Source organism: Bacillus rossius, chromosome 18, assembly GCF_032445375.1.
Source record: "Bacillus rossius redtenbacheri isolate Brsri chromosome 18, Brsri_v3, whole genome shotgun sequence".
Classification (NCBI taxonomy): Eukaryota; Metazoa; Arthropoda; class Insecta; order Phasmatodea; family Bacillidae; genus Bacillus; species Bacillus rossius.
In genome coordinates this window covers 5,528,584-5,600,672 of record NC_086345.1, presented here as the reverse complement: position 1 = coordinate 5,600,672, position 72,089 = coordinate 5,528,584, and the positions used below count along the sequence as shown (strand labels likewise).

At 37.6% G+C, this 72,089-nt stretch overlaps 2 protein-coding genes across 3 annotated transcripts in view; one reads left to right on the top strand and one right to left on the bottom strand.

Annotated features, from left to right (window-relative positions):
• LOC134541431 (translocon-associated protein subunit alpha) overlaps nucleotides 1-210 on the bottom strand; it is a 26,297-nt gene extending 26,087 nt beyond the window's left edge. Inside the window, exon 1 of the mRNA XM_063384877.1 lies at nucleotides 1-210. This exon is cut by the window's left edge and continues 33 nt beyond it. Within this exon, the coding sequence (XP_063240947.1) occupies nucleotides 1-34 (34 nt within the window). The 5' untranslated portion in view covers nucleotides 35-210.
• A 17,723-nt stretch (nucleotides 211-17,933) lies between these two features.
• Nucleotides 17,934-70,923, top strand: LOC134541461 (alanyl-tRNA editing protein Aarsd1-B). 2 transcript variants are annotated; one of them, XM_063384936.1, is made up of 12 exons: nucleotides 17,934-18,202; nucleotides 22,838-22,966; nucleotides 26,238-26,397; nucleotides 33,384-33,476; nucleotides 41,799-41,920; nucleotides 45,208-45,324; nucleotides 55,216-55,346; nucleotides 55,903-55,969; nucleotides 61,390-61,481; nucleotides 64,960-65,014; nucleotides 68,614-68,708; nucleotides 69,282-70,904. In XM_063384936.1, the coding sequence occupies exons 1-12, from the start codon at nucleotides 18,164-18,166 to the stop codon at nucleotides 69,412-69,414; spliced, it is 1,233 nt and encodes a 410-aa protein (XP_063241006.1). In that variant the 5' UTR covers nucleotides 17,934-18,163; the 3' UTR covers nucleotides 69,415-70,904. The 2 variants fall into 2 exon arrangements, with proteins under 2 accessions (XP_063241006.1, XP_063241008.1); XM_063384938.1 differs by lacking the exon at nucleotides 55,903-55,969 and having other exon boundaries at nucleotides 17,954-18,202; nucleotides 55,197-55,346; nucleotides 69,282-70,923.
• Nucleotides 70,924-72,089: the final 1,166 nt, after the last annotated feature.

The window sequence follows — 72,089 nt, the reverse complement described above, 5'->3', positions numbered from 1 at the left end:
TGATAAGTAACGCGAAAATAAATAAGTTCTTCATGTTTTCATAAATTTTCCGTATTCACCGAAATCACACTTCTGTCAAAAGAAGGCAAATAACTTCAGGCCAGCTTGCTTGTGCAGTCTCTACTCTCTAAAGAACTGGTGGACTGTGGGAGTTGACCGGGAGTAGAAAAGTTAAACGTGGAAGTGGAACGGAACACATGTTCATCCGAACTTTCTTCACCGAAGTATATTATTGCCATCGGTACTAATTTCTATGTGGCAGTAACAAACAACAGTTTTAAAACTAAATAAATATTACTTATATAAAAATATTAATATTATTTTAGTGAGACATAGAAAACGTTCTATTAATTACAAAATATTTATCTCGCATATTGAAGGTATCACAAGCTAATATTTAATTAAATGAATTCAGTAATTGTAATTCAAGTTGCTACGTTCATGAATCATGCCAATTGAATATAAAATATAGTAGAGAGAAAAATCGAAAGACGTGGACTTAAATTAGGTCATAAGGGTTTATTTTAGTCAATATTTTGAATTTGCGGTAGAAGGTATATCCAAATATTTTACTATTTGGGGTCTTGGTTGCAATAGTGATGTTAATATTATTACAATTCAACTTCAAGGGATGCTTGCTATCAGGTAAGTGAAATCTAAGCAGAACCTATGTTGGTTAAATGGAGGAATACATTTCTTTGCCTCGTCGCAATTGTACAAGACACACAACTATCATATCTTGCTTAACACAAAAATGGGCTTATGTTGTCAAATGTTTAAAACATCTGTGCCCATTCCTGTGTTCACAAAGCAGTCTGTACAGGTATCATCTCAGTATACCATTTTCGTTAGGCCGGACCCATCCCACACACTTCGCTAATCGTGAACCTTGCCGCTTCTGTCCTGTCTTCATGACTAATGAGGAGTGGTATTTAGGCTCCACACTGTAACCAGTACAACTGTTTACAGTTATATATTATTATTTTTTTATTATGATTGTAATATTAATTGTATATTCCATGAGCGAATATTATGTATTTAATTGTTTTGATTGTAAAGAGGACAACCAAGGCATAACAAATATGACACATCTTATTACCATAGACGACACACGTTCAACTTCAGGGTCTTCTAAGAATTTTTCCTTGGAAACTTTATTCATTTGGTCTTAGTTCGATTCTTTTACACTCCAACATCCACGTTTTTATTTCACTATGCAGCTTATTCTGTTTGCTGAAATCGATAGCTCCTTGGTTGCTAGGGACGGCCAGTAAATAGCTATTAGGAGGAAGAAGGAAGACGCCATCGCCATCTTGCGGAGAGAAGACGTTTCTCGGGCTGGGGCGAACCAAAGCCTTGGTTGCCGCCCGAGAAATAGAATATTTCGCGTCATCCGCGATCGTGTCCTGCTTAGCATTCTCCTCTCTACGAGTTGAGAGAATTGTATCTGGATTAAATAAATCCTAGATAGGGAGTATCGGCGACTTCGAGTGCCAACTTCCGCGTCGGTCCCGTTTTCGTCTCGTAGTGGTTCCAGACATCTGAGGGCAGCGCCAGCTGAGATTCGACCACGAAGATTGGTGAGACCAATCCAGAATTAGACCAGACTTTCCAGGACGAGAGGGATGTCGAGTCTTCAGCTGATACCCGGCGACCTCAGCACCTCTGTAGTTCGCTAATTACAGCATTACAACATCCAGAGTTCCAGTGTAGCAGCAGACCACCTGGAGGTCCTGCGAAGAGAGCCTCAAGCCTCCGACAACGAATAGCTAGACCCGGCAGGATATTCACCGTGTTCTAGTGACGTCATTTGCATCTAATTTCCGACACCTAGATTTGACACCTTGGTTGTTTCTCAATTAATCTCATTTTAAACGTAACTTCACACCAATATTTAAGAGCCATTAAAATCATATGTTTTTCAATTATTATTATTTCATTTATATGCAAATTTCCACTATTCACGTAACACCACTAAATTTCCTTGTTATAATTACTCTTCATACAGTAACCCAGGGCAGTGACGTGCTAGCTGGACTATCAGTCTGGGCAGACCATCCAGCAGTAGCGGTCCTGGTATTTGCTGCAACGAGGGTAGGCGCCAAGAACCCCATGAGAACGCAACAATAATTATTTACAGTTGGCCACACAGTAGATAGATTTCAGTGGCGCCACAACTAGGGGCCAACAGTTAACTTTCAACACACCTCTTAACAACACAACTACGGTTTAATATAAATATTATTTATTGTTCACTGACACTTTTTTAAGTTTTAAAAAGTTAAGACTAATTCCCGTTGCTCACTGAGTGTTATCTGCCTTCATTCGATCCTCTTCCAGTTTCTCTCGATCCCTTGCTTCGACCTCTCGAAGCCAAGCTTCTATTCTGAGCTGACATCGCCGACAAAGGAGCCCTAGGTCTTTGGAGACAGCGGCCCATTGCCATGTGTGTGAGTAATTTGCTCCCAATGCCTTTGGACTAGCAACCCACGTGCACATGTGGTTGCTTGCACCCTCTCCTTGCTTGATGTTGCTTGCACGCTCCCTTATTTAATTGCTGTGATTGGCGGTGTTATGGGTCCTTGGTGTTGTTCGGACATGTGCTTGTCCGCCGAACACCGCTGCCACTGTCGAAGAATCGTGCTGGTAGGTGATTTTGTCTCTCAGAAGGGGCCTCACTGCAGCCGACTGCCAAGAAGTCTCGCTGTTCCGTCTGACGAACTGCTTGGTTTGAGTCGGTGCATAGGTGTCCTTGTTCCTGCTGCCATATAACCTGTCTCATGTACTCCCGACTCTGGCAGAGTCAGACCTGTTACCACAGCTAACTCTGCGCTGCTTGCATGTGGTTGGGTATGAGTCTCTCATGATGTGAGTTGCACCTGATCACGATGCAACTTGATGATGTGCCGCGAACCCGTGCGCGAAAAAACAACACTCGACTGTGGTTCGTGTATGGGCCACTCCACTTCGGTGCTAGACCATCACAGAAATTATGCTGAGTTGCAGGCTGCAGGTGTGTCTTAATATACACCAGGTGACCAGGTTCTATGGGCTGTGGTGGTTTCTGTACCTGCGATAGCCATTTTATGATGTATCATGCCTGTTATACTTGACATCGGCGAGCATTCGCATATGTTGATGTGCTGGTGCTCGCAGCTGTTGGACTCGCAACCTGCAATGGTTGTTGGCAATGCATGCCCTCTGGGTAATCGAAAATGGCATCCTTGCAAGATGGTAGCAAGTTATTTGCCCATGGCCTCATTTTCCCATCGTCTCAGACACAGGAGTATAGCGGCGATATGTTCCACCTAAGTGAAGTGGTCCTTGCCGACTCTTAAACACAACAGTAACTTTAGGTCCTGATTTCTTCTCTCAGTGGGGTTTGCACATGAATGGTAAATAAGGGTGGTGTAGTCGTGGACTCACCACTTCACCATTTACACCATTTGTGACCTGTTAACTGTGTTGCATTATCAGACAAAAGTTTTTCCGTGTAGCTTCACCTGGGAAAAATCTCACTTTCCAAGTTGTTTGCAATGTGGTGTACTTGTGCACTGGGAATTGGATATGCCTCTACCCACCAAGAGAACTAGTCTGTCATCACCAATAAAAATCTATTTCCCGATTTGGACCACGGGTATGGGCTTATTAGGTCAAGCACATTGTTTCGAACGATTCGGTGGCTTCTCACACTTGTTGTTGTTCATTGCCATCCCCTGGTCTGGCATTAAACCTATGGCAATTTTCGCAATTTCTCACATAATCACGAGTATCTCGTACTATCCTAGGTCAATGAAATAGCTCGTACATCTGTTTACAGGTTTGTTTGGCACCTGGGTATCTTGCCAAAGGCTGGTCATGGTAAAATTGAAAAACGACCTCTCATGCATCCTTGAGAATGTATGTGCTCCATTTGTTACCTATGGCTCGAATTTCTAGTTCATTGTGACATCGTACGGCCGAGGGCCACCCCAAAGCCCGACCTGCACCCGCCAATACTCGGCTCCGCTAACGGAAAGCACCCCTAGCCATGGCCCACCCGAGACAAGTGAGCGGACCGCAGCCCAAGGTAGAGAATAGCGAACCACTTTTAATTACGCATGCAATGCACTCCCCGTGACTACAAAATTCCCCACACAATAATAACGTAATCAAAAACAAACAAAAGCCCCTAATTAATAAAGTGCGACGTAGGAGTGCCCGGGTCACTCACGTGTAGTTTTCTACTAAAACAGCTGTGAGTGCAACCCTTGCGGCCTTCAGCCTAATTTCAGTAGTGAAACGTGTGATGTAATTCAAACCACCCCAAATTAGCATTATCGTTCGCCACTGGAGTAGTTTTCAAGAAACGGACAGTCTCCAGCTTGACTCTAATATACAAACTTATTTTAGACAAACTTATTAAATGTCATTTCTATAACATATATAGATATTAAATTAATCATTATGTTTTATTATGTGAATTTAGAGCCACTTAAATGTAGTTAATTATATAGATTTTTACGAATAACGGAACTTTAGAAACTCTGGCGCGACAGGAAGCTCACCCCTCCCCTCGCGCCAGGGCTGCACGCCAGTACAGCGCGACTCGCGGACCGGGACGGACGCACGTCCCACGGGGAGCCAGCATCTCTTTGTTTCACCGAACGTCTATCTGGTAATTATAGTCACAACCAAAACCTTTTTTTAATACTCCCCGTGTGCGCCCGGTCCTTTTCCGGTGTAGGGCCTAACCCAGCAGCATCAATTTAACATGCCCCACACAAAGCATTACGTGGGGCCATGCAGTATACGGTACGGGCCGTCTCCCGCCACCCCAGAACTTTATTTAATCGCCTAGTACACAGGCACAGGCTACATTCAAGATTAAACGTGTTTTAATTTAGTAGCGAGCCGCGGTCCGCACAGGTGGGCCCGCGCGTCGCCAGTTACAGATTACGAAATTAGCCGATGCTAATTGAACGCTCTCCCTCGACTGCGACTGGCGTGAGGATTTAATAAGTAAACACACGTAGAGGCACGCAGGTGTCCCTCTCAGACAGTGGCGTAGCCAGGATTTGCGTATGGGGGGTGTTAAGAAGCATAGCCCCCCCCCCCCCGTATTAAAGCGGGGGGTCCGGGGGTCCTCCCCCGGGAAAATTTGGATTTTAAGGTGTATAATAGTGCTATTTTAGCAGTTTTCGGTACTTAAATTTAAATATTGTAATGGTAAAAATTTTATTAATTTTAATATGAAATTTGTTTGAGTGATGAATAAGAAATTAATTAAAGATTTGGAGCTAAGGGGGGGGTTAGAACCCCTAAAACCCCCCCCTGGCTACGCCCCTGCTCTCAGATAACGTGTGCAGTGTAGTCGTGTACTTAAAAGCACCACAGAGTGCCGTTTTATCAAGTGTAATTGTAATCATAGTGTAATCAAAACTTCTACGTGTTCCGACGCCCCATTGGCAGTCATGTACCGCCGAGTAAACCTCGCGCCCAATGTAATGAACCAGTGTCAATCGTGAACAATAAAAAGTCCACCCGCACCCCCCGTGCGACCCGTAGAACAACCAGAACAGTGTATGTAAATTAACCTAAACAACCCAACCCAGTCAGGAAGAAAATTTCACCACCGCCGACGGTTCTAGCGGACCACGCTGGGGCAACGAACCCACGACCATCACACGGTTAGACACCGAGCTAGCCTGGCGCCCTCCCGGAACAGAAAACTCTAAGAAAGCCAGCCAACCTGCTAGGACCTGCGCCCGATCTCGGACACGAGACCGCGGCTGACGGCAATTGTTTATACAGCACCACCGCTCCACGTAACCTTGTTCGCATTTTTGCCGTTGTCTCCGGCCGTACTGTGAGCAAAGCTGGCTGTTGATAACTCGCGTATGCACAATATCTATACTCTTAGTATCGCTGGAACTATGGCCTTGACTTTGCCGTCGTCCGGGGTCTCGGGCTCGAGTCCCGGTGCGGTTCCTAGCGGGAGTGGCTGTTGCAAATGTAATGAGTCCGGGTGGGCGCCAGACTAGTTCTGGTGCTAGTCGGTAGTTGGGTCGTGGGGTCGATTGCCCTGCGTGGCCCACTAGGACCGTCGGCGATGTTGCGTGGGTTTGAGGACTTCCCTACTCGGCGGGGGTTGGGAATAGCAGGTTTAAAGAAGCGTACGCTGAAGTAAGATAATAAATGACGTGCGTCATTTATTCAGTCGACAGTGGCTCTGGTGTAACGTTGCTGGTTACACGCCACGTCGTACAAGAGGTGACGTTACAAGATACAAATTACACAATTACACGCAACTGAGTCTGAGAGTTACTGAATTACCGTAGCACAAGTTTACAAAAGGAATGTTACACGAGGTTGCGTTATACAAGTTTACGAATATTACGTGGAGAGGTGCGTCGCACAAGTTTACAAAAGAATTGTTACACGAGGTTGCGTTGCACAAGTTTACAAAATAATTGTTACACGAGGTTGCGTTGCACAAGTTTACAAAAGAAAATGTTACACGAGGGTGCGTTGCACAAGGTTACAAAGAAATTTTACAAAGTCACTAATTATTCCGTATTATCGTGTCCCTAGGCTTTTCTGAGCCTGGTTACTCAACGAGGGGTGAGGGTGATTGGAGGCGGCCAATCCCGTAAATCTGCATATTGAGGCGGTGCTCGCGTCCACGGCAGTGGAGCGCGGACCGCAGCTAAATTCGCTCAAGAGTTCCCTTACGGCATTGAATATATATAACTTATAGAAGTCGCGAGGGGATAGGATTTATTATTCCAATTTTCGGATCCAAAACTGAGGTAGTTGTTAGCTCCGCCGCTAGACAGCTCTTCTTTCCACAAGAGGGTACTCGTAGTTACCAGCTTCCACGCCAGAGCGCTGTAGCGTCGCTTTTTTCAAGGTCGTGCGCGTAATTCTCTGTTTCACTCTATCGAGAGGCGGTGCCTTTTGTTGAAATCCGAGCGCTTAGATACCGGCGGGCGCAACTGTATTGGAGGAGTACGGCCACCGAAAAAAAAAAGTGCGGTTAAAAGATGCCAACATCAAAAATTAAGTTTTAATAATAAGAAAACTACAGAAATTTCTTAAAGCGTATTAGATTGGAATGTACAGTATAGTGTACATTCCCACTGACATTCGTAGTTCAGAATTTATAAAATGTTGTGTTAACGGAGTGGCGCATTGAGTAAAATGGCAAAACATAATTTGGAATAATTCTTGACAACGTTGAATGATTTTGGTAGCTATGAAACAACTATGGCTGCGATGACTGTTCAAACGCGTGCACGTGTTGTTATTAGTAACTGAAACTAATGGTATGATGTCATACTTTGTGGCTATGCAGTTTATAATTTTTTTAACATAAAATGAAGCATTTTTACATAATGTTTTGGTTGTTTCGTAATTCAAAATAAATAATCTTAAACGTTATATGGTGAATATTCCCAGTAGCGAATGACCACAAAAAAAAAATCAATTTTGCCAACATAGATCTGAAAAGTTAACGATTTACTATGTTAAGTTGCTTATAAATAACGCACATTTCCCGGATCTCCAAAGAAAATAAGTGTTTGTTATAGCATTGAGTTCCCACTCTTTACATTCCTTGCTTTGAGGTTAGATGCACAAGTTAAGCCCGGGCTACATTCGCAATAGCAAGCAAACAGCACAGACGCACAGAAGTTCAACATACACTATTAGATATGAGCTGCCACATTGGCAAATAGCACGCGCACAGAAAAATAGCACAGGATCGGCGCACAGAAAGTTCATTAACTTTTAACTTTTAGGTTATTTTCTGTGCGCGACCATGGTGGTAGCCAATCAGCAAACAGTTTTAAGTACTACTCGAATGGGCTTATAAAAGAACAATTGTCACGAAAGTATTGGTGCTCTTGACTTGAGTAGTTTGTTATTGTTTTCAAACACGCGATAACATAAAAATGGAAGGCACATTTGATAGCTTTTTGATAGCTGTAATAGAAAGTAAAAATATTTTGTATGACAGGGGATCCGCAGGATACAAAAATGAAGAAGCTAAATTAAATGCTTGGAAGTCTGTGTCTGAATGTGTTAAGGAAGCCGGATTTGAAATAAACAGTGATATATATTTTTGAATGCTCATTGTGTTTTGTACGTAAACTTTGAAATATTTAAAATATTTCTGGCTTTAACGAAAACCGTACCACAATAACAACACACGAATCTAAACAAACGTCACGTATGCCAACTTCAGTGACCAAAATTGTGAACGGGAGTTTTATATTTAAAAAACTTTTTTGAATGCTTTCGGTATTATTTTGTGTTGTGTTGTGCGTGAATGTAGCACCAAGCTCTCTGCTATCTCTGTGCGTGTGTGCTATCTGTGTGCTGTTTGCGTGCTATTGCGAATGTATCCCGGCCTTTATGCTCGTAAAAACGATGCGCAAGTATTTTGAATACAAATATATTTTCTTTTAATAACCGAAAGGTAAATATTATTTCCATGAAATATAATACAATTCTTTAAACACAGACAACATATAAGAGCTATTTTTTGTTTATTATTCCATCTGGCGTGATAAATATTATATTTTAAAAACTGTTTGTGGATTTTTAATATAAAATAAATATTTATTTATGACATCAATTTAAATTGTTCAAAAAATTCACTTTGGTATGAATTAAACCAAATTCATGTTATCCAGGGCACAAAATTAGAAACTACCAAAAAAGATTATTTACATTGCTGTTTTGTGTAAATCTGTGCACGGACTTAGTAAGTGACATATTTATAATTCCTCATTTTAGCAACCCATTTTAACACAAGAGAAAAATGCTTTTATACTAAAAAATTATTATTTTAAACCATTAATTAGCAGGAAACATGTATGAATAATCTATTTAAATTTGCATTTGAACAGTGAATATTATTTTGCAATAATAAATATTTTTATCATCGTATATTACTGATGAAAAGTTTGTATTTCCATCTAATCAGAAGTATTATGACACAGTTAATTAAATTGCTTTACAAGTTTTTATTCACATGAAAATCATTAAAAATTGGTTGGGAAGTTATATAAATATACCAAAACAAATCATTATACATACAATTTTATTATCTTAGTGGATTTAAATTAATGGTGTCCCAGTGACAACTGCGAAGAAAAAAGTCTTGCGAAAGGTTTCCTCGTAATTGAAATTCGTCAAAAAAAACTATCTCTCATTTTTGGTGACATTTATGACAAGTGGTACGATGAAATTTGAAACTGGTAAATGAATGTTGTGAAGCAATAAACAAAATATCACATTCGTTAACTAAAAATGCATAATTGTTTTTATTTTATAATAAAAGTGTATCTAATAACCCGTGGCTTTGCTCACGTAATTTCCGGGTATTGCTGATATTCTACCATTTTAAGAAAATATGTATTAAATTTCAAAGATTTTTGAAGAATTATACACAAAGAACTGTCAAGTATAGAACATATTTAATAAATAAAAATATTTTTACGACTTATTTTTAATTGGTTTAGCGTAAGTCTATTTTAACTTTTATTTAAAATTAAGTACCTACCTTATTTTCTATCTCCCGGTTTAGTGACTTTGAGAATATATTTTTCCTTAATGAAATCTTAACTCTTTTCCATCCGACGAAGAAGCCAATTAAAAAATAAACTAAGACCCCCACGCACTTATTGTATGTTAAGACTGCCATCGTTTTAAATTACTTTAATTTTTTTAGTTATAGTCATGCTTAGTATAATAACATAATATGCCTTATTACGCATACATTTCAGTATTCATGAAACCAATGCATTTTTATTTGAAATGTAGAGCAGTTACCAAATTTCTTATCTCGCATATTGATCTTTTGGTATGGCTAGTATTACTTAAACTAAATTTTTGAATTTTCACTGATGCACTGTTTTCCCTTTTCTATGTGATTTAGAAAATATAGCAATATACGTAAACCAATTAAACTAAAATCATCCTGAATTTTTATTACCGAAAAAAGTTAATAAAAAATTTTAATGTGCGTATTTTAATATTGAATTTATATATATATATATATCTTGCCAATACTGATTTAGTGGGTTACATTTTTTTTTATTTTTAAAAATAATATCTACCCCTTTTACTACTTAATAGATAACGTTGAATAAGAAAAGATTGTTTAAGGTATGTTGATTTTCCTTGCCAATATCTAAAAGTAAATTTTTACAAACGCGAAATATAGTTTAAATAAGTATTTTACTTTTAAAATAAAACCATATTTTGAACGTAACACTGACTATTGGCCCAATACAAAGTTTTAATAGCTAATTTTCACTTCACTCGGGTACAGAATCCCATCATTCAGTGATTTCTGTGGCTAGCTTCTTTTGGGATTTCATCATTCTCAAACGACGGTAAGGGAAGCTCCTCTTCAAGGTCGCCTAACGATGCTGATAAGACCTGCCGGGTAATTTGAATCGTTGGTCTGGGATTTTCGAGGGGGGGGGGGGGTGAAGGATGATGTCACGACTGGGCTGGTTAACCTAGTTCTGCCAAATACCGCCAGGGGCGTATACGGCCGATACACAGCGATGAAAGCGATCGCAGCGGCGGAGCTTGGAACTACAACAATTCTTCTAAGAAACCGGACAGAAAATTTAACCTGGCCTCGCGACTTCTATACATTATATATATTCAATGCTTACGGGGAGTGTCAGCGCCGGAGCGACTGAGATTAACAAAAGTTCTGTCCTCGGGAGTCGGCCCGTACCGGATAATGCACCTACCCCGCGGACCAAGTGTGGTGCAGGGGGGGTGTGATATTTATGCGGCCGGATTAGGTCCTGGACCGAAAAGCTGGACTGGGTGCACACGGAGAGATTATTAAAAGGGTTTGAAGAATGACTATATTTACCAGAAGTGAACTCGGTGTGGACAAAGGATGATGTCTCTCCGTGGGACGTGCGTCCGCCCCGGTCCACGAGTCGCGTTGAACTGGCGTAATGTCATGGCGTCCGGCCGAGGCTCGGTGGCCCTCGCGCCAGGGTTGACCTCATTACGTTAATTTCTGATCTGATAAGTTAATAAGAGAATTTAATGATGCTAAATTCTTATATTAATTATAAAGGGTGAATTAAGGTCATTTGTCCCTTCTATGAATTGAAAGTTATTATATTTAAGAATTATTATGTTTGAATGTTTTACGTCACACCAGCGACTGTTCGTCTCTTGTCAGATTGCTCTGGTGGGGTTAATGACGCAACACAAGGTTTGAATAATTATGTCATAAGGTCTGGTTGATTGATTCAGGCAGAAGGCCGCCAGGGGAACACTCACACGCGTTTTGCTGTAGTTACACACGTGAGTGCCCGGGCACTCCTACGTCGCACTTCCGTCAACCGACTTTAAATTACTACGTAATATAGTTTAATAATTAGTGTTTGTTTTTTATAACGTGGTTGATTGCAGTCTGTTTATTTGGGGGAGGTCGGGTTCTACCTTAGTTGTTGGTGGCTCGCCTGACTCGGGTGGGCCATGGCTAGGGGCGCGTTCCGTTAGCGGGGTGAGTACTGGTGGTTGCAGGTCGGGCTTTAGGGTGGCCTTCGGTCGGACGACGTCAACTTTTGTAATCTGATGTAGCTATGCGGATTTCTATTTAGGCTCTAGATTGGTGTGTATAGGTTGCAACAAGTTATCCCATTCACTGTCATCTATTGCAGTTTCCTTGGCAATTGGTGATCTTGAATGCACATCTGTTAATTTGTTGTTAGCGCCAGGTACACATTCAACCGAAAAATTAAATGCCTGCAATAGCATTGACCATCGATCGAGTTTACTCTGCCTTGATTGCATGGTATATAGCCATATCAAACAGCAATTATCAGTACACACGGTAAAAGGTTGGTACTTTAAACAAGGCCGGTATCATTTGAGCGACCACACAATTGCTAGGCATTCGCGCTCGTTGACATCATACCTCCTTTCTGCCGGTCCTAACTTCGCTCTGCAGTATTCGATCACATCTCTATTGCTGTCCTCTGTTTAAGGGTAAAATACACAACCTATGTCTTCCTGGCTCGCATATGTCTGGACCACTAGTCTGCACTGTGGGTAATATCGTGAAAGTTTCATGAAAAGTTCGTGCGCATGCGGAATTTCCTCTTATGCTTCTCGAAAGCGGCCTGTGTATGTTTTGTCCACTGATAAACGTTTTTGCGGTGACAACAATGAAGTTAGAGGCACTGTTGTACTTGCAAATCGCGGAATGTATCGCCTAATCCAGTTGGCTAAGCCGAAACATTTACGTAATTGTTTCCGTGTCTTCGGTGTGGGGTATTGTTTTATCAGCTGTAGATGTTCCATGTTTGGTCTGTTTCCCTCTTCGTCTATGTAGTGATCCAGATATGACACTTTGGTTCTCCTAATTTTACATTTATGTTTATCACATGTGAGACCTTGGAACTCCATATACTCCAATACTATGGCGAGTTGGTTGAGATGTTACAGGATTGGGAACATAAAATCACATCATCCAAATATGCGAGCACAAAATATCATATGGGCCCATCTAGCACTTGTATCATTAAAGCTTGCAAAGTAGCAGGGGCGCATTTTACAACAAAAGGCATTGAAATTAAAAATGGAACAATCGTCCATCAGGTGTGGTAAAGGTGGTTTTCTCACGATCTTCCCTGCATACTGGGATCTGACATCCCGACTTCATGTCAAGAGTGCTCATAATTTTGGCATTGCCTAGGTGGCTCAGCGCCTCTTTGATGTTAATGAGGGAATGGCGGCTGGGTAATTGTGATAAGATTGATTGGCTGGAAGTCGATGCAAAACCTCCATGTACCATCTTGCTTCGGTGATAGTTTAGTTGCGGAATTGTGCTTGGATGTTGCAGATCAATCATATGGTCCTGCAACATCACTGCCACCTGTTGTTCAATTATATTACTTTTTGGAAACATGTACACCTGTGGTAGACTGTAAATAGGCCGATTATGCTCCAACTAGATCCTGCACATCCAAACACCTGCCTATGCTCATTTAAAATCTGCTAGAATTTTTACTTACATTCTGGTGACAAATTATGGTCAAAATCGTCTAACAGTATTGGTGTCTGTTGTGATAGTGGCTTCATGTAAAGTCGGTACACCGTACAACACTTCTGTGAAACGATATGGACTCGTCCACTCACCACCTCAATCGAATATAAATTATATTTATAAAGACTATTTCACAAGTCTATAAAACAATTTAATACTTCAAATCACAGTATTATAAAGCTAACAAGTTAATTCTATATGTATGTGTTTACGTTTTCAATCACACTATTAAATAAAAAATGAATGATAGTTATCAAGTTTATTGCACATATCAAAAACTCCTTTCCACAAGAATAAATTGTAGATACTTTAAATAAAAGAAAAGAAAAATGGTAGCTTCAATCATGAGTCATTACGAAAACTGAGTAGTATCAAACACAAGGAGCATTACAATAATTCCGTAGCAACAATGCTGGTTCATTTATACCTCTTCCCTGCCGTATCTATACGCACCGTTACAACTATCATATATAGCATCATAATATACTATGTTCCAACGAGCATACAAGCATTATGTTCTTATCTCCCAATTGCCAACACCCAATTGGATTCATAGTGCTTGCATTTGAGTGGTGTCGGTGTCGCCGCTGATGCACTCTCCTCATCTACCGATTCTCCCACAAGGTACCTAATTATGCCCCTCATGCGATTGGAATTTTCGTAACGCTCGAAAATGGTAGCTCCTCAGCAAAGAAGTTACACTTAAAATATTATTGAAATTATTAACATATGAAAATATACGATCCAAATCGTGTTAATGTCTTATATTCACAATACGCTGAACTTAATGTAGAACACAGAAGTAGACATTAACAATAAAACGCTAGCAGATAGGGATGCAACATCGCTCTTAAAAACATCGATATCACGAGCATCGATGTTTAAAACGAAAAAGTATCGATGTAAAAAAACATCGTTCTGACAACCGATACATCGATGTTTTAACCGATGTTTTTAAATATTAAAGAAAAACATGACGAAATGATTAAAATTATAGTATGTATACAAAAACCATACCTACTACATGCAAATACAGTAAATAGGAATACCGGACACTCCTGTCGTTTAACATGGGAAAGCCTGGCAACCACCGACGCTAGCGCTTTCTTGCGTGAGGTGTTGTATGCTAGTGGCGGGAATTCAAAAATGAATGTATTTCTAATGACATACACGAGTTTGTTACAAACGTTACAGTCATTTTTTCAGTGGTTTGGTTAAAATAACTGTCAGATTGAAATGCGTAATATTGGTTGTGCATAATAAACAAATTTGACGCGATGACATTGTGGCAAATATTGAACATACTGTCCTAAATGTTTGTTGTCTTTGGAAAAGCAGAAATAATCTTTGTTGTGACATGATCTGAACAGGCGAAAATATTGGAAATTGTTATGTACTCTCTTGCTAGTGCTGGAGGACAGAAATGGAAACGAACATGACCTCGGAACGAATTAAAAGAGAACCAAGTGATGAAGACATATTTGTGTACCAATTAGGTTAGGGTGAACATGATGTTATAAAAACAGACTAAACATGCATTAAAATATTTTTTTTATACATTTTCGTAAAGGTATTTTGTAAGCTACTTAACATTAAATATGCTTGCAGTAAGTTTATTCTGTTTCCAAATTTTTGTTTACTTATGTGTATGTAGGCCTATATAGACTGTTCTTTGGCCTGGCCGTGTCGCAGCTTTCAAGAGTGTGTAAACTCTCGTTAAAAACCAGGATTGCACTCTCTCTTAGTTGGGACTGGAGAAAGGACTTTCTGCGACATCAAGAGTGGGCAAGAGAGTGCTTTATGAGCGAGTAGAAATCTCTTCAAAATTTTACAGCAAAACGCAAACAACAATGTACTTACATGTCAGACTTCGGGAAAGAAAAAAATGACTTGGCATCCTTCTGAACTCTGTAATTACTGCACCCATACATTGCGCATATACTGCCGCACGTACCATATGTCGGCGGATCCATCTCAATTGCGCGTTATAAATTATTTACCACAAAATAATCACCGTCAAAACACGTAAAGAAATAGGCTAACAACGTTACACACAACACTGCCCGATAGGAGCGCTGATCGCAGTTGTTTCCAATATGGCTACCGAGTGTCCGGTATTCCTATTTACTGTATTTGCTACATGTTCCTGACCACAATATCCACAACCCATTTACAGTCGTGTCTCATGCAAAACAAAAAAATGTATTAAAAGCAATTGAAAAAAAAATGGTTGTCTGTAAAGTCAGTTTACGGACGATAGTTTAACGTGAAAACGTCATAACAAAACATTGATGAAATGATTGCATACTTTTATGAATAAAAATGAATAATTTTTATTGAATTATCACTATTTTGTATGGATACAAAGATGGAGTGAAATGAAATCTACAATTTAATTGATAAAATTACTTTTATTTGCACTCATTAATTCAAATATGTTTATTACTTTAACGAAGAGATTATTTAACTATAACTTTTATACATGTTTGCTATTTAACTTCAAGATAGTCGAGAATGTTTTACGTTTTTTCGCAATTACACATTTAACGACGAAGTTTGTTCGTCGTGAAATTAAATGTAGAATTTAATAAAAGTGCCCTTACAGTTAATAAAATAAGTATTAGTAAGTTTAAGAAATAATTTCCTCTTTAATCTCAAACCCAGACACTCGTGGTGCGCTGGGGCTGAGATTAAAATTCGTTCATACTATTTTACGTTTTTATGTCTTCCAGTGCTCAAAATGATATGCAATTGTGGCCCGGCCACGAAATTGTATTTATAATTCATTCATAATAACGCCCCTCGCGATAAACAAAGGAAAATATGTATTAACGAGTGCCTGGTTGCCGCGAAAGCGGGTAGATAGCCGATTCGTTCGGCTCGCGTCCGTCACCGTAGATGACAGCACCGTAGGGGAATAATATGATTTCGTTTTTATAATATAATTTTATAACAAATACGCATCCAAAATACACCAAACTTATTTATAATGTGTTACAATATTTTTTAAAACATTGTGCAAAAGATCCCGGGTGTAATTTGAATTATTATGTGTAACTGTAAAACACCATTGTGCGTACAAAAACGTATTTGAAAATTCAACATTACTTTTAAATAAGCATACCGATTGTGCTGAAAATCAGTGGACGATCGTTAAATTACATAATATTAATAATTCAAACTACGAAAACATGAATGAAAAGTCAAATCGATGGTTGTTCCAATCGAGTGGAAGAGAGATGCGGCGCAAGCGTACAATGAGCGTAACGGGACACATCGTAGTGGGTCAATGTGCGTTACGGGACACTTTCGTGCGTGCAGCCGGCGTTCATCGATTTATTAGACATTGTCACGTCAACAAACGGATTTGAAAATTCAACATTACTTTTAAATAACTGTACCGATTGTGCTGAAAATCGGTGGACGATCGTTAAATTACATAATATTAATAATTCAAACGACGAAAACATGATTGAAAAGTCAAATCGAATGTTGTTCCAATCGAGTGGAAGAGAGATGCGGCGCAAGCATACAATGAGCGTAACGGGACACATCGTAGTGGGACTTGATGTAAGTTTTTGGACATACGCCATTGCTAAGAACTTTTTTCTGTTGAAAAAATAAAAAATAAATAAAACCCAAAAAGGACAAAAAAAACAAACAAAATTAAGCAAAAAATTGCTGTTGTCAACACGGATATAAACATCACAAAATATTCCGTTACAGGAATATGGTTAACAAAACAAAGAAAAAAATGTACTAAGAGAACTGAAAAAAACCCACAAATGATGATGACACGGAAATATTGAACCCAAAAAATTCAGCACAACGGTTGAAACGAAACAAAAACACGACAAAACGAAAAGACGAAACAAACGTTGCGTTACGGGACACTTTTTCGTGCGTGCAGCCGGCGTTCATAGATTTATTAGACGTTGTCACGTCAAAAATAGGGAAAAAGCATGAAGTGTATGTGCAGGTTAAAAATGTAACATTAATTTTCTCGATAGAGCTAGCGAGACCGTATCGGTACCAATCACTAGCTTGTATGCAGGGGTGCAACAACTAAATTTTCAAGGGGGGGGGGGGCAATATACCTTTTTATAAAGTATTATCGATCCCCCCTATTGAGGCGGGGGGTCCTCCCCCGGGAAAATTTGTATTTCAAGGTGGAAAATGGTGCTATACAAGCAGTTTTATTATCTAAAAATTGATTACACAGCTAGTGGAAATAACATATCCGACTTGTACAGCACTTTCTTTGCCCCCGTTTGCCGCCACTTCAAGGTTTCAGAGGGGGGGGGGGGCAAAATACCCTTGCCCCCCTGTTTGTTGCGCCCCTGCTTGTATGTACAACAAGCTATGAAATTGTCCATGAACTCTCGCTGCTTTTTCCCTATATTTTTCAAAATTTAAATAAAATTCTTATGTAAACAATTTTTTTTAACGGTATTTATTTTTTCCAAATGATTTTACACACCTTAAAGTACTGTAAAAAATTAATACTGAAATCAACCAAATAGTTCAGTATTTACATTTTTGATACCTACTTAAAAATTTAGGTTTTTATAGTAAGTATAGACAGTTAAAAAAATTGTATCTTGAAAACTAAATGTCGTATAGTAATGTTTTTTATATATTCAATAAATATTCATAAAATGATAGCCAAAATATTATAAAAAACTAGGGTAATTTTAATGATGAACGATGTCGATGTTTTTCGACTTTTTCGTCGATGCATCGGCGATGTATCGCTCTTCAAAACATCGATGCTAACATCGATGTTTCATGAACGATACATCGATGTTTTGAAAACATCGATGTATCGTTTGCATCCCTACTAGCAGACGATTTTAGCTAATGCACTTACAACTATGCTGTGTGAACAGGCGCTTTGTTGATATACCCTAATTGACGGGAGAACATCTTGTCTTCAAGAGTAAAACGAACACACTTTCTCAAACTGTTTTCTGCTAATAGAACGAAATCATGTGCATCTAAGAGTGAAAAAGTCAAAAAGAGGCTGCGAGTAAAACAAATGTGAGTGTTTTTTAATTTTTGAAGTGAATACTGAACACTTTAAAAATGGTTTTTGCTTGTCAAGCTGACAGCTTTTTAGTAGAGGTGAGTATATAAAGATGTATAATTGTGTGGAAAGTAGCTTACGCGCAAATTGTTATTACTTACTTGTGTGTTTACTACAATAGAAGGTTATGTTGGCCTATGCTATGTTATGCTATGCTGTGCTATGCTAAGGTTGGTACAAAGCAAGGAAAATGGGTGCTGGATATTGTGTCTGCCTTGAATTCGATATATTTCACTTGAATGACAGGATTATGATCTGCTTAGCGTAAGCTTGAGCACTTGTCTTAGTTAATTTTTGGGTAATTCTGAAAATTTTATGAAATAAAAATGAAATTACAAAATTCATTTTTTATTTCCTAGAATGTTCTTAATGATTCCCTGAGGGTGTTGTGATACATTAAGTTATTAACCATCCACCGCCAGTTACGGCTCTCCAAAAAGTTGTTCGTAAAATAGAATCCTTGGAAAACAGTGTAAAATTTATATCTGAACAGTTCGAGGAATTTCGTGCTACTACAAAAATAATTCAAGAAAAAAAATGATAAACTAGAGAAAGAAAATCGGGGTTTTAAAAAAATCGGTCAACGAGCTAGAATAAAGAATTAACAAATTTGAACAATATAGTAGAAACATGAACATTGAAATTGTTTGAATGACCGGGACGAGAGGCGAAAACTGTATTGCTGTTGTAGGCGAAATCGCTAAGGCTGTTGGCATTGACGTGGGCGACAAGGATGTCCAAGTTGCTCACAGATTACCCAGCAGCAGAAGAGACCAGCCTAGGCCAATACTTGCTCAATTGCTCTCCCGACAAACTAGAGATCAGTAGTTACAGAAATTCAAAGAAAACAAGATGCTGTTGACCTCAGAAGTGAATGCTAGATTTCCTGCAAGTAGGATTTTCATGAACGAACATCTCACGCACTACAATATAAATCTCTTCTCTGGGAAACAAAGAAAGTAGCAAGCGAGAAGAATTTCAAGTTTGTGTGTGTGTACGCGACGCGAAAATATTCTTAAGAAAAGATGAAGGGAAACCTGCCACAAGAATCAAGAATCAGATGTCCGTCAGATCTTGAAAACTTAGTGGCTACAAGAATTTCATGGGTAATCTGCAAGTTCCCGAAAATTATTTTTATGAATGAATTTTTACAATCATTAGATGCAGACATTTTCACGTGGGACTGTCGAATGTTCTGAATTAGACAAAACTTTTATAGATAATGGTTTTAGTGTCCTGCATTTAAATATTAGAAGTATAAGCAAAAACATTGAACAGTTCTTGGTTCTTATTATCAGATATTAGAGTAATATTTGATATTATAGTTCTTACTGAAACCTGGTTAAGCGGGCAGAGTTCGCTGTACTCCATTGCGAACTACAGCGCTTACTTTAGCAAAACAACGCTTCATAAAAGTGATGGAGTAGCAGTGTTTGTGGCTGCTGACGCAGAGGAGATTGTCCTCGTGGGAGCAGTCTGCTTGCGTGTCACTGTCGCGCTCAGTTTCAGCGACGCCGCTGTTTCAAGTCATGCTTCGCTTTTAGCAGTTTACAGATCTCCTTCTGGGTGTCTTGACGACTTCCTTAATTCATTAGATAATGCGTTTACTGTTCACAATACTTCAAAATTAATGCTAGTTGGTGACATCAATATGAATATATGTACGACTATTTATGATAAATACACAGAAAAATATTTAAATATTCTTGCTAAACATGGCTTGACATCTTGTATCAACAAATATACACGCAAAACACTTTTCACGCAAACCTGTATAGACCATGCGTTTGCAAAAAGAAAAAAAAAAATAGACATTATGTTTATGCTGCTGTGTTACACACTAATATTACATACATTTGGCAAATACCGTCAGTTGGGGTAACATTGGCCCTTTGAGGGTAACATATGTTACATATGTATCATCACATCTAATAAATATTTGGAAGAGTTGTAACATGGTTTAACATTTTTTTTTGTCTTGGGCCAAAGTTACCCTCAAAGGGCTAATGTTACTTCAACTGACGGTACTTGGTTTAAAAGTTATTTGGAGGGTAGGTCTCAGAGAGTCAAAGTAAATAACAAATTAGGAGAAACCATATATATTATAAATATAGTAGTCCCACAAGGCAGTGTTCTTGGGCCAATTTTGTTTCTGTTAATTATAAATGGTTTATGTAACTTAGACATAATGGGGCAGATAGTTTTTTTTTGTAGATGATACTGCAATTTTATATTCATCCGACAATTGGCCTTCGGTTTTTGAAACTGTAAATAACGAACTTAAAACATTAAAGAAATATTTATTTGATGGTTTGCTTTCTCTAAACATAAATAAAACCAAATATATTACTTTCTCTGCAAACATTTTGGGTCAACCTAAGCTTATAACAATTCAAAAACTTATTTTACTAGTTACTTAAAAAAAAAAAAATCACATGTACCCATCCAAGGATCTTTTTAAACTATTAAATGTATTTGATATTAAAAGATTGTTTGTTAGAGCTGCAATAATTAATATGTTTCAAAGGGAAAATCAGTTATATTTGTAGATCATAATTATACTACACGGCATAGACGGACAGAACATAAATTTACCAATACCTCTATTTCATTAAACTATATCTCAGAGATCTTAAGAATTTTTGCCTCCAAAAATTGTTGTTATTCTTCTTGGAAAACTGAAAACTGAAAATGATTTTCAAATAAAAAAATGTGTTAATATTTGGCTAGATAATTTAACTGATGAAGAGATGGCTTTAGTATTTAAGTAAGTTTTATATATTGTTATAACTTTGTACCTGTACTTTACTTAAATACTAATTTTTAATGTTTGAACTAACAAAGTAATTAACCAATTTGGTGTAACATCATTCAATAAAATTATAAAATAACTATGCATAATATTTATATTGAGCATTAATAAAAGCAAACGGAGCACCTTCTTTTGATTATTTAAGTAACCAACTATATTCAAGCAAAAAATATTGTACAACAAAAAAAAAATTTACATTTGCAAATCTTAAGCTTTCATGGTTTTAAAGATTTGCAACTAATGCAAGGGCTTCACATCGTAACCGAAACTTCAAATAAAACAATTAGAAAATTTACTGGTGAAATCAAATTGAATAATAAAAGGAGCAATTAATTCACCTTTTCGAAGATTCGCACAGGACTAATTTAAATACGACAGTGCTTACTGGACTTGAAGTAAATTCTTCAGTGGGTCTATTCTTAACAGGTTGACGCAACGTACTGCAGCACATGAGGAAGGTGCCCCAATGACACTCGCAGAATGAAACACGTCACTCGTTCCACGCACACATTTGTCTGTCACCAGGTCCAGACACACGCTCCTAGCGGCCCTCTTGCGAGGAAACAACCGACTTGTGACGTCACGCACACCTAACAGCTCCGCGCCTACACACTCACTCAGACAAGTCCGATGGAAACATAAATTTAAAACAAAAGGAACTTAATATCTTCCCCTATTGGGACATCACTTAACTAAATGTATTTTACTAGAATTTACGAACAGCTAAAGAAATACTTTAAAAACATTACCAATTAACAGCTCATCTCATTTAACCAACTTTACAGAAATCAACTAACTTAAACTTTTGAATAAAATAAAAAAAAACTAAAATAGAACAAAAATAATAACAAAAATTTATGTATCAACCTAACAAATGTAAAAAAAAAGTAATTACATTAAAATTAAAAAAAGTAAAAATTATGATTTTTATAATTTGATTACAATAAACAACCAGTAAGATTAACAACAATTAACAACTAGGGTCACAGCATGATCCTGGATATATTAATCCTGTAATACATGATGCATTCTGTTTTAATTTAGTACATAAAAAAATGGTCATAATAAAACTTGTGATATAGTAATGAATTATAATCCTTAGTTCAATACGAAAGAAAAAAAAAATTCTACTAGACCAGACATAATTTGTTTGCATTGTGATATTCAAGTTTTTGCTTGGCCAGGGTCTTTCGACGTACTAAATTAAAACAGCAAGCATTATCACGTACCACAGGATGAATGTGTACACAATCATGCCATCAGGATCGAGGGATGAACTTGGAAACATGATACAGAACAATTACTCATTTTATTTTCGTTTTTTTTAGTGCCCCCTAACGCACATTGTCCCATTACGCTGTGTCCCGTTATGCTCATTATACGCTTGCACTGCATCTATCTCTCTTCCACTCGATTGGAACAACCATCAATTTGACTTTTTCGAGGCACATTAAATTTGACTTTTTCGAGTCACATTAAATTTGAAACACTCCCATTCATTTCCTACTTTTCCTATCATCGTCCTATCCTTAACAGAATAACACAGATTGGAAGAAGTTAAAAAGGAAACATGTATAAAAGTTATAGTTCAAATAATCTCTTCGTTAAAGTAATAAAAATATTTGAATTAATGAGTACAAATAAAATTAAGTTTATCAATTAAATTGTAGATTTCATTTCACTCCTTCTTTGTATCTATACAAAATAGTGATAATACAATAAAAATGATTCAATTTTATTCATAAAAGTATGCAATCATTTCATTAATGTTTTGTTATGATGTTGTCACGTTAAACTATTGTCCGTAAACCGACTTTACAGACAACCAATTTTTTTTTTTAATTTTTTTTTCTTTCCACAGTTTTCTTCGAAAGTTGTCTCGTGCGAGGAAGCAGAGTTGAAGGTGGTTTCAAACGGGAAGAAGACGACTGTGAAAGGCTACGAAGTGGTGCTTGAGGACACAATACTCTTCCCAGAAGGAGGCGGCCAGGTACTGTATGTGGGGGGCGAGGGGGAACCCTAGCGACACTATCTACACTGTGCATTCCAGTCGGAGTGGATGTAGGCTACCAGGGAGTCTACTGGTCACGAAAGTCACAGAAGAAAATATCAAAAGCCACAAAACTTTAATTTGCAGCAGATTTTTTCAATTCAGTTTTTGTAGCTCATGAAATATTAATAATGTATTTGGAAACTGTCCTTAAAATCACGTGCAAATAGTCTCTAAAAAGGTTTCAGTCTTCCAACATAAAATTGGCACGTTTCATGGAACTAGTAGGTTTATTTCATATTAATATTAATTTTGATTATCATATGACTGTAATAACATTAAAAAAAATTGTAAAAAATTAATTTTTTTTTAAATTTGTTCTGAAATTGATTCAACCAAGTATTTGTAGACACCACGTGTACAGTAAAATTGGTTATTGGTTTTTTTTTTTTGGAACAAATATATTTGGTAGTATAGTTAACTGGCAGTTAAAAATAAAAAAAATGATTTGTCTGCTAAACATTAGCAGTGGTTTTTGTTTACAAACATTGGTTTAAAATGTATGTGTGTGTGTGGGGGGGGGGGGGGGGGAAATTGTCTTGTAAAATCTGTTGCAAAAATGCATTTTCATTCATAGTTTCCAAATTTTAACTCCCATGCATTCAGAAACAATCAAAAATGTAATTCCTGTGAGTGTTGAGACAGAGACGGCCAAATGCGGCCCACACAAGCAATCTCTCTACAAATAAGTACAGTACACTCCTGATTATCCGTGAAATTAAGTGACAGGGCCACCGCGGATAGTGAAAATCGCGGATAATCCTCAAAAAAATCCGAAAATGGGAAACAAAAAAGGAAACATTAATTTCATCTTCAAAATCTAAAACTTAAGGTACAGTAAAAGTTAAAATTAACAGTAAAAAAATTATTAATGATGTTAAAATTTTAGTATTTTACTGAATTATTAACATACAATACATTTCAGTAATGTAAACATAAAAGTGCTCAACCATACGACTAGAAACAAAGTGCGACAGAGACAAACATAGCAACGCGTGCCAGTCTACTGAGTTCCGAGAAGGCCTGTGGCGTTTTACTGTATACTGCACACAATACACTCGTCAGTAGAGTTAAAATTTGCTCACTTGTAATAAAATACAGATATAGATATGTGCTGTATTTTTTCGTAGCACGCGCGGATAATAGGGAGTCTACTTACTGTATTCAGGTATACTGTCCGTTGTTAGCATTTTTTGTACGTGCAGAATAAGTTGTCAGCAGAAACCGTTATGACAGCCAAGATAATCTCACAGAAATATTGAAAGATATTTTATACTTTTTTGTTCATGGTTATTCTTCATAGTTTTGATTAATTTATTTTTATTTTTTGTATGTACTGTTTTAAAGATAATTATTTCTCATTTCTTCCTCACATGCCACATATTACACTAATTTGTTACTAAATAGAATAATATTACTTTAAAAATTATTTTCAGATATTTAATATTAATTCATGAGTTTGTGGCCCTCTGATTAGATTTTAAATTATATCTGGACCTCGAAAAAAGTGAAGTAGGCCATCAGTGGTGTAACATGTGGGCGGATTTAGTCATGCAAAACATACTGTGGAATAACACTAGTATCTCCACAAACTTGGTCTAATTAGAATGCATTAATGATAAAACATCAGTGTTTGCAGAAAAATAAATAAAATGTCCATTTGTCCTTTAAAACAATAGGAAGATCTCTGTCTACCTGGGATTTCTGAAAATATATCCTCATTGAGGATTGGAAGAACACCAATTTTTTAAAAAACCAAACAACCTTTTTTTCTTGCTCAAACCAGGTTTTTTTTTTTTTAGTTTTAAACCAGCTTCTTTTTTTTTTATTACGTTAGATAATTTAGTTCTCAGCATTTTCAAACAAAAGCAATATTATAACATCCGGCTTTCTGCCCAATCTTGTTGAACCAAAAAAGTTATAATATCAAAGCAAATCCGCTCATCTGACTTGGATGTAACCACAGAAAGGGTATTTCCCCACAGCAGAAGGATTCTCCATAGAATGGGTGTTTCCCACAGAATAGTCTAGGAATTCCCACAGAAAAGGATTTTTTTTTAAAAATAATAAATTGGTCTATTTCGTATTCTTTATTTTAAAACTTTTAATTTAATTTTAATTAATTTAATTTTAGAGTATTTTTTAGCTGGGTGTAATCTACAACATGTTCAGATAATTTAAATGAGTAGATCTTTATTGTGTGTAATTTTTTGTTAGTGTAAATCACAAGAAACTTTTATGAGCGAACTTTTGTTGTTATTAAGGGTGGAATTCGAACTGTCATTAAAAAAAATAAGATGGAATTCCAACTATTGTTAAAAAATATAACATGGAATTCGAACTGTCATTAAAAAAAAAAGACTTGATGCGAGTTTTTGGACATACGACATTGCTTAGAAAATGTGTGTGGTGCTTAATATCAGTTGTCATAAATTTTCTATCACTAATGGCTTTTCGTTAGGCGTATGTCCAAAAGCTGACATCAAGTCATGCACTCCCATTGCACAAATCTTTCAAAGATAATTAAAAAAAAAAAATTGGTTGTCTGTAAAGACTGTTTACGGACGATAGTTTAAAGTGACAACGTCATAATAAAACATTGATGAAATTATTGTCTACTTTTATGAATACAATTGAATCTTTTTTTTTGAATTATCACTATTTTTTATGGATACAAAGAAGGAGTGAAATGAAATCTACAATTTAATTGATAAATTTACTTTTATTTGCACTCATTAATTCAAATACGTTTATTACTTCAACAAACAGATTGTTTTAACTATAATTTTTATACATGTTTGCTATTTAACTTCTTCCAATCTGTGTTATTCTGTTAAGGACAGGACGATGATAGGAAGAGTAGGAAACGAATGGGAGTGTTTCATGTTTAATGTGCCTCGAAAAAGTCAAATCGATGGTTGTTCCAATCGAGTGAAAGAGAGACAGATGCGGCACAAGCATACAATGAGCGTAACGGGACAGTGTGCGTAACGGGACAGTGTGCATAATGGGACAGTGTGCATAACGGGACAGTGTGCATAACGGGACAGTGCGTAACGGGACACTTTTTCGTGCGTGCAGCCGGCGTTCATCTATTTAATAGACGTCACGTCAAAAGATATTTTATTTAAAAACACATTATTTGAAACGTATGGTTGGAACCGTGCTGTGAATGAAGCCCGGGTGACGGTCGCTGTGTCGTGCTCGGCAGCCGTGCGACACGGGCTCCCTGGACGGCGTGCCGGTCCTGCAGGTGACACGGCGCGGCGCCCAGGCGGTCCACTTCGTGGCCGCGCCGCTGGCCGTGGGCGCCGCCGTCCGCCAGCGGCTGGACTGGGGCCGTCGCCTCGACCACATGCAGCAGCACTCCGGTGAGTCCCCGTCCTCTTCCAAGGGGCCCGCCTCGTCAGGGGGCGACGCTCGCTGGTGTCTCCTCTGGACTGGCGCGCAGTCTTCCCGCCGTGCACACGAGCGGCGACTGTGACATCACACGGCTGAGGAATGAAGATAAAAGTGTGATGCAAGTCCCTTAAGTGCTTTCAAGAATCTATAGCCTAAAAGTTACTCTGAAAACATGCGTTTTAGCCATTTTAACTTGTCTAAAAATACAGTTTTTAAAAAAACTCAATCCGGAATCATAAGTACTTTTCGGCCCTCAGGGAACTCTTAAATGCTTTTCGTAAGCAGACCCCCACTCGGATGTCTCGAGTGGTTTTGAAATCGCGTTGTTTTTTCCTGAAGCTCTGCGCACCGCGTGTGTGCCCGGGTGGGCGGAGTCTCTTAAGGGCTTATTTATGTTAGTTTAACAGTATACTTCCGACTCCCTTGAGTCTCCTCTCGGAATGTTTCACGTGGATCCCTTGGAAGATAATGCTGGCCCAAAATAATTAAATGTGTTTACATTGAATAAAAAACCAGGAGTGGAGCCCTGTTGTGCAATTGAATTCAGATAATCTGATACAACAACCATTTTCTATACTTGGGTGGATCGTATGTGGCTTAGCTAATATGTTAACAAGTATGTTTACACATTTATTTATCACAGCAAGAAGTTGCTCACTAGGACCTAGTTGAACGCAATTATGAAATTAAAATGTTTACTTCCAGTTTGGTCTCTTGTTTTATTATTACTAGTTGTAGATTTCAAAGTTTAAGCATGAATTCAACAAAGAATTTTTGAGTAATACAGTAAAACTCGCTTAAGACGTTCCCACAAAATACGTTTTCCCGTTTATAAAGATTTCCCGTTTATAACGTTTAAATAATTATTTCCTTGATCACTTCTATGTATCCCTAAGTTAATTTTTCCCATTATAAACGTTTGTGTTTATAGATACTTCCAGCATATAATGTTCATCATTTCAGGAATAAAATAATGTAATAAAGTTTATCTTTACACTCTTAAACTTTATTAATAGTTAAACTTTTAGACTATTGTTTCAAAACAACAGCAAACATCTAACAACATTCAACAACTAAAACAAACAGGTGATAATGAATGCAAACATATGTTAACACTCAATTTTTTGAACACTCTTCAATTCCATAAATATATTGACAACAACTATTTAAATCTGAAATTTCAAGCTTTCATTTATGCTTGCCTCCTTTGTGACACCAGGTCTGTAAACATAATTTATGCAATTTTTTTTGGAAAAATCACACACTGCAAGTTCTTGAATATCAAGGCCAGCAAGAGCCTTAATGGTAATGTCTGGACACCACACTGGCATTATCTACTCAACAGGTAAATGACCACGCTGCAAAATAAAACTACAAATGCATGGCCAAACATTTCATAAAACAAAACTCCACACTGTACTATGTCCCACTACTGCCACCTGAAAACTTAAACAGTGACTGACTTTTAACACTTTGATAACTAAAGCCCTCACAAAAAAAAACAATATTTACATAAATTTGTATACTCCAAAAAAAATATTTTATTGCATACGGGAAAACAGCTGTACCAGTAACTTGAGAAAAAAAGAACTATTAACAAGTTAACATTAAATTCTACTTTACTGTGGGACTATTTACATTACAATTTAACACACACTCACTCATTCACGCACTCACGCATATCAGGGTTCGTACGCCTCCTTAACATCCTTGAAAAGTCTTTAATTTTCCTTTAATTGAAATAGGGTCCTTAAAAGTTTTTTTTCAAGTTTCACCAGCTATCCTTAATATTAATAACCACTTAAAAAAGACCAATAGATAACATTAATGGATGACTGCAGGTATTTAAATTTTTATTTTTGGACTTGACTGCAAATAACGCTTAGTGCCTGCCCAGTAGTACATTTGGTGAATTATGGGTTACGTGAATACATTTTAGATATTTATATATGATAAAAATGAATGTTTTTTTACATTTTTGTATACCACCTTTTAACTAAAAATGTGTTTTTTTTTAATTTAACTATCTTGCTGTGAATGTATAAAGTAAATTAATGTTATGATCAAATTAAATTTTTGGGGTTGGGTTGGATATGTGTTCCAGATATAATTCAGGACAATTGGTTAAAACAAAAAGGGGGGGGGGGGGGCTATGGGAGTAGGGTTAATTTGTAAGAATTGAACTAAACAACAAAATTATTTTTTGTGCATGAATATTTTTTTTTCTTAAGGGATTTGTGTGATATTACAGATAGTTTTCTACCACTCGATAGTGGCAAAGGTGATGAATTAAATGGTCATTTAAACTCTTTAATTTTTTGTAATACCCCAAGTGTCTTAAAGAATAATTAAATAAGTAGTTAAAAATATTTGGAAACTCTGAATACTGGGGCCCAGAATTAATAGCTATAAAAGTCAACATCAGAGGCGACACTAGGAGTAAACAAAGAAAATTTAGAGACTCCCTACGAACACTTGGGAGAAAAAGGATCGTTATTATATATTAAATAAATAAAAACAACTGTTACGTCTATAGACTTCCTTGTTTTATTAATCATTGTTCTTTCTTTTTTTATAGATTAAATTTTCCTTAGTAACATCTGTTTTTCATTGATAAGTGATCTTACTTAAATTCCTCACAATTACACTTATTATATTATATTCTTTGAACTTATTTACTATCGGGCCGGCCCTGAATGTTTAACAAAAATGACAATATTTAAAAACATGAATGAAATTAACATCGCTAACTTTACAGGTTGTACATATAGTCCTTGCAAAACATTATATAAATTTCGTCTCCTCGAACTGCTTTTACTGTCCGCTGTCTTAACTGGGTTACACTATTTTTGAGTTCGTGAATAAAATGATAGAATTATGCGGGTATCACCCGGGGATGTAGGTAGACGGTGATCGAGGTAGTAGGCCTAAAGATGGTGGATTCTGCTCAGAAACCGATTCCAGAGGTTCTGGCAGAGGAATTTGGTTGCCCCAAACTTGGAACCCTGTCTGAAACAGAAGTCCAAATTCCAAAGAATCAGACCTGTTTCCAGACAGTATACTTAAATGGCACAAAAGGCCAATAGAGGGAAATTAAAGGGGGGGATGACGTCAAGACTTACCAAAACAGGGTGTTGGTTCGGCGCTCAGGAGAGGGCGTCTCGTCTCCGAAAACCCGAACCACGATTCGTGGTAGACACGGAAGTCATCATGATTAATTAAAAAAATATATATAAAAAAATACTAAGTTTCTCTACTCATAACTAAACTACTGACTGGTTAATATTAATTTTAGATAGGGACTTCATCCCTCTAGTCTGAGAAGACTACATAATTCGAGGTGCGATGCCGATGATTCGCCGAAGATCGCAGTTACAAACGGTACCAGTCAGTCAGGAGGCGCGCACCGAAGTAACTTCAGAGCGGGATATCGTCAGTACATCATAAGCGCGGGGTCTCTAGAGAATGGGAGGGGGGTAGGCTCTGAGCCGAAAATTACCGAGCCCACCCGAAGGTGTCCGGCATAAAAAAAATTAGATCTTACTGGAGTGACTGCGCTACTGAGGCGCTATCTTTTGGTGGCGAGAAGAAGTACTAATAAATCGACTAGTGACCGACGAGAGTGTCAAGCTAGGGGGTAATGGAGTAACCAGAGGTGCCACCTAGCGGCCTGAGACATAAGGGGGAGAAAGGTTGTCGTTACCTCCGCGCGAGCGCGGTAGTGTCGGCGCTGCCGACGCCCACAAGTGGCGTTAGTGACCACAGCCGTCGCTAGATGTCGTTAAAGTCCAGAATCGTAACTGCGGCTGTCAAGCCTGAGATGGCCTTGAATTCGGTTAACGTCCCCGTGCGGTCGTCGCTCCTAGCTTCACTTCTGAGAAGAGAGGGTGGGTGAGCAGGCGTGGGGTGGATTCAAAAAATGCATGGTCTGTGGGACGCAAGGCCCACGGGACCCTCCTGTCGTGTCTTGCTGCTAGTGAACCTTATACCGATTCGTGACAGAGTTAGCAGGGCTCAGCACTGCTTCACAAGCTGCTGTAGGCAAAAGTAGACACGCGAAGAAATAAAGTTACCGGCCACCGACGTGCCTGGAGGCGGAAGAAATATTAGCCAGAATGCTAAGCTAGCATGAGGCTGGGAAAGAAAATCAGCTCGCCTCTGAGAACAGAGGCTGAGGACCTGGCCGTAAAGAAAATAAGATGAGAAAAAAAATAAATTTCCAAAAATATTTAAGATTACAAAATTTTAAATAAAACGTGCCTAAATCCCTAATACACGGCACATACTCCCCCGCGTTAAAGCGGAGCTTAGGGGAAAGCAAAAAGAAAAAACCAAAAACTTCAGTAGGACGAGTTACCAGGTTCGCCTGTATCCTACTACTAACATTTGACGCGCGGCTGCGGCGCGTCGGCACCTGCAGTCGCGTTGAGTTAAGAGAGGGAGTCGGGTCGAGATAGAGACAAATAAAAAAAACTTATTGGTTAATGTAAGTGGTAATACCTTACAGATAATCTCAATTACTAGTGGGGTCACTTTAAACTAATTTATTAGAAAAATACTTATTCTTAAAGAAAATTTATAATAATAGATAATTATTTTGGGTGTAATATTATTAAAGTAAGTTTCAAATATTGTTAGGTCAAGAGACTCAAAATAAAATTTTAATATTTAGCATATGATAAATCTAAAATTATGTATAATGATCACACATAATTAGTTAATAAAGTAAATATTGAATCACGTTGATCTCAGATGTTGGACATCGTGTAGCTTCACAAAGTGGGCACTGTGAGGGAAAGCCGAAATTACTGAGGCCAAAACAAGGGAAATGCGTCCTTGAGCACTCAGCGATATATGGGGATTGAAACCCCTGTATATGGGTATGGTGACCCGTAACTTACAAACTAAATGGGAATGAAAACCCCTGTACATATTCGTTTGTCCATAAGAAGTCGAAGGCATAGGTCCAAGCCCTGCACACTCTGACGATGGATCAAACTAAATTATATAATTTTATACTTGCTCAAAAAGCTAAGTACACCTCATTCCCGAAAACTACATTTATTAACTTACATAGGATCAATATGTTCAAGCTCTGGTGGTTGATCAGACCAACAGGCTGAAGCAAAGATACCTACGAGGGAATTTCACCCTGAGTTAGATTGGGTTCGAAACCCGAAAGAGCAACGAATTTAGATGAATATAAAAAACAGATTAAAACAAACACAGACTGTGTAAAAACTATAATATTTAGATTATAAAAAATGTTTTATTTGATAAATTATATTTTAAAATTTAAGTTATCTAGTTATTAATTGTAGTTATAATAAAATATTAATTAATATTAATTCTCGCACTCAAATTTAATTAATACAAATATATATAAAATCGTAACATAATATTATAATCCTAATAAATATAACTAAATTTAACTTAATTAATTTCGCCGTCGGATCTTCCATGGCGGGCACAAAAGTTCACACTGCCTGAGAGGGGGTTTGAACATAGGCCGTCCAAAGATGAGTAGCCTTCCGCCGGGTGCGACGGCAGCCAGAACGCTTCCTCATTCAACTCAGGGGGTAGGAGGAGGGAGGTGGCCGCGGTCTCTGAAGGAGTCGCTAGCGGAAAGGTTGGAAGTAGGAGAGAGGGATGCCCGCGGTCTCACGAAGAGTCGCTAGCAGAGGATTGCCCGCGGTCTCACAAAGAGTCGCTAGCGGATAGGTGCAAGAGAGAGGGAGAGAACGAGAGAGAGAGAGAGAGAGAGAGAGAGAGAGAGAGAGAGAAAGAAAGGAAGCCCGCGGTCTCACGAAGAGTCGCTAGCTGAGGAAAGGAAAGTGAGGAAGGTAAGCCAATAATACCACTTTTGCCCGTGTCAATATTTATTCCCCCAGATTGGCTGGGAGAGAGGAGAGCTTATAATGGTATTTCTTCTCCCATATTGGCTGGGAGAGGAGAGCTGTCTAGGCTTGTTAGCCCGCACAACTTATACACGTTTCTTCTACAATCATTTGTGTTACAATTTTACATATTCCTATCCCTTTGGATCTTTTGCATTTACAATATTATTTACAAGTCTACAAAACATACTTATAATACACACTTAATAATTTTCATAAATATTTACAATAATAACATATATAACATAACTATAATACATTGTCTCTTTATATTTACAACTGCCATCTGGTGACGAGTGGTGGCACTACCAGGGCCATGGCTGGAATATTGTGCCGCGGACAGGACTGTGACCCGGGTTTTTGTTTAAATAAAGAGGAGGTACGACGTCAAACTAAAACCAACACACCAAAACCAACAAACCAATCAACCAAAACTTACAAATCAACAAACCAAAACCAAAAAAACCAACAAGCCTAAACTTTAACCAACAAACCAATCAACCAAAACTTACAAATCATATAACCAAAACAAAAAAAAACAACAAACCAAAACCATCAAATTTTATTTATATGATCCTTAACAAGTGAGCACTACACATAAAAAAAGACAAAACAGGCACTACAATTCAAATTGACAACAAAGACAATAACATTTACATATTACATAAAATAGGTTATAAATAAGTAACATAATGAATATATTATTTGGCAAAGTTGTAGAGCTATAACAACAAAAAAAATTTCTTAAAATTTATTTTAAGATATTTTGCAAATAAATATAGGATGACTTAGAGATAAGATCAGACTCTCAACACCAATATTAATAATAATATCATCACTAGGTATAAGAATCCTTTAAAGATCAGTGTACCATTCTTGGTGAAAATGTGAGTAAAAGGCAACCATATCATCATATCCCATTGTGAGAACTGTAAGTTAGTGAAAGAGCTCTTTGGTTGCGTGATACATTTTTTAATGTTGAAGTCTCCAAAGTAAAACATAATTTGAGTTAATTAATGTATTTTTTTTTTTTTTTAGAAGTATGTGTATATTTTCAGGGCAGCATCTTATCTCCGCGATTGCAGAGATTGAGTTTGGGTACGCCACTTCATCGTGGTGGCTGGGAGAGGAAGTGTCGTACATTGAACTTGGTGAGTGGTGCTGGCTAATGACGTGGGCGTTGCACAGTTGTTCTGTGTTCATCTGCACCGGATTGTCGTGCAGGATTTACAGCATCGGGGAACACCTGGAGTGAGCCGTCTGGCGTGTGGGTGTTAGCCATGTTCACTGACGTCTCGGTCGACGTTGCAGTTGCCGTCAACCTTTGGAATTGTCAGGGAGTTTGATAAGTTTTTTTGGTAAAATCAGGGAAATATTTATGTTTGGTCAGGGAATTTAAATGAAATAGTTAGACAGAGGCTAATTCACTGTTCAACAAAAATATACTTTGGGATTGTTTCCTGGATCAAAATAGTTAAACTACTCTTAACTTTTGGGCGAGAAAAATGAATATGCCAGATTTTATTTATTAGCACTAGTTTTTAAGATACACGTATTTCAACTAGAAATACTAAAAAAATACACTTTGAAATTCTTTCCTTTCTGAAAATAGCTAAACTAACCTAATTTTGATCAATAATGTGACATTAGATATTGATTAGATTAGTTGCATTAGATTCTGGTTTTATAACTACACTAACCTCAAATGAAAGGACTTATTCACGTGAATTTCTTCTCTTTGCTAGTCGCTTGTACTCATTTTCTGGGTCGTCTCTTGTCACTGTCCAGCAGTAGTCAATTTTTTTGTCCATGATGAAATGAATCAGAAATAGCTATTTTCAAACCTGAAAGATTTCCACTGATTACTATTGTTATGAATTGCTAACCCATTATTAGGGACTGGAAAAATTAGCATCTATATTTTCCAAACATTAACAAATGAGTCAGGCCATTAAAAAGTGGGAAATAGTTGCATATTTTAATATTTAATATTAGATCAGGAAAAATATTGAAAATTGGTGTATCAGGCTTTAAAGTTATTGTAAACAAATTGCATTAAGGGCTTAACAAAACCATTGGTTTGATACACATTCTCAAATCGTCAAATTTTTAAAATTTTTGATCACGGAAGGACAACAGTTTTTGTATAATTTATTAAATTCCATCTTCCTTTTACTGGGACAAACCCCCCCACCCCCTTCCCAAATTAAAATATCCATCCATGATAATTTCAAGGCATTTTTTTAAAAACAAATACCAGTAATTATCAAGGTATGTAAGTTAACATTAACAAGTTAACAGTGCAATTAAATTTATCTAATTAACCACTTACATATTTTGTGACATGTTTATTGAAAAAAAAAAATTTACAAACTGTCACGGAAGGACATTTTTTTATCACTTGATATTTTCCCTCCATTTACATTATTGAAAGCTGGAGGTTTAATACTAAGTCTCAGAAGATAATTTAATGAAGCATATTTGTTCAATTTGGCAAGTTTATTTCATTGTCATTTCACATTTTGAAGAATATACTATTCATATTTAAAAAAAAAAATTAGTACACCAATTGTATCTATAATCTTTTAATATATATTTTAAAAACGAGGTTTTGTCATTTGCTTACAATTCTGTCTGGTAATGTACGGTTATACATCCTTTAAACAATGGAAAACTGGCTTTAACTTACATTTCAATAACTTTATAAGTGATGTATTATGTTTTTAGTAAACAATGGGCAATACTTGAGCTCAACAGATGCAGGATTGCAGAAACGGGCAGAAGATACTTTCAAAAAAGGAGAAATGTGGTATAGAGATAATGAAAGGAAAAAAAAATGAGAGAAGAACTAACAAAAATTGAGGTACAGTCAAACCTCTATCTATCGAACTTGCATGTATCGATTGTCCGTGTTTATTGTATACTTTCTACGGTCCCGGCAAAATTGCCATACAACTAAGGTTAAAAAAGTCCGCTTGTACCGATGTTCGAATTATCCTTTTGTCCGCATTGATCGTACAAAATATGTGGTCCCGTCACTATAAATTATAATAGATAATCGTTTAAGCATGAAGATTTTGCAGAAATAACCATTGCTTAGAAAGAAACCGTCATAAAAACAGTAACGATAGTATATATAAATAGTAAAAATCACCTTAAATCTGCAGCCATTTTATAATAGCAACGAGTGAACTGTCAACAAACAGTAGATGGCTAACATTGGTGCCATATTTCCGTGAAATCGACTCGGTGCCATATTTAAACTTCACAAGATAAAATGAGCGGAGTCTTGGTAACTGTTTTATACGTATTTTATAATTTCGGAAGTACGGTATTGTACAGTTGACACATATTTTTTAAACTAACCATTTATTTCTGGGGATCGTAAATAATTAATTTTTGATATCAAGACATCAAATGAACGTAAACTTGAACATGTCACGGCAGCGAGAAAACTGGTGCGTATACCAATAAACTGGTATTAGAACTGGACAAAACTGGTATATGGGAGGTGGAGCTTATAATTTTTTCCGCTAAGCTCACATCTATTGGCTGGCTGCTGATGGAAGGTCACGAGTCTGGGCGGAGCGTTGAGCGAGTTATACTGCGCATGCGCAGCTCAGAGAACAGAGTGAGCCAGCCGGCAGCTACGCTGTGCCGTAACAACAGCTGATCGAGTACAATGATCTTTCTCCGCGCATGGCGCGCTATTGACGGTAAATTCCATCAATTTGCTGCCTTTTTTTTTACTGTGGCGCAATACGTATGTGTAATGTAGCCCGTATTTGTTCTGAACGCTGCATGATGCGACTGTATTTTAATTAACTTTAACGTATTTCTTACAATTTTTCATATTTTTAAACTTTTTCTTTCCGAAAATGTGTACATATGACCGAGGTGTACGTACGAACGGGGGGCCGTACGAGCGAGGTTTTACTGTAGTTGAGAACACTTGATGAACGAATTAGGATTATTTGAGAAATTGAAATTGAATTGTAGGTCTGTTGTGCAAAGGCTATGTTTTTTTTAAAGTGTAAATTGAATTAAGTAAAATGCTTCCATTTTTTTTTCCAATTGATTAAACTTTAATGACAAGTAACTTGATATATTTCTGACACTAATTTTGAGGTTGAAATATTTTTTTTCAAATTCTAAGAGTGAAGTCCACATCTATTGAATGTCCGCATCTACTGAATTTTTTTGTTGGTCCCCTGAAAAACGATAGATAGAGGTTTGACTGTATTTTATAATTAAGAAAATATGAATGAGAAAGGAAAAAGGATGCACAAAAGAAAAAAAGACAATGAAAATGCACAGATCATACACTTCTTTCTCTGAGTGCCATACGTAAAGCAACTGTTTGAGTGAAAAAGGCATTACCTCATTCGCCTAGGAAAATTGTTGAGGTTCTTGGAAAACTTGTTAAGACTTTGTCACCAATCAGATTGAGTAAATTTTTTATATAGCAGGGCTTAGCAATATTAAAAACATGGCAGTTCAAAGAAAATGAAGAAGTGATGCCTTTACAGATGAAACTGTAAGAACAGTAAAAGACTTCTTTAAAGAGATGATATAAGCTGGCAATGTGCAGGTCAAAAAGACTTTGTAACTGTCCAAACTGCAAAATGCAAAATGTGGTGTCAGAAACATCTACTGCTTGTGAACTTAACTGAAGCAGTCAGTATTTTCAAGAAAGAATCCAGTGATGTTTCATTACGGTATTTCAAATTAAAATCGTTATGCCCTGAACAAATAGTTCCTATGTCTCTTACAGATCAGGATGTGTGTGTATGAAGTTATCTTGGAAATGCTGAACTGCTTATAGCCTCATTGAATAAGTACCTTTAAAACTTCCCTAATTCGGTATTGCTTTCACAAACATTATGTGACCCAAATAATATTCATTGTGTAGACACAGAATACAATCAATCACTGTGGAACTTCAAATTTAGACTTTAATTTTGATGTCACTGAGTGCAATCAAAGTATTTCCTATTATAATTGGGGATCAGAAAATTACAGAGTTGTAAAGCAAGAAATACATACCTACAGACATTGAATCAGTAAAATGTAAGCTTTAATACACACAATTAGAGTATCTTTCCTGCACAGTTATAATGCTAAAAGACAACATAGTGAACTGCGAACTCTAAAAGAAACACTCCCAGAAAACAAAATAATTATTTGTGAAGACTTCACAGAAATTTATTTAACGAAGCATCAGTCTGAAATCATGTAGACTCACTGTAGTTTACCCAGTGTTACAATTTACATTGCACTAGTATACGTACTACAAACCTGAAGGTCATTTACATCATACTTGCTATGCAATAGTATCAGATTCATTGAACCATAATAAAGACAGTTTGCATGCATTCAATGAAACCATTTTCAATGACTTAAAGACAAGGCTCCTGTTAATATATATTTTTTTTTTGCACTACTTTTCTGATGGTGCAGCAAGCCAATTCAAAAGCAGATATAAAGCATGTGATCTTCTTTTGCGTTAAGAAGACTTTGGCTTCCCAGCTGACCACAGTCACGTTGAGACGTCCAATGGAAAAGGACCCCATGATGGTGTTGGCGGAGAAGTAAAGAGAAGTGATATTAAGATCTGATCTTCAAAAAAAAAATTGTAGTAAATGGAGCTCAAGATTTTACAAATGCTGCTGCCAAATGAGTAAAATCTATTATTACATTGTATGTTCCTGAAACTAAAATACCAGATATTGCAAGCAAGCTACAGCATCGTTGGGGAAGTTGTCTCCCGGTGCTCGGACTCTGTGGTGCCAGCTTTGCTATTAATAAATTCAGTGTTTTCTGGACGAGAGAGTATTGGTGAATGTCAACACTATACCACCAGGAAACAATGAAAACTCTCCAGAGACATCGTCAGAGGAAAGTATTAGTTTGGAAGTTGAACGCTATAAACTAAGTCAAAGAAAATTTGTGCTATGCAAAGTTATTTTCTGAGAAGAACTTAATGCTTTGTTACTGGTGTATAATTAAAGAATTATTGTCTCCAAGTGATTTTCGAGTAATGGGGTGGAAGGCAATGGACAACAAAGGAATATATTTGGAATAGACGATAAAGGAGTATGATGAAAATGATATAGTTAAAGTTTCAAGTTGCTTTCACTCCCGGATCCACTAATGCAATGTTGAATTGGGAGTGATAAGGTTATTTACAAGTTTAACTTTCCTACTGGTGTAAATGAAGCTTAATTAAGTTAAAAAAAGTTATTAAGCCCTTGGATTTTTTAAACAATAATGGGGAAAAAATTACCTTCCATGACGGTACTTGAAATGTTTTCATAACTAAAATATGTAAGTAAACCAAACCATAAAACTTTGTTGTTGTATGTAAAATTATGTACATACATGGAATATTAAGCATACAGAGTCTTGTTAAATTAGTGTTCTATTCAGAGGGAAAAAAATGCAATTTCACATTGAATAGAGAACATCATGTCTTTTTCCTGTCCTTCCGTGACGTTACATATTATAATTTTATAAACAAATTCTACATATATTAAAAAGCAAACCTGATGTCAAACCATTCCTATCAAATCACATTTTCTTGCAAGACATTTTCCTAACTAATATTTATAATACTCAGGAAATTATTATGATTGAAATGTTTACATGCCGTCCTTCCGTGACAAAAAATACTGTGGCCTGACTCATCTATATTTTCCCAGATTTTCATCTATTCTTTTATAAATTAGCATCTATTATTGTGAAAATACCATTTACATTACAACATGTTTAAAACTTAATATTTACATTCAAAATATTGGAAACTAAATATCCATATATTCAGATGCCTGCAAATAAACCTCTAATTCAGTTTTGTACAAAGAACACAATTTTTTCATACCTTTTCTTGATTAAAACCACAAAAAATTTAAAATGCTTATTACTAAAAAAAAAATTGCCTGTGGGATATGCTAGCAAACATTAATTCGTAGGTTTAATCCATAGAATAATACAAAAATCAACTGGATTAATTGGGTTGGGTTGTACATATGCCCTTAAAAGAATGTTGCACTTTCAGTGGTATATTATAACAGTTTAATTTATACTATTTACAACAAATACATAAATTTGAAGTAAAAAAACCTAGTTTTTCTTACAAATGTTCAATATTTGCACCTTTAGTTGTACTGCACACATCCAACCTAAAGTCCAATTCTTCCCACACTTTGGTTAAAACGTCCGAAGTAATGGCAGCAATAGCCTCTTCAGTTCTGTGTCTCAACTCTGGCAAACCATTAGGTAGCGGCGAAACGTAGACACGATCTTTTATAAAGCCCCAAAGAAAAAAAAATTGCATGGCGTTATGTCAGGTGAACGCGGAGGCCAGCGAAAAAAGAGCTCTGTCGTCTCGACCATTACGACCAATCCAACGGTCAGGGACTTCTTTGTTTACCACTCTCATACACAGATATTCCGATGGGCATAGGCTCCATCCTGTTGCCAAATAAACTTTACAGATTCACTCTTAGCAAATTTCCGAACACAAAACCCTTTACCCTCAGTTGTCGCCATCTTGCAACAACAAAGCAGTACTAGTGCATGCGCTTATCTAAAACTTGTTTGTGTTGTTCTTTGATTGTGACCTGGAACCAACACTTTACAATGGTTACAGTTAATACTTTTGAAATTTGTAACTAGGACATTCTCTTATGGACATGCTGTACTTTGAAGTTATATGGGATGCATGCAACGTGGCTGCATCACAGGAGACATGGCAGTATCACCAAGTATGATCACAGTAACTAGCCATAACTCACCACATGGATCAAGGGTAACACGTGGGGGAATGCCAAATATTTGCAGCACTGTGGTCTACTTCACACTCCACTGAAGCAAAATGCACGAGTGTGCAGCTTCTTTTGTTTTCATCTCATTGGCCAATCATTTATGGGAAGATGATGGACGAGTTGTGTTCGTGTATTAACTGTGCCAATAAATTGTGACAACATGAATTTAATTACTGTGTCCATCTGAACATAATGTGACCCCCAAACCTTTTTGGATACGAGTTTATGAAAAAAGACTTTATGGGTTGGAAGTCATAGTTCAAGTGCAGAGCACTTGAAAATTATTTAAATGATTAAATTTATCCCGTATTTACTAGACCCTTTCTGGTGCCACGGTTGTCAGTAGAGTGATTTACATTGTGTTTTATGACTAGTTCGAAAGTAGCCAGGCTGTTCAGAAAGCAAAGAATGTGATGATCTATGTCTGGGAAGGTGAAAGAAGGGAGGGTTGCCGTCTCAGCAGCCACGGGTGAACTCCATCTGCACCCTCTCCGTCTTGCATCTCTCATCTGTCACACATATGTAGAGGTTCAGGAAGCCCCGGTCTACAATCGCATGAGTGATGCAGTTTACAGGCAGAGCGCGTAGTTTTCCAACTAAATGGCGGGATTCAGGAGGCGTACTTAACATCGGTAGTGACACAATTAAGCAGCAGAGCCTGTAGACTTTCAAAAAGCTGTTCCCAATGCCAAGATACGAGTCTCCGTAGTTTTGGTAAAACGTTATACCCTTATATTCAGGTGGATACAACATTTTAATTATTCATGCACGTGTCCTAGACAAATGGCAAAGAATGAGTATAAGGCGGATCAGGTCACTGAATATCTATAAGAAGGGTTGTTTCTTTCTAAGTGTTAAAATACATTTATAAAGGATATTTTTTTTACAAGGGAATGGCATTTTAAACCAGTTTATTTGGAAATAGCATTTATGTTAGAAATGAGCAAATAAATGGTATATAAAGTGAAAATTAGAAGAAAAAAAATTAAATATCATCTATAGCAAGGTGATAATTTTTTCAGTCCCTACACAGCGTCAACACACACACTCATATGCGCACACACACACACACACACACACAAATATGATGGTGGACACAGATTTCTAAATATATTCAAAAGTTCGTAGAACAGTCCATAAGAAACATATAAAGTTTTTTTTTATATAAAATGAGTATAAGGAGCTTAGTTCTCTTTATATAAACAAACTTTATAGGTTTATTATACACTTGCTGTAGTTTAACTAAAATAAAATAATGTTGCTTGGTTCCTTTTATATTTGAGCCGTCCAATCGTGATCCTATTTTTGTTTACTTGTGTAACATTATTTTGGTGTGGATATTTTCGACACCTAAATTAAGTAAAGTATGTTCATCTAGAGGTATAATGTCCCACAATTTTTGAATTGTTTAATCCAATTAGTTTTAGTTTTGAGTAGGTCAACAAAGTTTCTTAAAAAAAATTTTTTCTTTGACATTTAAATATCTAAAAGTAGATATGCAAAAGATATTTTTCAGTACATAAATATTAAATTATTTAAAAAAGGTTGACATGCACTAACATTCCAAGTATTTAAAATAATGAACCAAAAGGTTTGGAGCAGTGAAGGATTATTTTAGTGATGCTGTTTATTCCCCTTCACTTGCAGATACTCAGTCCGTGAAGAAGGAGGAGATGGACAGGATGGAGGAGATAGTCAACGAGAAGATCCGTGCAGCGACGCCAGTCACAGTCAAAGTGTTTGAGGAGGGCGACCCTCAACTTACTGCAGTAAGTGTCTAAGTGTCCTTTCAAGTGAAACATTTTTACAGACAGTAGGCAATGTCTCATCAGATAGTAAGCAATGTAGAAGTTTCCTCTTTAATAATTCAATTCAAGTAAATTAGTACTGTAAAAATTTTTGTAGACATTTCCAGTACTGTGTGTCAATGACTATCTACAAACAGTATCAGTAGTACTCAGTATCGTAATCTATGAACTCTTTAACGCGTTGTGAAGAGACACTAATTAAAACAGAACACTACCTCTGACCTAATGCTCCAAATTATGACTCTAATATACACAATTCAAAGAAAATATAGATAAAGAACAATCTGTGAAATAAAAATAAAAATTGTGTATTTTTTTGGCTTGTAACTTACTAAATCTCTTTGACTGACTCGACCGTATAGGGTCAGTAGGGCTTAACACACAATAACAAACAAATATGTATGAAAAAGAAAAATAATGGCAAAATTTTATTGTCTGATAAATAAAAAATGTTGTTTATAGCAAACATAAACTATGTATTCCAAAACTTCATCATGAAACAAAATATTGAAAAACAGACATAAAAAATAAGCAAAATAATACTAACGTTGCCAGATAATTCGGGACACAACCTACACAGAAGTCAGTATATTTCACGTTAAAACTCTCACAGTTTATTATAATTTTATATCTCATGGTATTTTTATATCAAAGTCTGACTACCTAATTCAGCACAATAGAACATCAAAATCTTCATTCAAAACTACTGGACTGTATTTGCCATTGTGTTTATTTTATGAAATTTTATGCCTTCGGAACACTATAGCAATGTATCTAAACAGATAGTTTTAGGTTTAGGTCACACAGTAAATTAGTTTTTACATTATTAGGACGATGGTGTAAATAGGCATAAAAAATACTGACCCAACCCACTTATTCGGTCATTTTCATCATCATGTAATTTTTTTTTCTGTAGTTGTTACAAATCTACTCCTTTTTGGCTTTTTACTTCTTTAGCGAATTTCAGTGAAATTGGTCTTATGTCTGTTGTAATGTTTTTTTTTTGTGGACAGTGATTGGGTCTTAACACTTTTTTTTGTTGTAATTTTCATATTATTAGTGTAGTAAAGAAAGTGATGTAAACATACATTAGTGTTCTTGCTAACCTCCAAATAAGGATTTCTTGTACTTGATCTGGTGAATTTGAAACCAATAGATTTTCTTTCTTATTTGTAAAATCTTTACTGTGACTATAAGAGTCATCGATCAGGCCCACATTACACTGTTCTTTAGGTAATAATGGCAACTCTTCATCTGAACACTAATTTTTACAGTTTGACGTCAGCCGGGGCTTCGCCCCATGAGCCTGGTCATCCTCCATTTCCCTCCCCATCCCTATCCTGCCCGGCATTTGTACCGATACATACGTAGTCGTGTGTGTGTTTGAATTGCGCGCTTCGAACTGCCGCAAGAGGGTGCTTAGCTTCAGTGCTCCGTACCACTAAAACACCTAAATTAATATTGTAAGCCTTTTTCTTTTAACCCCTAAGTAATGCTACGGCAGGTCAGCCCAGTGAGTGTTCTTTTGATTCTTAATTAGTTAATTTTAGTAAAGTAAGTGCAAGCACGGCCAATGACACTCCCTAGCGGGCGACGGCGGAACTAAATATAAAACTTTATTTAAACTGTTTTCCATGTACACGTAGCTCTTACAGAAAGTCTGGTCGTGGGTATGTATGTATTAATTTTGTAAGAGGTTCATGTTATGCTTTCTAATAACCCGGGGCACGCAGTCTTACAAATGAAAACGGTAATTGTGTTCGGCGCGAAGGACGCCATGTTTCCCGCCGCGAGCCTTGACTCGCCCCAGTCTCCTTCAGCCGGCCGAGGGCGGACGTCTCTGCAGACACTCCGGGGACATCAACGTTGATTCACTGATAGGTACTTCTGTATATTTAATTAATCTAAACCGCTTTATTATTATCCTTGGGGCCTCTCTCGGTCGGTGGGGGCTGTGTATTTATACTCCCAGGAGTTTTTAGCATTCACTCTACGTATAAGCTTGGGGTGGCCACGTGTGTGGTCCGCCTCCTCAGTCTATACCAATTCGTGCCTCGGGCGTTTGAACCGTGTAAAGAGAGGAGTGTAGGAGGGTGTGTAAAGTCTAAATAAACCAACTTAAGCGAGTCACGTGTTTTTGTGTTTGGGGGCCACGTGGGTCTTTCCTCCGGTCAGCGGCGTGTGGAACGCCCTGAGAGCCCACTGTGATTAGGTAGGAAGCGTGCCAGACACTAAGAGCGGGCTGGGTACAGGTGTCAACGCCGGAGTCAGGAGGGCCAATATCTCGCCGCACACGGGCCACGTAACGCAACATTTGGTTTTCTTTGAATGATTCGATATGGAATGACCCATAAGCAAATTGAGCTTCCAACATTTTATATTGGTTGTTTTTATACATATTAATAATTGTATTGTAAAAATAAGACAATAGCCAAAAATAAATTTCAAATTCTAAACTATGTCAGCAGCAGAAGGAAATTTAATGCCCTGCAATCAATATAATTTAATTTTTTCCCCACAGGGACGCTGCTAAAAATGTTTAATAGTAGCTTTAATATTATGAGGTCATGTTTTGATGTATAAAATGTGAGATATGTCAAGTTTGAGTAATTTTGTATGCACAATATTAGAGGCGTGTACAACATCCATAAAAGTAAAATGATAAATCTTAATCTTTTGTAATGATATTGGTGAAGATATGAAACCATAACATATAATCTTGATAGTACTACATGTAGCTAGAGACAAGATTTTATGGATTTATTTTTAGTCTAATTTTGTTTTCAAAACAGGATAACAGTGTTACTGTTTTTTTTTTTTTTTTTTTTTTTAAATAAAATTAGTTATGAAACACTTTTACCATAGTAGTGGTGCATTGTAAGTAGGTATAAAATAATTTGTAATAAATTGATCTAAAACAGATACATTCAGAGCAATAAAAAAAAAAATTGGTGAGCATTTGTGGCTTAAAAATGATGAACAATGAAACCAATTGAATTAATTTTTCTGATCCGTGCATATTAGTACTTTTATGTTAACAATATTCCTTGAATTAGATTACTTTTTATTGATTTGAATTAAGAGTTGGTTAAATGCTACTTCATGTCATTGCAACATGGTGTATTAACTTGCACTGTGGCATTTATGCTGTGATTTGACATGCTATTCGGAGTTGTCTCGACGTTATCGCAGTTCGCCCTGGGTGTGACCTGTATGGAGACGTGAGGGGGTGACGGGGTGTCTTGCAGGACCGTGCGCGGGGCTTGCCAGAGGACCACGTGGGGCCGGTGAGGGTGGTGACCATCCAGGGCGTCGAGAGCAACATGTGCTGCGGCACCCACGTGTCCAACCTCTCCCAGCTGCAGGTCGGTGAGCTGCCCCGCCAGTCCCGCCGGTCCCGCCAGTCCTGCCGGTCCCGCCAGTCCCGCCAGCCCCGCCAGTCCCGCCGGTCCCGCCAGCCCCGCCGGCCCCGCCAGCCCCGCCGGTCCCGCCAGTCCCGCCGGTCCCGCCAGCCCCGCCAGTCCCGCCAGCCCCGCCGGTCCCGCCAGCCCCGCCAGTCCCGCCGGTCCCGCCAGTCCCACCGGTCCCGCCAGCCCCGCCAGTCCCGCCAGCCCCGCCGGTCCCGCCAGCCCCGCCGGTCCCGCCAGCCCCGCCCGGCCCGCCCGGCCCGCCGGTCCCGCCAGCCCCGCCGGTCCCGCCAGCCCCGCCGGTCCCGCCGGTCCCGCCAGCCCCGCCAGCCCCGCCAGTCCCACCAGTCCCGCCAGTCCCACCAGTCCCGCCAGCCCCGCCAGTCCCGCCAGCCCCACCAGCCCCGCCAGTCCAGTCCCGCCAGTCCCACCAGCCCCGCCAGCCCCGCCAGTCCCGCCAGTCCCGCCAGCCCCGCCAGCCCCGCCAGTCCCACCAGCCCCGCCAGCCCCACCAGCCCCGCCAGTCCCACCAGCCCCGCCAGCCCCGCCAGTCCCGCCAGTCCCGCCAGCCCCGCCAGTCCCGCCAGCCCCGCCAGTCCCGCCAGCCCCGCCAGTCCCACCAGCCCCGCCAGTCCCGCCAGCCCCGCCAGTCCCACCAGCCCCGCCAGCCCCGCCAGTCCCGCCAGTCCCACCAGCCCCGCCAGCCCCGCCAGTCCCGCCAGTCCCGCCAGCCCCGCCAGCCCCGCCAGTCCCGCCAGCCCCGCCAGTCCCACCAGCCCCGCCAGCCCCGCCAGTCCCGCCAGTCCCGCCGGCCCGTTCCCTGGACTGTCCGCATGTGTCCAACCCCTTTCCCTCCACTCGGTCGTCCACCGGTCACCAACGCTACCAAGCTGAAGGACTGGTCGTGAAAAGTAACGCTGCTGGAAGTCACAAAACTTCAATTTAAATTAACTTGCGTTTAGTTTTTTGGCACCTCTTTTCAATAATTTATTTATATTTATAGTTGCACAGTACAGTAGACACCTGATTAGCCGATATAATGACTTGAAAGGATCCCACAGATTTAAGAAAAACACGGTTAAAGCATGACGAAAAAAAGAACTGTTAAGTAAAAAAAAATTTTTAAAACCTACTACTATGTATTTAGATGAACACTTTATAAGGTTGTAAGTAATATGTTCCTAAGTATTAGACGTAACTTACAGAAAAAGTTGCGGTACATAGCATTGAAGCATAGCTGTGTTTTACGTCAAGCTGGTTGATAATTTCTAATTTTTTTTTAATGTGAAGTACCATTCGTTTGCATTTATTATCAGACATTACTGGCCAAAAGATTACGACAGAAAAAAAAATACGGCTGCATTGCGACTGCTGCCTTGAAACTACACAAGCCTGTTATCGCTCGCGCAGAAAAGTCGCGCAGTGCCGGCGCTGAGCTGAGCACAAGGGTGCACAGCTTACCTTGCTCTAGGAGTTCTGGAGTTCTGGAGTTCGTGTTGCGTGCTAACACTTATTGACTACCGTATTTACTTACAGAAGGGTCGGCCTTGCGTATGGATCGCACCTTTAATTTTGGACATAAAAATATATTTTCACCTCAAGGCTTGTCCTCGAATTGGGTCTGCCCATGTGTCTGTCCTCTGTAGCATACAAGTCTTCGTGGCCTTGTCTCGCTTTATTGCCTGGCACTGATGTTGACCCTTGGTTCTTTGCCTCTGCCCTCTCCATCCTTTATGACTCTTCCACCCCCACCCCCCACCACCCACGCACTATATTACAAATAATACAAAGGAAAAGTAAACTTATTTTTATACCTATGTTTCCCTTCCCGTCTATAGTTTTTTTTCTTTTCCCGGTCTCCGTCCCCAAGAGAGAAAGACTGTATGCCTTTTCCTCGTCAGTTTTTTTTTGTCAGTTCTTTTGATAAAAATAATCACGTCATTGTGCAGCAATTTTGTCATTGATGAGACATTGCAGTAGAAAAGAGCGGGTAATCTCACGCAATAACAACGTTTGGCTGCAGTTGCGTCACATAAACTGTCGACAGAGGAATGTGATGATTGCGTACGTTGCCAGTTTACATTCTAGCTCTCAGTTGGTCGCTCATCCCTGGAGACGTCTGCTGCAGTGCGGGAAGTGCAGAGTGAGACACGATGGTACCATGACGGGCACCCACTCTCACACACTGGCACGCACTTGCCCCTCCCTCACTTGTTTTCATTCTCTGGCTGGTTTATTTCTATATTCTCCCCTCAGGCCAGATGCCAGCATGGCGGCAGACAGTGGCGGGGCAGTAGCCGGGTAGCTGCCTGGCAGGCGGCAGACGTAGCCTGAAGCTGGACTCTCATTCGTCCATCAATCATGTGACCTGCAGCCAATCAGATGGCCCGGAAAATTCCACCTGCCTGTCCGTCTGTCAAAACTTTACCAAACTTTAACTTTCGATGGACGGACGGATGAAATAACCTCTTCAATGTTAGCGAGATACTACGTATTACTGGCAACCTTTACTATCTTAAAAGGGTTTTAAAGCATATTTATATGTTTAGCTATTTCCATTTAATGTTATTAACTTACGATTTCACATATTTTTAACGACTTAAAAATATTTTAATAAATATCAGAGCAAAAAAAAATTGAAATTAATGATTTATTAAGTGCTTTAACTGTCATGATCGTCAATATATATCTGTACAATATACAGTGAAAGTCCGTTGTAGCGAATACCGTCTATAACGTAAAGTCCGCTATAACGATAATTGCCATCGGCACCGTCAGTTTTGCATATGCTGCGTAGGATAAAAATTTTGGAAATAACGAATGCAGCGTGCGCTCATTTTCGCTATAGCGATAGATTACACACCTGTAATTTTGCTCTAAAATAATGAGAAAACATCTACAATTTCCTTAATAAATGAGAAACAGCTTCGCACAATTCCACGCGTCCGGCAAATGAAACAACACGCATGATGTGGCCGTCTTGGCAACACCGCACAAGGTGGGGCCCCACAGCGAGCATAGCTTGCCTCGCGGAGACGAAAGCAAGTGTCGTTGACCCACTGCGACACGGCCCCGCTGCGAGCATTACTTACTTAGAATCACGCCGACTGTAGCCCGTAAATGAGCATAACTCGTCTCACACTTGGATTGTAAGCGTTGCGTACGGTGTAGTTTCAGTGTACGGCACTACGCGCGTTGTTGTTTACGTCTAATTATACGTGACACGTGTAACTACTACGTACTTATCTTCAGACATGGATAAAAAAAGAAAATCTCTCGAACTATCTACTAAATTGAAAATTTTACAAGAGTGTGAAAATCCGTTCGTCAGCAGAAGTGAAATTGGTAGACGCTACGGTTTGACTCCATCTACTTTATTCACTATTTTGAAAAATAAGGAAAAAATCCAGTCAGCAGCTTTAAAAGATTGCGCACCAGGTAAAACAAAAAAATTACGTGCTGCAAAACATATTGATCTTGAGGAAGTCTTGTTTACATGGTTTTCCCAAAATCGCGCACGAGGTATTCCGGTTGCCGGTGCTATGTTAAAGGCTAAAGCTGTGGAACTAGCCTTAAAACTGAACATTGACGAAGACTTCAAATGCAGTGATGGTTGGCTGAACAGATTTAAGGCAAGAAGAGGAATAACACTGCACAAAATTTCTGGGGAGTCGGAAAGTGTCAACAAAGAAGCAGTCAACAACTGGCAACCTATTCTTGCATCGATACTGGATAGGTACAAACCTTCCGAGGTTTATAACGCCGACGAGTCTGGGCTTTTTTATAATTTACTACCTGACAAGACTTTGGCAATAAGGAATGATCCTTGCAAAGGGGGAAAACGAAGCAAGGAACGACTGACAATACTTTTGTGCGCAAACATGGACGGAAGTGACAAGTTAAAGCCCTTTGTTATTGGAAAGTCAAAGAATCCCAGGGCTTTTAAAGGTGCACGCAATATTCCATGTGTTTACGAAGCAAACAAAAAAGCATGGATGACGTCGCAGCTCTTCACGCAGTGGCTTCACAGCTTTGACACCAGAATGGGGATGAAAAATCGTAAAGTTGTTTTGTTTATCGATCGTTGTCCGGCACATCCAGACATTCAGCTGAAAAATGTGGAGTTGGTGTTCTTGCCAGCTAACTGTACTAGCATCTTGCAACCCCTGGATCAGGGTGTGTTTAATTTATTGAAACGGGAATTTCGCAAGATGCTTGTGAACTCGGTGATGAGGAAACTTGCTGCTGGGAAAACTGTCTGCAAGTGGAACGTATTGGAAGCTATTCAGTCTATGGCAGTTTTGTGGGAGAAGATCACGCCGGCAGTGATAGCTGCGTGTTTCAGGCATGCAGGTTTCCGTGAGAATGAAACTGATGCTTCTACATCTGACGATGCATTGCCGGATGATTCAGCAGATGAGCCCGATGTTTGGCCTACCGTTGCTGAACAACTGCATGTGCCATGCACGTTCCACGAATTTGCCACGGCTGATAATAATGTTGACGTGTGCGGGGAGTTGACGGACACGGAACTTGTCGAGCTCGTCTCTTCTAATCAAAACGAAGCGGCGTCTGAAGATGATGACAAAAATGACGACGAACCAAGTGACGTATCTGTTCCGTCGAAAACGTCAATGATGGAGGCACTTGATACAATCAGTCGTTTTTATCAGCATGCAAATGCTTCGACGAAAGATTTGATGAACTTCCAAGAGGTCCAGTCATTTATTTTGTCCGAAAGTCTAGTGAAATTACGGCAAACGAAAATTGATTAGTTTTTTAAATAGTGATTTTTAATTTTGTGTTATTTTCCAAGTGTCTGTACGAGTGATTATTTTTGTGTTACTGATCAATTGTCGGAAAAATTATTTTATATAATTTGTACGGCTGCCCAACGTAATTAGAGATTTTTTTTTGTGTTTGACATTTTTCATAGGTGTCAACGTGAGTAATAATGTGACAAATTTTAAAATAAATTTCACTTCATCTTTGAGTGTACATATTGTTAGTAAATATTCAAAACTCTGCAATTTTCACCCGATATCATCAGCTTAGCGCACATGTCTCCAGCAAACCAGCTGCGGTGAAAGCGACAGGAAGCGGCCGGCTTGACCTTGCGTGACCCCGCCCGCCCGTCTCCAGGTAAACAGCTGTCCGTGACGGCCTTATCACGGCCACGCGGTCTCATATTTCGCAGTCGGCAAGTGTTGATATAGCTTTAAAATGTTATTTTAGTAAGTTTTATGTATATTTCCTTTACTTTTGTTGTGAATTTCCATAGTAAAAACAAACGAGAAAATAATATATTTTAAAAATGCTACAAAAATAAGATTTTTTTTTAAAATTTTGGCTATAACGAAAATTCTCTTTAACATAAACTTTTGGCGCCGTTATAAATTTACGTTATAACGGACTTTTACGGTACATATTTACCAGTATTAAAGATTTATAGTGTGTTGGCAGCATTAAAATGGAAAAGTCCTTGACAGCCGTGCGGATCATTGCGTGCTCGGCCCATTGATGGACGGACGAGATGGATCATTGCGAATCCAGGTTTACAGTTCAGTTCATGAAGCTTCACACGCACTGGTGAGATATTTTAATTAAACAATTTATACTTACTCTAACTTTAAAAACCAACACAGGCTAGTTTTTTTTTTAGATACATAGAACACAACAATGCAATTTTAAAATTTTTTTTTACCCAAAGTGAGAAATTCTCATAAAGGTTGCAGTACTTATTATTACACAAAAAATCGGCCTAAAAATGTGTGACACATGGCTGGCGACGCACAGTGTCTTGATTCCTGCCGTCCTGCAGTTTATTATTATGTTTGAAAGATTTGCGCAATGGGAGTGCATGACTTGATGTAAGCTTTTGGACATACGCCATTGCTAAGCACTTTTTCTGTAGAAGAAAACTTAAAATACCCAAAAGACAAAAAACACAAATTAAGCAAAAAATTGCTGTTGTCAATAGGATGTAAACACCACATGATATTCCATAACAGGAATATGGTCAACAAACAAAGAAAAACAAAGAAAAAAGGAAGGACTAAGAGAACGAAAAAACCCCCACAAATGATGACAGCACAAAAAATATTGAACCCAAAAAAATTCAGCACAACAGTTGAAACGAGACAAAAACACGACAAAACGAAAAGACTAAACAAACACAACAGTTATCCAAAACAGAAGAGAACGAAAAAAAAACCCACAAATGATGACAGCACAAAAATATTGAACCCAAAAAAAAAAAATTCAGCACAACATTTGAAACGAGACATAAACACGACAAAACGAAAAGACGAAACAAACACAATAGTTTTTCCAAAACAGAAAACAAGAGACGTTTCGGGAACTGATATCTGCTCCCGGCCTCAGGCAGAGACGCACATGGTACGAAAACACAGGTGCGACTGAGTAGGGGCTGCCGCCGATCCATCATATTGCCAACCGGGGCAGTTAGAGTGTGCGAGACCAGAAACCGAAGTTTCTATAACTCGCTTAGTGCATTGTAAATCAGGTGCACCCCACACTTTTGTAGAATCACTTGGATCAACGGGCGGGGTGCGTGTCTTGTTGGATAAGTTTGGCACACGGGCCTGTGTGTGCGCTGGTAGGTTGTGTAATGCTAGAAAAGTTACATGTAACTAATTCGGCGGGGGAGAGAAGCTCCCCACCAGCTAGATCGGCTAGCTGGCGTGATGTAGTGTCGTGTTGGTGTGCAATAGAGGCTTGATAGTGTGCTGTAATTGCAAGTGAACTAATTAAACTCGGGTGTGGTGTGTACTGTAAAGCTGTGCAAGCCGCTCCTACGAACCCCTGGGAACACAGAAACATGCTAGGGTAGTTAGCCCATTATTGCATGTAACAAGGTAGTTCAGGCCGTCACTTCACACAGGCATATCATCGTGTGGTCGTGTTGGTGATACGGTAAAAGAAATTACATAGATTAGTAAACACCTGGCCGCCTTAAGGACCGAACTATTGCGTTCCAATATAGTTCTGTCAAAGTTAGGCTAAGCCAGTATTGCTGTAGCTAGCCCCCAGGCTGTTGTCTTCTAAACCTGAAAAATAGAAAGTGAAATTAATAAATGAAGGTCGTCCTATTCTATTTTTGTTCGAGCAGAGAGATGCCCTCGTCCAGTATTTTTTTTTGTTATTTATTTATTTAATTTTTTTTGTTTTTAATTTTTATATATATTTTTTAATTTTATTATTTTATAATTTTTTTTAATTTTTTTAATTTTTTTTTTTTAAATCTAGACTTAAAGCTACTGTACAAGCCCCCAGAGCCCTGCCCTGACAGGCATGCATGCCTCTCGGCCCGGATCCCCAGCGAGGGCTGGGGCAGCTCCCTCTGCCAGTTCACCTGCATGATTCTGCCTTGACAAGGTGCTACGACATGTGTGTGGATTGTCGCGCGTGTTTTAGTGGTGTGACTGTAAAATGTTACGTACCCCGGGGAAGGGAAAAATTTAAATTAGGTGATGATAGATTTACGGAACTAGCTTTGTTAATTCAAAATCCCATGCCTTCCGAAACGCGGCCGGCACTGGAGGTGAAGCCTGCCAGGCGGGTCTCGCCCTTCAGGCATAGGGAGTCAGCCCTAACACACAGGCAGTGAACCCGGAGGTAGGTTGTACATACACCTGCGTGCTTTGGACCATTTTGAATTGTATAGGCCGTGTAAACTTTAAACTTTAAACTGTAGGCTCCGCGCGGTGTGAACACGCCCGGAGTTGGGGTGCGACTGCCTTGGGGTCGGGCGGAAAACAGTTTTGTTTGGAGGCCCCCAGCGCCCCGACCAATCAGAGAGCTTCTAGGCCTGTGATTGGCCGGGGCCCCGCAGGCCCCCGCATGAGGTGTTCGGAGAGATATTTCATATATTTTTAAAGTTATTGAAGACTTTTTAGAAACTGAATCCATGTCGCTTTCGTTTTTAATATTTATAGTTTTAATTTAAAGGAGGTTTTTTTTGTTTACGTTGCTCGGACGGGTCGTAAATCGCTATTGAATGTATCAGTGCGTTTTCGTGCTGTGGTAAATCTAGGTACATTTTATTATTATTCTTTGCTATTATTTCGCGGATGTACGAAATTTTAAGTGCGTTATGAATAGTTTCGTTACTCGTAAATCTATTGCAATCTAAAATGGCCCTTAGGAAATTATTCTGTTTAACTTGTAGCCGATTTATATGGTGATTTGCAGCATAGCCCCCAGACCTCGCATCCATATAGCAACTGCGGGCGTACAATTTGAGTGTAAAGTTGGAGTTTTTTCCTGCGTGGTAAATTAGGTGCTTTTAACATTGGGTACAGGCTTCTTAAAGAACCTGTTGCAATGTTTGTTGCTCGAGCGATGTGTTTTCCCCATAGTAGTGTTCTGTCTATCGTGAGTCCTAGATATTTTGCCTGTGTAACATTAGGAATGGGTTGATGAAAAATTTCTAGCTCCCTGTCTGGTCTGCCTGTACGTTTTGAAATTACAAGCGTGGTTGATTTTGCTGCATTTATTTATATTCGCCATCGAGTGTAGAATTGCTCAAGTGCTGTCAGCTGTCGTTGGACGCATACCATGGCATATTTTAAGTTTCCGGATTGTTTAATTATGGCTGTATCGTCCGCATACATCTGTACGTAGGCCTTTGCGTGCGGTATGTCGGCTGTGTAAATATTATAGAAGAAAGGGGAGAGAGGGGAGCCCTGCGGCACCCCAGCTGTAAGTTCACGAGTAGTTGATTTAGCCCCGTCCAGAGCAACATAAAAATTACGACGCCATAAATAGTCGGCCACCAGGTATATATATGTGTCTGGGAAATTAAAGTTTATGAACTTTTGAATAAGGCCCGGAATACAGACTTTGTCGAAAGCTTTTTCTGCGTCGAGCATTGTCATTACAGTATAAGCTTTAGATGTGTTATTAAATCCGTCGGTAGCATCTTCAACGATTTTAATTAGAGGGTGGATTGTTGAGTGACCTTTCCTGAAACCAAACTGAATGTCTGGAATCACTTTGTGTTCCTCTGCGTGTGCTTGAAGGCGTGAGAGTAATGCTTTTTCAAAAATTTTACTCATGCTGTTTAAAAGGCTTATGGGTCGCCTGTTTTCTGGAATGGCTGGGTTTTTCCCTGGTTTAGGTATGGTAATTATTTTTGCTAGTTTCCAGGAGTCAGGATATGTTTTATGTGTTAGTATAGCGTTGAATATCGCCAGTAAATATTCAAGTGCCTCTAGAGGAAGTTTTTTAAGTGTTTCATAGTTTAGTGCGTCCGTGCCGCCTGCTTTATTGTTCGGGCTGGCTTTTATTAGCTTTAATAATTCTCTTAAGGTTATGAGTTCAGGGACAGTTTGCGTGCCTGTTTGTAGAAAGTTATTTACCACCTGTGTTGTTGTTATGGTGAAATTTCTGTCATTTATGTCGGTGTTCGGGGAGAATTGTTTCTCCAGTAGGTCTGCTACTGCATTTGCCTTGTCTTCTGCAATGTATTTAGCCCCGGTGGCTGTTAAAATAGCGGGAGTTGAAATGAATTTTTTGTTACCGCGAAGCCTGCGAGATAATTTCCACATTTCCTGCGGTTTGGTGGCTACTTCATTTATTAAATTTCCGAATTGATATATTTTTTCCTAATTTAGTAGGGGCTGGAAAAATGAGGGTGTTTATCAGAGAAAGGAATACATCTTGCTCAGCCAATGGCAGACAAGCTGTCTCCCCATTGGCTGTGCACCATGGAGTTAAAGCGGATTGGTTATGTTTGTTGCCACGGTCATGCTAGAGCAAAGCTCAGCACAAGGTGTCTAACGGAGCGCGACGGCCCCAGAGAACAGGTGCTTGCCCTGCGGACAGGCGATCAAGCTGCTCCACGCGGAGAAGGGGAAGAAGAACAAGACGAACCTCCACTTCCTGGCGGGGGGCCGGGTGCTGGGAGCGCTGGACCGGTGTCTCGGCCGCGAGCGGCAGCTGACCGGAGTGCTCAAGTGAGTGTGATCAGCGTCTCCATCACACCTTCAAAACAAATAATAATATTCTTAGACTTCCGTGAATTTTCTTTCTTTTTTTTTTAATCCAATGAAACATCAAATTATTCATGAATAGCGAGTCCAAGAAATTACAGTAAAGGTTTTTTGATTAATGCATAAAACTTTCATTGCTTGTGTTGTACATTTTAAGGAAAATAGTTTTCTGATATGTAGTGCTCTTGCCGTCAAATGTTATTGATTGCAATGTTATGACTTTGAAATAGGGATAGGGAATGTTGCAGATGTATTATTGTAAGTACGAAAGCATCTACTATTACAGAATCATTATTAGGTATGTAACTTATAATATTGGTATATATATATATATATGTATGTATGTGTATATATATATGTGTGTGTGTGTGTGTGTGTGTGTGTGTGTGTGTGTATATATATATATATATATATATATATATATATATATATAAATAAATAAGTAGAAAACTTTGTGTGTTTGAATCGCTCTTGAGTGGTGGGCTTGTAAGTCCAGTGATGACTATATTTTTCATTGCAGGGGTGGGCCTTCCGAGCATGTGCTATTGGCAGATAAGCTGCAGAAGACTCTCAAAATGTGTAACAAGGTGACACACCTCTATTCTGTACAGTTGCTAGGCCTGTACGAATATTCTAAACTTTGTTATTTGCATTCGATTCAATCGGATATACTTACACAGCGAAATAAAGAACATTCTACTGCATTCAAAGAGTAGTGAAGCGGTTGCACAACACTGTGTGTGACCACAGACATTGAGGTTAAGGTTCGTTGTTGTAGTGCAATATAAATGTGAACAGATCCAATTTTCAGTGTATTGATAGGCCGGTTTTATAACTAGCCATATTTTATTTCAGCTTTTCAGTAAAAACTGTTGAGTTCAGTTGGCGTAATAAACCTGCAATATAAAATTTTTTAATAACTTTAATACAGCCAAATAATAACAACAAGCCTTTTTCCAACCACAGAAAAAAAAAAAAGGTAAAAGAAATTGAAAACATACTTGTTTTATAGTTGTTTTTGTTTTTTTGTATTTACAACCTTTAATGGAAAGTATCTGTTACTGGGTACAAAGCCATGTACAAGTATCTATTTGCTGAAATATGACTTTGAAACTTGCATAAATATATTAGAGAGAATAAAAAAAACTCTTCTGACTCTAGCTATTCAAATTCAATATTCATATTTGAGAATATTTCGATATATGTATTTGAATTTGATTCTAGCTATTCAAATTCAATATTCACATTTGAGAATATTTTGATATATGTATTTGAATTTGATTCAAACTTAGAAACTAATATTTACACAGAACCATTCTAAGTAGCCAGTTTACGAAATATATCCCTGACTTTTTTAATGTTAAGTTAAGAGATTGTTTTTTTTTTTTTTTTAAATTTTTGTTTTTTACAGTAGGCATTAATAACAGGATCACAAATGCCATGCTTCAAAACTTTGCTGGCATGTCTTAAGGCGATTGGTGCACGGTAAAAAACGGTCACAGGCCCGAAAACAATGAATTTTGTATCATATGATCACTAAAGAGTCTAGATGCCTATGTGGGTGACCGTTACTATGTAGGGAGGTCAGGAGCTTAGTTCCGGCTCGTCAGTGGCGAGATGGCCTTCAGACGGGAAGGGTGTTGCTGGTGGTCGCTCTGCGGCCTGCCATCTAGCGGGAACTAACAAAACATCGAAGGTTTTATCTCGCAGAAGGTTTAGCAGGTTTCTCTTTCACTCATCCTTCGCCATGGGCAGGCGGAATGGATTATTTTTTTGTCCGCAACTGCTCACATGTGGCTGAGAGCTAACCTCTCCACTCCCGCACATCTTCTCACTCAACTTGCTCGTTCTCTCACACTAGTTCAATAAATCTTTTCAAATCTTCAACATCAATACTTTAAACCATTGCGCTTCCTACGGATTAATTATATTTCATGCACGTGCCCGAATTCAGCTGCAAAAAAATAAAACGGGTAGTCAATTTTTTTCTTCAAAAACCTTCTGAAACACTGTGTGTTAAAAAACATTCTGAAAGCGCATTTTTCTAGATAAATGGAAATTCTAAATCACCTATGCCACAAGGAAACATTGTGCTTTAATATTATGTAAAGAAAACACCTCTTAGTTTAATAGTTATGTAAAGGTGGTGTGATATATTTTAGATGTCGCACCATCTTATCATCCATGTAGAAGAGTTATCCGAAAAGCTAACAAGACTATTGCCATGGAAATGGAAATATGGTTAAGGAAATATTTTTGAAATGTTTGTAAACAGTAAACAACATATAAAAAATCTTATAACTGTAAAATTAAAATACAAACAACCCTATAGCAAATTTAATTTCAATATGAAAAAGTCTACAATAATGTTTACAAGAAACGAAATTGCAATAGCAATACAAAAATATCGCAATTTTGTTACATTGTTAACGTATACATTGTTTTTAATAAAGGCAATAAAAATTACATACTCAATATTTGGAATACAATAATACCTAAAGACCTACATAATTGCTGCGATATTCACAATAAATGCTTTTCTTAAATATAGTAGTTAAAAAACATCGTAAATAAATTATGAACATACATATTATGGTGAAAGAAAGTGGACACTATCACACTGAAAAATCTTAGAGGGTATTTTTCCTCATCTTATTTCTTTCTTTGCGTTTTTGGTCTTGTTCGTTAAAATATTTCATGTTCAAATACTTGATACGCATATACATTCTTGTCCTGACAAAACAGTATATAACTTCTTCTGGATATTTATTTTCAGTAGTTCCGCAAATAATTTTAGTCAGTGATTCAAAAATCCGCTCTTTTTTGCACAAATTGTTGCCATGAACATTATCAAAACACATTTCAGCAATCTTTATTAATTCAAAAAATTAATTAGTGGAACATTTTAAGTTACTCTTTGATTGTACATGTATCCAGCTATCGTTCTCCGAATTGAAATCTGTAGTGCCAAGGTCAGGATATTTATTTCTGAAACGGTGAGCTATATAGTCAGAAACATATTTCAGCCCTTCAAGAGAAATTTTGTCACTTGAAAGGGGCCTGGCCTCTAAATCTAAGTCTATTTCTTCCATGTCAGCAAGATCTATTTCATTTAAAGGTGATTTCTCTTGAAATGTCTGTGTAAAATACATTTCCTTGCACAAAAGTAGTTCTGTACTTTCATTCTGATAAGCACTGCCCTGTTCCATTTCATTTGACGAAAAATCACTTACCAAACACATTTTGTCTGTCTTCTCATCCGTGTTTTTCCGTTCAGCAAAAACTGCTGCAGAATGTTTTCACAACATATAGTTTATAATTCTGTATTTAAAGTCAATGGGCGACAGATGCGTATTTTGATGTCCCATACCCATACCTCTAATATACGAAAAATAAAAACCACTCTAACACATCTTAGTTCAGTTTAACTGTTAACAAATATTTAGGTTAACAGGTCCTATACATATTTCCGAGTGTTTTACTGACTGAGTTATACTGGACATTAATTAAATTGATCGCTGATATTTATACTTTTAAACGAAATTTTGGATTTATCATTTTATGTGAACTCTAATGCGTTAAAAAGTGTAACGCAACACTACACACAGGTAGTGATGTCTAGTGCACTGCCCTATGCACATTAGTTAACAAAAAAATAAAATGAAATATTAATTACTGATAAATAATACCTAGATGTCGTGATACAAGTAACACATGCTTATCTGATATTTATCTCAATTAGAATACGAAATAGGAAGACAAAATAATTAACTGATTTTAAGACTGATTTATTACTTACACACGAATAAACAAATACCACGTATCCCTCAATACAGTAATTCCATTTGACCAAATATCATTCCGATTTTTTTTAACTATCGTTGCCAGGTACTTGGGCACGACTTCGCAAATGTCAATGTTTCACGTAGAGTTCAAAAATGGATTTACGGTTCGAAAAATTCACTAACTCATAAATTAATCAATTGTCCGATAAAACATAAGACCTATAGACTCAAGACCACTAAGATAGTTGTGCATTGTATGTTCATATGATCATGCCATTAATAATACTGAGAGGCTAATTAATTTAGTAAATATAATATTTAATAGCGGCTGGTTTTAGTTTATCCCAGCAACATCAACAAAGTCATAATATCAATCGGCAATGTTAAAAAGTTGCAGGGCGTCAGTACAGCGTTAGTGATAGAGTAATAACAAAATGGCCATACCTAGACTAATGATATCTTCTGACGTTAATAACTTTAAAATCGCGTATTCCCGTTCGCAACTTAACATACCATCAGCAGTCTGATGATAACCTTTTTATACATAGCCTACTATTATTACCGCACACGTAACATAACTTATGGTAGGCCCGCGTCAGGAACGTCCTGACGCGGAGCTGCACGCACCAAAACGGCCAAAACCAAGCTTCTTGGTCCCTAGAATAGCTAATAGGACTCGCTCTTGGGCCTGAGACACAAACTACCTTCAGGCAGGTGGGCACCATTGCATGTGCCAAGTTTATAAGAGAAGCACGTATTCACTGGAGGTCTGTCAGGATTCTGACAAACCTTAAAATTCCAAGATTTTCCAGTGTGGAGTTTAGATTAGAGCTGGGCAGAATAGGTAATTTCGGTTGAAATTATATTTTACATGGGTATGCATGAATTTAATTTATTTGTTTCAAAATGCTATTTACTGTGTTTGTGGATTAATTAATTTATTTATTTATTTATTTATACTTGTGACATGGCTACTTATGGAAAGAATGCCTTAGATAATAGGTACAAAACAAATGTACAAATACAGTAGAACTTCATTTTTACATACCCAGGATATACAAATTCCCATGATTAACATATATTCTTTTTACTTTAAACGTTATTTTCCGTAATTGTACATACTAATGTATTACTTGCCTGCTTTATGCGAAATCATTTCCCTTAATTTACGTTCAAACAGCGCTGCTAGTTAGCAAACCATTCGAACAGTTCAGACTGAACAATAAAAGTTGATAGCGAATATTGTTATGTTTATTTATTATAAGTTACTGCATGAGCTTGCGGTCACAGTCGCTTTGTTTGCCGCTGTAAACAACATGCATTTTTTTGTACCATTTGCTATGGTGAACCATATGGTCACGAGCCAAAACTTTGGTGACGTGAACGTGAAAATTAAGTCCATTTTGATCTCTCCCTCCTTTAAACTTAAATGCATTATGCAGGAAAATAAAGTTGTATAGTGAGGTTTTTACATAATAAAAAAAACAGTGGATTACTGTTCCATTTTTAAAATAAGTTTTAAAGCAACGTACCAAATACTTAGACAATCTGATCATAAAAAGTGGACAGTTTGAGATGCTTGAACATTCATATCTCTTACTTATGAACTGAAATTTCATGTTTAACTTGAAACAATTGTGAATTACTGCAAGTTTGATGAATTTATTGTTTTCACTATGTGAGATAATGAAATTTTAGTTAATATAAAAGAGTAAGCATCTCTGACATTTTATTTAGTTGGGTGTATATTTGCTTCTTATTATTTCCATCATAGTGAGAATAAATATTATTCTTTCTTAACTTATTCCTCATTTTAGGTTTTCTCTTTGTTTTTTTACATATTTTTATTTCCTGGTCTCCGGAGATAGTGAAAACAAGGTTCTACTCTACAATCACAAAAGAATAACACAAAAATACATATGAACAAAACACACAGATACAGAAACATAAATTTCAGACAAAAGGACACACAAAAAGATAGCACAAAAACAAAACAATATATAAAGTAAACACACATTGATTTAAATATTTTAAATCAGTAATAATATATAATGAATTATGGTAAGAATTAAAGTACGACTGTTGAAGGGTGGTATTTTAATTACAGTGTTTTCTAAAAGATAACTACAATTAAGTTTTTTATTATAGGAGTACTTACAATGTGCTTGAAATTTTTATTTTGACTTATAGTATTAATTAATTAATGTATTGTTTTGTTTCAGAACCTGCAAACTGTTTTGAAAGACTTAGCTGTCCTTGAAGCAGAAAAACTGAAGCGTTTGAATCCATCTCCAAAGTTCTACATGCTACACAGGTCAGGTTACGTAAATAAATAAAAAAATACAGGTGTAAATTACTATTTCAAAAACTAGATCAACAATATACTCAAAGAAGTGATTCTATTGGTTCAATTTAATTTTAATGTAGTCTGTATAGAGCTATTGAGAGAACATAAATGTATTTTTGACAAACACGAGTCTACCAAAATAACACACTCAAGAAATCTGGAAAACAAGAAGAATAACTCAGGGAATGGAAAATGAATTTTTAATTTGTTATTTTTTTTTTTTTTTTTTCAAAACTTGGAAAACACAGGGAAATTGACAAAATTGTTACCTAACTGATTTGTTACTTGTAGAGACCTGAAAAAGATGTCATTTTTCTTAAAAATAGTTTTTTTTTTTCCCTCAGATTTTTTTTGCTGATTTTACTTTTGAAATTAAAGTTCCCCCACCCATGAAATCGTTAATTATTGTCAAGAAATAGAGCTGTGCCGATACGAATCGGCAGAAACCGATTTTGCCTATATTTTGTTGAATCAGTAGTTCTGCCGATTCACAATACACTTGTTAATTTTCAACCAATATTATTGAATAATGAAAGTGCCCGTCGTAACCTAAAATACCACTAGTACGGTTTTCACTTTTCGTACTATTACATACAGTAGAATCCCGCTGATGCGACCCCTCACGGTTTCCGGAAAAACGGACTTATAAACGGAATGGTCGCAATAGAGAATTCGGGCCGATGCCCCCCGCCAAATATATCCAAATACATAAAAAAATTGCCTTTGTTCGCATAGATTTCATATTCAAATAGTCTATGGTGTAAAAAAGACAACTTTTTAAATTCATATTACACCTCGGACTCGCATACCCTGAACAATGGGTTTCGATAAATACTTACGCTAAGAGAATTCACGTCACGCGAGTTCGGCTATGCTAGCCGGCTGGTGGTTATTTTCGTTCAAAACGTGGCGAAGGAACTTGTGTGGATAAGGTAGAAAAAATTCTGCTATAAACGAAGGATATAAGAACAATGCTAACCTGAAATGCTGTGACATGTTTTTGGAGTAGATAATCACAGCGACAGACCGACAGGATGCGCTCCCGCCCTTGCCGTCAGCGATGTTTATTTTGACAGCTCAAGCAATTATCTTTTCCACGTCCCTTCACAGCGTAAAAAAAAAAAGAAAAAAAACGTGTGGACGGGTAAATGAGGGAAAGGAGAGCTGAACTGCTGGCTGCTCACGCATCTACTCGCTTCGCCACTGTCTGGCGGCGACGCGCGCGCGTATGTGCGTGCGCGCGTGTGTGTGAGGCTGGCGACCAGCAGTACGTCAGCTAGCAAGAGTGTGACGGTAAATGTCGACCTTGACCACTTCCCCTTACTGCAGGGCTCGCTTTCTTTTATCTCTGTCTCCCCCTCCCACAAATATATTGGCTGGCAGGTCTCGCCCTCTTCACCTTTATCTTATCTCTCACGCACACTTGAAGCACCTAATACGTCGCGCCCCTAAATTTTTCAATAGCAAATTGCTGCCTTCCTTCTGTACTGCATTTATAATTTCTTCTCTCTTTTTAAGAATCATTAACAGAGTAGACTTCGGAATGGCATATTGCTGTGCTATCTTCGTCTTGGAAATTGTCTTCTTATCCACTTGCTGGATAACCTCATAATTTTTCATTAGCGACAAACTGGCTCGCTTTATACTCATTTTCACGAATCCACGAGTCCGTGTAAATTAAAAAACGAGTCACAATCGTCAAACGGGACCGGGACGGCAATAGACGCGCGCGTAGATGCTATCAGGTGATGCGCGCAGTTTACCGGTATTGGCTAGCGTGGACAGTCTAGAGGGGTGGTATCTATTTTTAGCCGTCTTTTGTATGCCTGCCTGCTTACAGTACAGCGCTTGCAAAGATAAATGTGAACACACAGCGCCCAACAAAGTGTAACAGACTTGTTTTTCAGCCGATTTTACTCAAATTTTCGACTTTCTCTGCTCAAATTTTTCACGGTTTCTCAAAAAACGGTCGTATAAACGGAATGGATGCATCAGAGGGGGGTCGCATTGGTGGGATTCTACTGTACTTTGAACTTACATCATTTCTTAGCTATGTATGTCAGCTGTACATATCAAAAATATCCTATGATTTAATAACTTTCTTGAATCTAATACATCTTAAATAAATATATCACCAGCACGGTAAAGTTAGATAAGAACAAAAACTTTCTTTAGAGAATGGCTACCACTACAAACAATTGAAAATACCAACAGTGTAAACTGCAAAGAGTGTAATGTTTTGATGGAGACATTTTTAAATTAACTTACATAAAGTTTATAACCAAATAATATAGGACTTCAGATAATATAAATTACTTTTACTGTTTCCCGTGCAAAGGGATTACATGAAATGCATTTCTGTATAAATGTTTGGTACTGTAAATTTACGCCGCTGCAAGTGTTTAAGATGGTATTGGAATTTTCGTCCTTGAATTGTAAACATGCACAAAGTCTTGTAATTTACAGTTTACAGTGTAATGTTTAGCAGCCGTGAGCTTAAGCATTTTGTAGTTCGCAGTGGTTGGTTAAATACATTAATGTTTTACGGCGTGGGGCTTGTGTAAACATGGAGGATGACCTAATACTAACTTCATTGGCAGTTGTTTGTTATATGTTGTATTCTGTGATTCTGATTGCCTTTTCTTCATTCATATGGAAAACATGGGAAGAATAGCTTCAGCGTTAAAAGGTTTTGGAAGGTTTATAAAAACAAAGCTAACCAAGCCGCCAAATATAGGTACAAAATATTATTAAAATAGGTTATGGTAGCCTGTCTGGATTGATCCAGCCTTAGAACATCATATATTGAAAAGGAAATTAGCTCTTAAAAAATTGAATTAGAAACAAAAAAAAAATAGTAGTAATAAGTTTGTATGTTTTAATATATTTACATCTTAATTTAAAATTTGGGTATAATTTATATTTTATTTTGGTTAATGATATTAATAAAAGTATATTTACAAGACACCAAATCATAGTTGTATATTTCAATTGTTTTTTTTTTTCCCCCCATTTCTGCACTCAAAAATTTTCCAGAATCAAAAAATCCTTTCCCGCACAGCACTACTTAAAATTAAACTGTATTTTGATCACAAATTCTTTCAATTGAACAAAACCTACAAGAAAATACAAGACAGACCTAGGAATGTAGAGATACCAACAGTTTATAATAGTAGCCAACAAACACAAAAACAGGTACATTACTGAATAAAACAGGTACTTAACTGACTAAAAATGCACTGGATAGCTGCAAAGAGAAATTGGTGAATAAATATAGCAGCAGCTTATTTAGACAACAAATGAAAAATTAGTAGTGGTATTAAAATTAAACAATTTTAATTTTACAACTTCATTGCAGAAATAAGGAAATGTGATATAGTCAAAGAAAAATGTTCTTTTTATAATCATATACGTATGCTGAATTGTATTTTAATTTTATTTTCAGGCGAGAAGCTGATTCTGATTTCATGAGTATTTTCATAAATGAAGTTGGAAATCAGGTGAGTTTTTTTTACATATATTAAAAAAATTATGTTTTTAAATTATTGCTAGAGAACTACCTATATTGGCACATAATGTTTCCACACTAGTTGATCTAGTGGAAACATACAACTGATAAATACTAAGAGGTTTTTTTTTTTTTTAAACACGGCAAGTTTTGCTTAACACTTTAATTTGCAACAATGATTCATTATTTGAAAATTCAGAGGTGTAGTATTACCACAATGACCCCATATATTACATTCACTTTTGCAAGTTTTGATTGTAAAACCCTATTAAACAATCAGTTTCAGTATCATCATAATGCCATTGCTTGTAATGTAGCAGCTATTAAAGTAAACTTTTTAAATTTATTTTTTTAAGATCAGAATTATTATTTGTGATCTATAAATGTTATTTCCATAAATATTTTTTTTTGCGTACAACCATGACATTAGCAGAAGAGACGAGGTCAGTTTTTGACTTTGATTTACAGTTATCGCAAAAGTCTTGATGGGTTGCTTCCGTAGTTCTCTTCTCGAACGGCGTGTCAAGCCAGCCCTGCTCGGCCAATCACGTCCCTTCAGTCACAGGCCAGCAGGATACTATCCGTCCTGCAAACATCCGGCCGCCAACTACTGACTAAAAATACAGCCTGTTCAAGTGACCTACGAACAATAATTTGCAATTAAAATTTTTGATGGCTAGTTTTCTTCATATCAGATTAAAATAATGTTAATATTGATCAAGAAAAGATTTGCTCACACTCTATATATTTCGAAAATACTCTCAGTTGTAGTAAAAGTAAACACTTATTTTTGACATCATCGTAGCAAGTTTATATTAGGCAGCTGACTCCTTAATGTGTATAACTGTATTATAAAGCTGGTTATACAATTTAAACACACAAGGAGTACATAGCAATTCCATGACCATCCACAACACAACTGGAAGATTGTTTCACAATTTATTGAATATTAATGCATACATTTAAGCCAGTGAAATTTTTCATTGAATCTTAACATTTGTTGGTAGTGTTTATAAGTAATTTTAAGTATGATTCTCCCATTATACATGACTAACAGCTTGTAAAGACTATTTTTCTACTAAATAATTCTATGAGTGCATGTTAACTTGTGCAAAATTTTTAGTGAACAATATTTTAAGGAATATTAAAACCTTTTCTCGTATATTTAATGTACATTTATCACTTTTTGTGGATGATAATAATAATAATAATAATTTATTTTTATAAGAGGAATTACCAAAGCAACGTAAGGTAATGATTTCTTGCTGTGATGATGCTTGGTATGGTCACTCACCAACACAGCCATTTGCCCTAAAAATATTTACTCATTCACAAGTTATAAAGATCAAAATAGCAGTGTGATAATTTATTAAAAAAAAAAAATTAATAACTATACAAATCTCAGTGAGTAGCAAATCCCAAAATTCCAAGCAAAAATTAAACAAATGACAAGCAGAGAATAATGGTTAAAAGTATGCAGATGTTTTCACTAAATATTCAGTGTTTTGAATTGTTTAAACATTTTTGACGTGACGTCTAATAAATCTATGAACGCCGGCTGCACGCACGAAAAAGTGTCCCACTACGGATGTCCCACTACGGATGTGTGCTGTTTGCTCACAGTACGCATGCGTGGCATCTCTCTTCATGCTCATTGTACGCATGCGTGGTATCTCTCTTCATGCTCATTGTACGCATGCGTGGCATCTCTCTTCCACTCGATTGGAATAACCATCAATTTGACTTTTCAATCATATTTTCGTCGTTTGAATTATTAATATAATTTAACGATCGTCCACTGATTTTCAGCACAATCGGTACGGTTATTTAAAAGTAATGTTGAAAATTCAAATACGTTTTGAACCAACAATGGTGTTTTACAGTTACACATAATAATTCAAATTACACCCAGGATCTTTTGCAAAACGTTTTAAAAAATATTGTAACACATTATAAATAAGTTTGGTGTATTTAGGATGCGTATTTGTTATCAAATCGTGTTATAAAAACGAAATAATATTATTTCCCTATTGTGAACAAAATTTTTGTAAATGTTTATATAACATCTGAAATTCTGAAACTACGTTTTCTTAAGTATGGCCTCGTAGGCTTGCGGTTAGCGTAGCTATCTCTTAAATCAAAGGTTGTCGGTTTGAATCCCGGCAACTCTGATTTTTTTTTTACTTGTAAAAATAAAAACTGCGCACGCAACATTTCAAAAGTAATAAATATATTTAAATTAATGAATGCAAATAAAAGTAAATTTAATAATTAAATTGCACATTTCATTTCACTCCTTTGTATCCATACAAAATAGTGATAATTCAATAAAAATGATTCAATTTTATTCATAAAAGTATGCAGAGGTAGATTTTATCATACAAAAGATAGAAAAATTTTAAAAAAAAATTCTTCCTCAAAGAATATAATATTTTTAATGCCTAAATGGTTTGGTTGCAAAAAAACCTATTACGGCTCAGTCTCGGGCCGTATATGATATTTCCTTTTCTTCTGGATCAATCATTTCATCAATGTTTTATTATGACGTTGTCACGTTAAACTATCGTCCGTAAACCGACTTTACAGACAAGCAATTTTTTTTTTCAGTTACTGTTTAGTGAGACAGTAGCAAACAAAATTTTGGAAATGAATATTCGTTATTTCAAAGTGTTGGTATTGGTAGAAACAAATACGAATAGATTAGTGTTCGTATTCAAAAATTTTAATCTTCGCACAGGCCTACAAATTATGGAACCATATTTTAGTTTAGTTCTAATTAAAAAAAAAAATTAAGTATAAGTAATGATACATTTTCTGATGCAAAAAAGAAAAAAGTAATATATTAATCAAAGCTGGGGTTCTGTGTGAGCTAGATACGAAAGAGTTAATATGTTAATGGAAATATAATTTAGAGTCAAGTGTAATGCCGATGCGTGCACTAGTGGTCAAATGGGAAGACGGCAAAAAAAAAAGGGGGGGGGGGGGAATATGTACTTAGCGTAGCATGCTATATGCTAGTTGTAACAGCCGGAAGGAGAGATAGAAATGATGCAGCAGTGATGCTATGGAATTCTTGTAATGCTTCTTGAGTTTGTTTACTCTTCAGTTTTTCTAAAGGCTAACGATTGACGCTACCATATTTCTTTTATTTTATTCAAAGTATCTACAGTTTATTTGTTCATGTGGAAAAGTTATTGATTTGTGCACAGTTAACTTTATAAGCATCATTCCAAGGGCGTCTCCAGCTTATGGCCGGGGGGGTGGGGGGGGGGGGGGCAAGTTGTGGGAAAAGAGTAGGTTTTTTTTTTTTTGCATTTGGCTACATTTTTTTGAATCTCTAGGGCTATAGGGGGGCAACTGCCCCCCCCCCCCTACCCCCTGGCGACGCCCTTGTATCATTCAATTTAATGTGAAAAAAAAAATAGTTTAATAATAAACAAGAAGTTTCACTTCTGTCGTGCATGAACTCCATGCACACACTTAATAAAAGTATTGGCTAGCGGTTGCTGAAATTTTGGTTTGTATTGTTTGGCAGTTACTGTTGGGGAACTCGGTCACAATGTCACGTGCTGGTTATTTGTGCCCCGACAGTCGGCGCTCCTGTTCCTGACGGTCGGCGACGACAAGGGGGCCGGCCAGATGGTGCTCCACGGAGAGCCTTCCGCGGTCTCCGCTCTGGGTCCCAGGTGAGGGTGCTTGGTGTGTTTACAGAATACATAGTGTCTTGTAGGCATTTAGGGGATTCGTATCTGAGATGAAAGATTGATTTGGGTGGGTCAGCCACATTAATAATTAGAGACCGGAAAAATTCGCGAATTCATTTCGCGATAGGCTAAAATACAAATCTTTATACCTCAGTGCTGCCTCTGCTATTGGCTCACAACTCACCTGGATGACGCTGGGCCAATGAGAAACACCCAACCAAAGCTTTATTGAATAACAGGCTGCTACGCTGGAACGTCTCACAAGACAGCAGCCAATGAGTGGGTAACATTTGACAGAGTGTACGTAGAACTATGGAGTTCATCGTACAGGTCATTGAACCCGCGAATTTTTCCGGTCTCTATTAATAATTCAGAATTTTTATGTATATATTTATTTTATCTATTTAAAAATACATTATTAACATTTTTTTTATTATAAAAACCACTTGGTTTATACCATTGTGGTTTAAATCAGCCAACCCTGAAAGATCTAGTAGGTATTTAATTGTTTCTGGTGATCAAGTGAGGTGGATAAAACTTTCTTTTGTGTTCCAGAATATGTTCAGTGCTGGGCGGCAGAGGTGCAGGCAAAGGCCCCAAGTTCCAGGCCAAAGTGTCGAACCTCGGCAACCGGTCGGAAGCGGAGGAGCTGATCAGGAAGTTTTTCGAAGAGACTCGAGATCAGTGAGACGCTGAGGAAAACGGAACTACACAAGGAGCTGCCCACCAGGGAATTGTTGATGCCAACTAACCGAGAGTACGTTACTGCCTGGGAGTTCGGCGAGGACCAGACGTCTGGCTAGCGTCGGTGCAGGGGAAGTGATGGACGAGCGCGCTTCATCCCGAAAACGTCGCACTGTGGAACTGGAGGATGTTTTTGTGATGGTGTGTGCACGTACCGGCTGTTTTCAAGTGTGACTTGTGTGCTTCACAGGTTGGATCATCCCAAATGTTAGTTTAGTTCATGGCATCCATGACCATTTGACCTTTTTTGTTTCTACAAGTTTGCGCTGCAAAGATAGTGGACAACTCATATGGAAGGAAAATAACACTACAACAAAGTTGCAGTGATACGATGTTCAAAAGAACGTTATTATGTTTTCAAAAGGTGAAAGAAATAATACATTAAATGCAAGAAAATTTTAAAAGCATGACGTAACAATTTTAGGACTTTTATTATGAATTTCTTTATGCTGTTTTACAGACAAGCTGCAGAAGGGTTCTAAGCAGGATTATTGTTTATCTACTGTAAAAATTGTGAAACAATGAGATTCTTTAATTCACTTTCAAATAACAATTTATTAAATGAAAATTTATTATGGATTGAGCATATTGCTTAAAATCAAGAGTAGCTTCCCCCCCCCCCCCCCCCCCCCCCCCATAAATTCTGCCTTGATTATCTTAAATATTTTGATTGAAAAAAAAATTGAGTACCAGTTTTACGACAAATACTATGAAAAAATTATGCATACTTGTACTCTTTTAATGCTTACTTTCACTTTCATGACATATAAGTAGGAAATGTTCATGAAATGTTAATTACAATGAATTTTATGTGCTGCCCTTATGAATAAAATGTTGGAACTGCAAAATAATGGAATGAACATCAGGGAATGTATAAGCGGTAACCTTATACCAGGGTTCTACTGTACAAAATGCAATGATAGCAAATTGATAACAGGTAACAGATCTGCCTAGAAATCTGGTCCCTGAACGATGTACTTACTCATCTTTATGGGTTACTTAACTAACTATTCATTTAAATTTTTTTCATGACTGTATATTAATATGTCAACTAGAATTTTGATTTGTTGCCGTGAAATTGTTAGTAATGCCTCTTATAATTCTGCTTATTAAAAAAAAAAGAATAGGTGGATGAAGGTAAAATTGTTATTTTTACTAGAATTGTATGTATGGGTGTTTTTATGACGATATTTCTAAGAAAATAATTTTTATCCATGTTGATGTTATTAAAATATTTAAAAATATATGTGTAAATAATGTATAATATATGATAGGCAGTAAACCAAATTTGTTATTTCAGAATACAAAACACTTATTGAAAATGTAAAATTTTCAATACTGCAGTAAACAGTTTTACCGGCTGATGTGACGGCTAGGTAGTTACAATACGAGTTTATTTAGCATTCATTCTTCTCTCTGTTGCTCTCAGCCGACTATATGCTCTAATATCCTAAATATCTATGTAACAGAAGTCGAAACTATCAAAGATTGCAGCTGTTCAGTGTTGCAAAAATACTTTTTCAGTATCATTTGTATATTCTGCTTTCCTCCTGCAGGAGTTCTAATGCTTAAAATTACAGCTGCGGAAGATCCTGATTTTTCAAGGAAAGAACAGGAACGTAACTGTATTTACCTCAGAAGAGTCGTCCTTTGCGTGTGGGTCGCACCTTTAATTTTGGGCAAAAAATTATTACTTTTCCATCGTGAGGTTCGCCCTCGAATATGGGGGGGGGGGTTTGCACCGTATATCAGTCTCCGATAGAATACAAGTGGAAGTCTTCATGGCCCGTGTCTCAGCTTATTGCTGCATGAAGTTGACCTTCATTCCCATCTCCATTCTTTGTGGTAAATCCCCTCCCCCTTCCCATCAACCACACTTTCTAACAAAAAAAAAAAAAAAGGAAAAGAATCCTATTTTCTATACCCATGTTTCCCTTCCCCAAGCGAGAAGAGACGGCTCACTGTTTCCTCGTCAATTTTTTTTTTGCCAGCTTCATCACTAAAAACAAGCATGCCCTTTTATAGCAGTGTTTGTAGTGAATTAAACACTGTTTTGGACACAGTTGCATCACCAAAAAAATTTTTTGAGATAGAAACGTGATGATTAGAGACCTGCAAAATTCGCGGTTTCGATGGCCTTCAGGATAGACTGCACATACCCCTGTACACTCGGGCAAATAACGCACGTTCATTGGCTGCCGACTTGTAAGTCGTCTCAGCTGGTTTGTCTGTGATTCGATCCTTCTTTGGTTGAGGGTTTATAACTGATTGAGATTCGTCCAGATGAACAGTAAGCCAATAGCAAAATTATCTAAGAGGTATATGTGTTTGAATTCTAGCCTATCACGGAATGAATCCGCGAATTTCGCAGGTCTCTAGTGATGATTGTGTACGGTGCCAGTTCACGGACACCTGCAACCATGAGAAATGCACTCCCCTCTTAGCTCCTCGCTCTCTGGCGGCAGACTGCCACGTCACCAGCGTGGTGGCCGTAGCTGTTTGACAGCAGTTTGACTGCTGAGATACTTTAATTAAACAATTTATTCTTACCCATAGCATATTTATCAAAAACCAACATAGGCTAGTTATTTAAGCACATAGTCAACCACAACAGTGTAA

What these genes read in the sequence shown, in the direction of transcription:
- LOC134541461 (XM_063384936.1), top strand. Translation starts at nt 18,164, where the DNA reads ATGGTTTTTGCTTGTCAAGCTGACAGCTTTTTAGTAGAG. An exon ending in CCACATGCAGCAGCACTCCG is followed by an intron (nt 26,398 to 33,383) that starts GTGAGTCCCCGT and finishes GTATATTTTCAG; the next exon opens with GGCAGCATCTTATCTCCGCG. An exon ending in GTCTCCGCTCTGGGTCCCAG is followed by an intron (nt 68,709 to 69,281) that starts GTGAGGGTGCTT and finishes TTTGTGTTCCAG; the next exon opens with AATATGTTCAGTGCTGGGCG.